The sequence below is a fragment of the Camponotus floridanus genome, unplaced genomic scaffold (assembly GCF_003227725.1).
Source record: "Camponotus floridanus strain SB8 unplaced genomic scaffold, Cflo_v7.5 scaffold166, whole genome shotgun sequence".
In the NCBI taxonomy this organism is placed as follows: Eukaryota; Metazoa; Arthropoda; class Insecta; order Hymenoptera; family Formicidae; genus Camponotus; species Camponotus floridanus.
In genome coordinates this window covers 10,001-82,089 of record NW_020229288.1, presented here as the reverse complement: position 1 = coordinate 82,089, position 72,089 = coordinate 10,001, and the positions used below count along the sequence as shown (strand labels likewise).

The 72,089-nt window shown below is 41.8% G+C and overlaps 5 protein-coding genes and 1 pseudogene across 5 annotated transcripts; 4 read left to right on the top strand and 2 right to left on the bottom strand.

The window, feature by feature from the left end:
* The first annotated feature begins 7,059 nt into the window (after window positions 1-7,059).
* LOC112637430 lies at window positions 7,060-9,975 on the top strand. The gene has a single exon (XM_025407200.1). It carries the CDS (start codon window positions 7,060-7,062, stop codon window positions 9,973-9,975), a length of 2,916 nt encoding a protein of 971 aa, XP_025262985.1.
* Window positions 9,976-10,191: 216 nt separating this feature from the next.
* On the top strand, window positions 10,192-11,166 carry LOC112637429. Its single transcript, XM_025407199.1, has one exon. The coding sequence runs from the start codon at window positions 10,192-10,194 to the stop codon at window positions 11,164-11,166; it is 975 nt and encodes a 324-aa protein (XP_025262984.1).
* Window positions 11,167-11,190: 24 nt separating this feature from the next.
* On the top strand, window positions 11,191-12,168 carry LOC105254436. The gene has a single exon (XM_025407198.1). It carries the CDS (start codon window positions 11,191-11,193, stop codon window positions 12,166-12,168), a length of 978 nt encoding a protein of 325 aa, XP_025262983.1.
* A 29,648-nt stretch (window positions 12,169-41,816) lies between these two features.
* LOC112637428 lies at window positions 41,817-42,579 on the top strand. The gene is made up of 2 exons (XM_025407197.1): window positions 41,817-41,868; window positions 41,951-42,579. The coding sequence occupies exons 1-2, from the start codon at window positions 41,817-41,819 to the stop codon at window positions 42,577-42,579; spliced, it is 681 nt and encodes a 226-aa protein (XP_025262982.1).
* An 857-nt stretch (window positions 42,580-43,436) lies between these two features.
* Window positions 43,437-44,913, bottom strand: LOC112637427 (annotated as a pseudogene).
* Window positions 44,914-62,908: 17,995 nt separating this feature from the next.
* On the bottom strand, window positions 62,909-64,579 carry LOC112637426 (matrix metalloproteinase-24-like). Its single transcript, XM_025407196.1, has one exon. The coding sequence runs from the start codon at window positions 64,577-64,579 to the stop codon at window positions 62,909-62,911; it is 1,671 nt and encodes a 556-aa protein (XP_025262981.1).
* Between the last annotated feature and the right edge of the window lie 7,510 nt (window positions 64,580-72,089).

The window sequence follows — 72,089 nt, the reverse complement described above, 5'->3', positions numbered from 1 at the left end:
GTACACCGTGCGGACTTTCTATCAGACTAATCAACACGTTTGTCTTACCGCAGTTTGAAGGACCGCAAACGATATCACGTATAGTAGTCCGCAGCATGTTTCCATGCTTGCATACGTTTCTCTCCTATATTAGTCTATCGTCGAAATTTGATACTTTGATTACGCGCATTTGTCGCACGAACCGCATGTATTCTCTTTCGAATCAATTTTGCGAATGATCACGAGGGGGAGACCTATTTATAGAAGTGTCTCGGCTCGAAATCGCTCTGTATCAAAAATGTTTCTCCTTCTGTCGATTGACAGGCAGAGAGACATTCTCTGGCTTACCGCTGAACAACTGCAGTATGTCCCAAAGATTCTTTTACTGCAAAATTTTAGTGATTACATAGAACGATTGTGGGACAAACTTTCAGAATATATAAAGATTGATTCGGAGGTTCAACAATATCGCTCGTGCATGCGACATTACAATCAGCCGTGGCAACGAACACACATCGACAGTCCACCACCGTTGATAAAAGATTGCGACGTATGTCAGTGAGAATCGTAAGAGATAGCGGTCTCTTAAATCGTGCGATAAACGCGCTCTCTATCGAATTACATTCCCGGTTAAATTTGCGGCCTGGGAATTCGATTAGAGAAACGATTGGCTAGAGGCGATCGAGGTATCAATCCATTGGACGCAGCGTGTCGCGAACACGACATTGCTTACGCGCGAAGCAACGACCTCGACCAACGACACGTCACGGATCGCATACTAGCTGCAAGAGCGCGAGAACGCATTACCGCGAGGAATTCGACTCTCGGTGAAAGAGCAGCCGCTATGACTGTTTGGGCGGCAATGAAGACAAAACTCGGCATGAGAATGAAAAAGTCATTGACAAAGAGGAGGAAAAAACGAATACTTTCAGTAGCGAAACGCAGTGGTATTTCATCACTTTTACCGTTGTTGGGAGTTGTCGGTTCTTTGGCCGGCGGTGCGGCGGGAATCGTAAAGGCAGTAAACGATTGCAAGGCGGCGCAACGTCAGCTGGAAGAGATGCAGCGTCGCAATCGCGCTATGGAAGGCCGCGGATTTTATCTCGCTCCGTACAACCGTGGACAGGGATTCTCAACAAAGTCTAAGAGAAAAAAAACGTCGAAAAACATTAAAAATGCCTACGGATGCCACAACTAACATTCAGTTGGAACAATTTGCGAAACATATGCGCATACCTTTCTTTAGAGATGTTTTCAGGCGCAATAATTTACCGATAAGTGGTGTCCGACGAAACGAGAGCGGTATCGTCAATTTGGATGACATTGATGGTCCCGGTACTCATTGGGTAGCGTATGCAAAGAGGGGAGATCGTGTCGTATATTTCGACAGCTTTGGAAATCTGCGACCGCCCAATGAACTTGTGCGATATTTCGGACGAGTGAAAATTGAATACAATTATACATCTTATCAAAGTTACAATCAGAGTATCTGTGGATAGTTGTGTTTAAAATTTTTTTAAACAGTCGACGATCAATTCAAAGCCTGACAATCCATCGTCGCGACTCAGTATTCGTTCGACATGTCACTGACACTTACGTTGACTGGCAGAAGCAGCGTTTTCGCTGTAAGCTATTTTCTCGCTATGGATTTGACCATTTGGTGATTACGAGCTCGGATTAACAGATTTTGAAACTTATCATACGATTCCGAGCGTAAATTTTTCAAATAATAAATTTTACTTTGGCAACGACGACAAGGAAATTATGAAGGATCGTACGAATTGAACGCTATACACGACTATCTCAAACGCGCAATTTTACGAGATGAACACCTTTCCAGATATGTTGAAAACGATTATGATGAGGAATATCCAACAGCGCTCCGCGCCAATCACAATACGCTAAAGAGCGAAATCAAATGCGCTTTCAGAATAAACTTTATCAAACCCGACAATGTAGGATCCTCGCTTGGGTTCTCGTCGAATCGTATATTGCAATCTCGCAAGTAGTACGAATTGGACGAACCGGTTAATATTATAAACGTAAATATTATTCATATAGAATGTAACGTGACTACCGGTGCGTACAGCAACGGCATGCGCGTACACACGAACGATACATGAATTTTCACCGAGCGTACCGCCAGGATATAAGATATCGGAAACGCCGGCACAGATCATTTATCTTCCGATCGTCGTACGGAGCATTACGGATTTAATGATACGTATTGTGGATCAAAGCGGCCGATTGCTCGATTTTCGAGGAGAGGAAATTATCGTAAGATTGCATATACGGCGGGGACAAACATAGTATGCTCATGCTGAATGAAACGGAGCACGTGAGAGACAATACTTTTACGAGGGACAATACTATTGCAGTAAGGCGAGTCGTATTGGGTGACAATAATAAGATAGTCGTTAAAAAGAAGTTGAACGTGTTGAATCGTGAATTTTTAAATTCATTGGGATTTATCGTACGAAAAGAATGATTAATATTTTGAATATCGGAGGTGAGCCAGTTTTTGACGATCGCATCATCAAGAGTGAGATTCATACGTACAATCCGTACGCTATTACGACGCTTGGATACAGCGAGGAGATACGAATACCTATACAACATCAGGATTTGTACACGTTACCGTGCGAAAGCTTTCTTTACATCGAGGGAAGGTTTAATGTGCGAATGATGAAATGAAGGTTGTATTGGGAAACAATTGTGTCGCATTCATGTTTGATGAGCTTCGATACGAACTCGACGGAGTAGAGATTGATCACAACAGAAATGTTGGAATAACTTCAACTCAAAAATTATGTCTCTCTAACGCACCAGAAAAGTATCAATTTGAAGAACGCTGCGTGGGATTTGACGTACAACGGTGCCAAAAATTATTTCAACTATTACGTGCCGCTCAACATATTACTGGGATTTTGCGAAAATTATAAACGCGTTGTGATTAACGCTCGTTACGAATTGATTCTGATACGTTCGCGCAACGATAATAATTGTCTATTCGGACATCCATCGTCGGAAGCTGAGATTGAATTTCTCAAGATACAATGCCTCATGTAATATTGAACGAGATTAATAAATTGTCAATGCTGCGAATGTTGGAAAACGGACGATACTTGAACATGAGTTTCCGATCTTAGGATCTGTACGAATTTCCTCTGCTACATAGCACGACTAAGCATTCGTGGACCGTGAAAGCCACCTCCCAATTAGAGAAACCACGATACGTGATCTTTGCACTGCAAACTGGTAAAAAGAATTCAATGTCACAAAATGTTACATTATTCGATGACTGCAAATTGACCAACGTTAAACTCTATTTAAACTTAGAATTTTATCCATACGATGATTTAAATTTAGATTTTGAAAAAAATAGATTCGCCGTCCTATTCGACATGTACTCTAATTTTCGCAAATCTCATTACGGATACAATAATAGCACCACGCTATTAACCATTCCAAAGTTTCTACATTGCGGCTCTCTCGCGGTCATTGATTGCTCGCGAGAAAACGAATCTGTCAAAACTGCTACCGTGGATATGAGAAGAGAGTTTGAATGCAGAGAAAATATACCGGCAAATACTACCGCCTATTGTCTCATCTTGCACGATCGGATTGTCGAATATAATCCATTGACTAATGTAGTCCGCAAAATTACATAAGTCAGCAAATATTCCCTCCAATGCGCATAAAGAAAAATATAAAAGATTGAGATGTTTGATCGATATTAGTCTGCGATCGGATCTTGTCATCATGATTACGCCAACGTTTGTTTATCTGCAAGGATTTATCTTTGGGAGAAATTTTGTTGTGAAGGAAGCTGCGGTTCTGAGAAAGGGATCCGTACTTTCTCACTACATTTTTACATGTCCGGTACCATGGCACACGCTCACAAAATTTGAGAGATGCCTAGTTTTATGGCTGATTAAAAACCATCATGGATTATCGTGGGATGATGGATATGTTTCATATTGGAAGTCGAAACGTTTAATTACGACGGCGGTGATGGGTGCAACGGAGGATGATGCGTCACCTCTCGTGTATGTTAAAGGCCATGAAAAACGGCAATGGCTAGCCGATATACTGGAATGATGCAAGAAACGATGTTATTATCGAAACTTTGGATGCAGACTATGAGGATGTAGCTTCTTTAAATAAGTTAGATGTTAAGAATACTATGTGTTGTGAAAATCATGTAAAAAATTGCGCTCTACAAAATGTATTTAAGATTTATAATTGGTGGTTGAAACATCATGATAATGAATAAAATTCAAAAATAATATAACGGGTCAATGAGCCGGAATCGCGTATCATGTGGCGACAAACTAAATTAGTTTCAATTAGGCGATTCCGGCTCATTGACCCGTAATATTATTTTTCAATTTTATTTATTATACATTGAGCCCTAAACTACAATTTTATTATCATAATAATGATTCTTCGAATCCATATTTATAATAAATTGATAAATTGATAAATTGATTGCGATATACTTTTATCGTCTTTTTTATTCTCTTCGTTTTTTCCCTTATCCCTATCTATGTACGTATCGTGTTTCCGTACGTGACACAGCTGCCACATATATTGTATTTCAATACATTGTGATACATTTAAATATTTGTTCGATAATTGAATATAGTTTTGCGTTTGATTACCGTTGATAGTTTTGCGTTTAATTCCGTTCGATAGCCATTCGACGGACGTTCGTTTCCATTCGATGACTGTTCAATTGCCGTTGAGTGCCGTTCAACGGTCGTTCGTTTCCGTTCAATTACCGTTCGATAGTCGTTCGACAGATGTTCGAAAGCCATTCGACAATCGTTCGACGATCGTTCAGTTATCGTTGATTGTCGTTCGATGATCATTCGTTTCCGTTCGACGGACGTTCGATGACCGTTCAATTACCATTTGATCAGGGTTGACGCATTATATTATATTGTACTAATTTGCATGGGAACATGCATACTTTTGTCTTACGACGCGTTTTTGGTAAAGCGATAATGATATGTCCCTATTCTAAAGTTTCGTACCGAGACGTTTGTCTGCTCACAAAGTCGCGATATGATAATATTATATTAACACATTGCATGCGGGAAACGTACTTTTACGTTTTTTGCTGCCTGTCACTGGAGCGCGGGTCACGTAAAAATACGTATTTAGTAGATTTAGTGCTGGAGACGCCCGCTACACGCGTAAGTCCGCGGCAAAATATACCCGCATGCAATGTGTTAAACCGCGCCGAGTTGCGTGAGACCGCGCGTACTTTTGTCTTACGACGCGTTTTTGACATGGTGATAATGCCGCATCTCTACTATAAAATCCCGTGCCGAGACCTCGTTGCCGCATCACAAAGTGGACAGTGCGTGAGTCGAGAGTATTATTGACAACAATCGAGAAAAAATGGATAGTATTATTGAGAATTACAGCCTATGGAAACAGTTTTATCGACAAATTATATTGGACACAACTAAAAGTATTGTTTGTGTGGAAAGTAGATGTCTTTATGAAAAAATTGTGGAAAAAAATGTGTGTACATAATAATTTTTTTTGCCTTGTAGTACTGAGATGAAATGAGGATAAAAGGATTTATAAATATTAGACATAGACAATTGATGCGAATGGAAAGGCGAGAGGCACGGCAGGATCTTGCAGAAATGTGAGGTGACACCTCGGAGAGCCGATCAGACGATAAGGTGAATAGTTGGAAATATACTGACATCTTTTATTTGCGACAACTGTTCGGAGAAGGGCCATATAAAATCTTTGAAGAAGAAGAAGAATGGTGGGACTTATGTAAGTATCATTTTATATTAAATAAAATTTATTAAATAAATTATTAAAAACTACTCAAATGTGTCTTTTCTGTTACAGAAGCGGTCTCCCCCTGGCCCGGCGCACCGTCCCCCCTTCCATATATTAAAATTTTTTATATCATTATATTTTTATATTTAATATTTTTTAATTTTAAAATTTTTAATTTTCAATTTTATATTTTAAATTTCATATTTTCATTATTGCTATTGTTGTGTCCGGAACGGCACGGAGTGTGGAATCGGGAGATATGAATATCTCAGGCCGTCGAAGGAGAGAAGTTGAGAAACGGCTGCTTTCAATTATCGAAGAAGTTGTATTGTTCGAAATCCGTAATTATTGTCGCGGTCTGAAAATTCGAAGAAATAACATTCGCATTTTGCCATTATAAAATCCGAAAATTCGAATTCAACGGGAATCGAGAAACTTCTCGAAAATTCTATTTTTCGGCAAAAAAACCCGACCGTTCGAGTTATCTCTCGTTTTTTCGGTGTTAAAGAAACGCTCGGTACAAACAATTGACAATAACATTGTCAACCGCCGACAACAGCTAAGCCACCAAAGGGCATGCGCGCCCATGCGTCACGATCAGCTGATCGCCAATCAGCTGGTCAAAAGGGGCCGTGCGCATGACAAGTGCGAACTTTTTAACTTTTGACCTCATCGGTGGCCAATAATGCGCGGCGCCCTGAGGTCACCGCCAAAAATCGAAACTAATTGGTCCACGTCGCAGCGGGCCCAAAATCTCGCTCGCAATATAATGGGCACCGCGCGTGGACCCGGCGAAGTCTCGCACTTTACGCTCAGTACTCTAATCGACCGCTTTGTTACACCGCTTTACTCGAAAACAACCGCTTTCTTTTGGACACTCGCTATCTTCTCGGCAAATTCGCAGATTAAACCGCACACGACGACCGCTATCTCTTTCGGACTTTGATTTTCCGCACGTATTCTCGCGAATTCGCGCACGATAACTGTTTCGCTTCTTTGCACCGCTCGTATCTTCACTCTGTGTTGTCACTTGTAACTTTTAATTTTGACTTTAATAAAGTCCGTCTTTTGTTTCTCGGAGTCAACCGTTCTTTTCACTGACGGCCCTTCACTTCCCAAATTTCACCGCCGGAATCGCTCGCGAACATTTCTGGTCCTTCGAGCCGGATTGTCATCATCATCCGCGTCCGCTGTTTCGTGAGTGATCCTCTCAGTGGCGTGCAGTTTGTGGCGTGCAGTGATCTCTGAAATACAAGAAGAACATTGAGCATGAGTACAGACGTTAAGGTATTGCTGGAGGCGCAGCACGACATCCACGGTCGGATCTCCCGCGCCGTGGACAATCTTCGGAAGATGGGCGTGAGCAACATCACCCGCGACGCCATCCAAGCCCGCATCAGCATCCTGGACAACCTCTGGCAGAAAATGGAGGCCCAGCATGAGCTCGTTCGAGCAGCGCTGAAAGACCGGTATCAGGAGAGTGAGTACGCTGTATCCAATTTTATCGAAGTCGCGGAGAATACTTACGTGACGCAACGTAGCACGTTGACTGGCTACGCTGAAAAGCTCAAGGGCGAGACGCCCGTTGCGGCCAAAGGCGAGCCGAATCAGGAACAGGCTCCTAAAACCTCGGTGCCGCGCATCAAGCTTCCGACGTTTTCGGGATCATACGAGGAGTGGCCGTCCTTTCGCGACCTCTTCCTATCGGTTATCGGGGGGAATGCGTCAGTCTCCGACATCGAGCGCTTCCACTACCTCCGGTCTTGCGTCAAAGGGGCCGCTGAAAAATTAATCAAGTCGTTAACAGTGACCGGTGACAATTACCATCGCGCTTGGTCGGTTCTGTGCAAACACTTCGAGAACAAAAGAGAGCTCATCCGTTCTAACTTCGCTGCGTTCACCTCGGTCCCCAAAATGAAATGCGATTCCGCGGAGGAACTTGGTCGCATCCATAACGCCGTGACGACCGCAGTAAACGCGCAGGAGAGTATAGGGAGGCCCATCAACTCCCATGGGATGGATCTCCTTAATTTCCTCGCTATCGAGCTTTTTGACTCACGCACACGGATGGAATGGGAGTCCTCGACCTGCGACTCCGCCGATCCGCCGGATCACGACACTCTCGTCGACTTCATCGCCAAGCGCATCCTTACGCTAAATGCCGCCAAACCGAGATCGCCGCTGAAGAACTCCGAAAGTCCGTCGCGAACCGCCAAGGCTCACCACGCGAAGACCGGATCCGACCACTTGAAGTGCGCATTGTGTCAGGGAAAGCACGTGCTTATGCACTGCAACGAATTCAAAGCCAAGCCCGCGATCGACCGAAGGTCCTTTGTGGAACAGAGCAGACTGTGCTACAATTGTCTGGGGAATCACTTAATTTCCAAATGTCAGTCTGTAAGGACCTGTCTGACGTGCAAGCACAAGCACCACACTACGCTGCACGACGCGTATGCTTCGTCCTCGTCCAACGAAGCAACCGCTCTATCCGCGATGCACTCCGCATCTGACCGCAAGGCGATCCTCCTCGCGACCGCCCGCGTACACATCACTGACCGCGCCGGGGACCTCCATCCCGTTCGAGCGATGCTCGATCAAGGCTCCGAGGTGTCAATCATCTCCGAGGCGCTGGTCCAGCGCCTGAGGCTTCCCCGCTCCAGCTCCTCAGTGTCAATCATCGGCATCGGCGGAGCTCGATCCGGGTCAACCCGCGGCAGGGTGTCGCTCGATCTTTCCTCGCCGATCACAGGAGCCAAGCTTAAGGCCGTCGCCTTCGTGCTGCCCCGCCTGTCGGCATATCAGGGTTCGGCGGTAAAAAACCTCGCCTCCTGGCCGCATGCTCGTGGTCTTGAACTCGCCGACCCCAGGTATCAGGAGCGCGATCCGGTCGAGTTGTTGTTGGGCGCCGAAGTTTACTCAATCATCCTGGAAGTCGGCCTTCGCAAGGGTGGTCCCCAAGAGCCCGTCGCCCAAAAAACTGCACTGGGATGGATTCTGTCAGGAGGGTCCAGCTCGGTGCCCTTCCAAGGTCTCCACAGCTCCCTGCAGTGCACTGTGGATCAAGAATTAAATCAGCTCGTGCACAACTTTTGGGAACAGGAGAGAGAATGGTCTCCCCCAGTTGCACCCACGCCAGAGGAAGAGGAGTGCGAAACCTTCTTCACTCTTACTCACCAGCGGACAGCCTCAGGAAGATACGTTGTACGTCTCCCATTCTCTTCCTTGCCAACGTCGCTGAATGAAACGCGAAAACCAGCCGGGAGCCTCTTGAACGCTATGGATCGTCGGTGCAAGAAAGACCCTGAATTCGGAGTCCGGTATCGAGAATTCATGCAGGAGTATGAGGACCTGAAACACATGAGTCCTGTGAATACGGTCGGCACCGCTGAATGTTACCTACCTCACCATGGAGTCCTCCGCCAGTCCAGCTCCAGTACTAAGCTCCGCGTTGTCTTCAACGGGTCACAACGCACCAACTCCGGAGACTCCCTCAACAACCATCTGTTTATCGGCGCCAACTTACTGCCAGCATTAGCTGACATCCTTCTCCGCTGGCGCCGGCACCGCTTCGTATTCGTTACCGATATCGAAAAGATGTTCCGGCAAATACTCGTCCATCCAGAAGATCGCCGCTTTCAGCGGATACTCTGGCACTCAGGGCCTTTCGACAAGGTCCAAGAATTCGAGCTGAACACCGTGACCTACGGGCTCGCCTGCGCTCCGTTCCTCGCCGTCCGCGCACTTCGTCAATTAGCAGCAGACGAAGAAGCGCGTGGCCCGAAGGGGGCAGCCGCTCTGCGCCGTGACTGCTACATGGACGACGTAATTACGGGATCGGACACCTTGCGCGATGCGGTCGCCCTGCAGACGGAACTCCGAGAGCTTTGCACGGCGGGCGGGTTTCCGCTGCGGAAATGGGCCGCCAATAGCGAGGCAATCCTGGAGGGAGTTCCTCAGGATCATCGACTCCAGCAGACGCACCACTCCTGGGAGAACGAGGTGCACTCCACCTTAGGCCTGCGCTGGCATCCCGCCGGTGACGAATTCTCTTTCGCGATCCAGCCTCGAGTCTCTGGAGGGTACACGAAGAGGCGAGTCCTAGCGGAAACGGCGCGGTTATTCGACCCCTTGGGGTGGCTCGCCCCTGTTATTATCCGCGCCAAGATACTGATCCAATCAGCGTAGTTGAAAGGGCTGGATTGGGACACTCCGCTCCCAACTGAGGACGCGCAGTCCTGGCAGCGCCTACTCTCCGAACTCCATTTGCTTGAGCGCCTCCGAATAAGGCGCTGGCTGGGCACTGTCCACCAGGGCACGCAGATCGAAATCCACGGGTTCGCCGACGCGTCCGAGCGTGGTTTCGCGGCGGTCGTCTATCTTCGCGTGAAGAGTGCCGACGAGATGTCCATTCACCTACTGGCGGCTAAAAGCAAGGTCGCGCCAATAAAGCTCGTGACGCTTCCACGGCTGGAACTCTGCGCTGCATCGTTGCTGACGAGTCTCGTACGGCACCTCCGGTCTTCACTCGACTTACCATCGGCACCAGTATACCTCTGGTCCGACTCCCGAGTCGTCCTTCACTGGATCAAAGGCCACGCATCTCGGTGGAAAACCTACGTGGCCAACCGAGTGTCGCTGATTCAGCAGCGGCTCCCCGAAGCTCAATGGAGGCACGTTCCAGGCCAAGAGAATCCTGCCGATTGTGCATCCAGAGGGATCGCACCGAGGGACCTGCTGAACCACCCCCTCTGGTGGACCGGCCCGGCCTGGCTGCTCAAGAGTCAGTCGCTATGGCCGGACAGCAACGACCAGACATCGGTAGGAAACGTTCCTGAAACGAGAATGATTGTATTAGTCGCCACCAGCAAGGACAGAACGGAGCCGGAAACCCTTCTCCAGTTTTCAACGCTGCATAGGCTCTTACGTGTCTCTGCCTGGTGCCTTCGTTGGCGCCGAACTTCTCGCCATTCTTCAAACACTGCTCTGCTCCCGGACGAACTCGACTCCGCTTTCCTCCGTTGGCTTAGTGTCGTCCAGGGAATCCACTACTCTGCTGAGCTCGCCGCCGTGCGGGAATCTCGCCCAATGCCTCACGGCAGTCACCTGGCCAGGCTGCACCCCTTCATCGACGACAAGGGAGTCCTGCGCGTCGGTGGTCGCCTGAAACACGCCATACTGACCTTCGATGAACGGCACCCCATGATAGCTCCGCCCACCTCATGGCTCACCCAGCTCCTGGTGGAATCCTGCCACCGCCGGACGCTGCATGGAGGCACGCAGCTCACTCTGGTGCTCCTCCGCCTCCGCTTCTGGGTTCCGCAAGGTCGAGCCGTGGTCAAACGGATCCTGCATCGATGCGTGACTTGCACCCGCTGACGAGCCAACACTCCGCAGCTTCTCATGGGCGACCTCCCTCGAGAGCGAGTCACTCCTGCTCGTCCCTTCCTGAGAACGGGAGTCGATTATGCCGGCCCGATATTCATCCGCACATCCAAAGGGCGTGGACATCGAGCGCATAAGGCGTTCGTAGTTGTATTCGTTTGCCTTTGTTCCAGAGCGATCCACCTTGAAGTAGCGTCTGACTACTCCTCAGACGCTTTTCTCGCCGCCTTCCGCAGGTTCGTTTCCCGCCGAGGACTGTGCGAGGAAATCTACTCAGACTGCGGGACAAACTTTGTCGGAGCAGACAGACAACTCCGAGAACTTTTCCGAGCATCTTCTTCCGACGGCCGTCGCATCTCTCAGGCCGTCATCAAGGAAGGTATATCCTGGCGCTTCAACCCGCCTAGCGCACCACACTTTGGAGGACTCTGGGAGGCGGCGGTGAAGTCGACGAAACATCACCTGCGACGGGTGATAGGAGAGGCTACGCTCACCTTCGAGGAGATGAGTACTCTTCTGGCTCAAATCGAAGCGTGTCTGAACTCTCGTCCATTGCAGGCCTTATCTGACGATCCGGACGACCTGTCTGCACTGACTCCAGGGCATCTCCTCATAGGCGCCCCTCTACTGGCGGTTCCAGAGCCTTCATCGGCCGAACGGTCACCGAGTACGTTGTCGCGGTGGCAGTTACTCCAGCGAATGCGCGACCACTTCTGGCAGCGATGGTCCCAGGAGTACATCCACGCCTTGGCATCCCGTCCAAAATGGCTCAAGGCCGAGCTCGCTCCGGAGATCGGAGCTTTGTGCCTCATCCGCTCGGAGTCTACTCCACCTACCCGATGGCCTCTCGCGCGTATCATCAGGTTACACCCAGGAAGCGACGGCACTGTCCGCGTGGTGACCGTCCGAACATCCACTTCGGAACTCGTCCGGCCGATCGTAAAGCTCGTCTTTCTGCCGGGAGTCAAGGAGGCTCACACGCCCGCGGACGAGTAGCATACTCAAGCGTCATTCTCCCCGCGCAGCGTTTTCGCGCTTCTCTGTACATATTGTATTATAATGCACTTCCCGTCGCTTGTATATATTATATACGTCAGCTGTCTGTCACCCGTTCCGCGATTTCACCGTGTGCTTTCGCTATCACTCATTCACTATCACTAGTTCACTATCACTCGTTCACTATCACCCACTCACCATCACTCACTCACTATTGTTACGGAAGCCTTCGTGGATCATTGCGCTTCACTTTGCACGATTTTCCATTCTTTCACCACCGTAGCAATTTCGCTCCATACCGTATCACTCGTTCTCGCGAAAGATTTATCGAATCTGTTCGACACGTGTCTTCTCATTACGTCACACATTCCATTCATACATCGCGATCGACAGCTCATCAACGGAACAGTACGCGACACCTGTCCGCGTCTGCACACACTCACAAATTTCGTCATGTAATGACGAGGCGGGCGGGATGTTCGAAATCCGTAATTATTGTCGCGGTCTGAAAATTCGAAGAAATAACATCCGCATTTTGCCATTATAAAATCCGAAAATTCGAATTCAACGGGAATCGAGAAACTTCTCGAAAATTCTATTTTTCGGCAAAAAAACCCGACCGTTCGAGTTATCTCTCGTTTTTTCGGTGTTAAAGAAACGCTCGGTACAAACAACTGACAATAACATTGTCAACCGCCGACAACAGCTAAGCCACCAAAGGGCATGCGCGCCCATGCGTCACGATCAGCTGATCGCCAATCAGCTGGTCAAAAGGGGCCGTGCGCATGACAAGTGCGAACTTTTTAACTTTTGACCTCATCGGTGGCCAATAATGCGCGGCGCCCTGAGGTCACCGCCAAAAATCGAAACTAATTGGTCCACGTCGCAGCGGGCCCAAAATCTCGCTCGCAATATAATGGGCACCGCGCGTGGACCCGGCGAAGTCTCGCACTTTACGCTCAGTACTCTAATCGACCGCTTTGTTACACCGCTTTACTCGAAAACAACCGCTTTCTTTTGGACACTCGCTATCTTCTCGGCAAATTCGCAGATTAAACCGCACACGACGACCGCTATCTCTTTCGGACTTTGATTTTCCGCACGTATTCTCGCGAATTCGCGCACGATAACTGTTTCGCTTCTTTGCACCGCTCGTATCTTCACTCTGTGTTGTCACTTGTAACTTTTAATTTTGACTTTAATAAAGTCCGTCTTTTGTTTCTCGGAGTCAACCGTTCTTTTCACTGACGGCCCTTCACTTCCCAAATTTCACCGCCGGAATCGCTCGCGAACATGTATATTTAGTACAATTATACCTTTATTAATAGTTTGTCTTATTTAAAAAAAAAGTTTGTCTTATTTAACGTCCTTATTTAGTTGGATTCCTTTTCTGCCCTTGCCTCCATTCCGCGTAGGCTCAGTAATTATTCTAAGTTCTGGCGTACTTAGTTCGGTCCGCAGTTACACTTACGTTGCACTTAGTTTTCGACTGTCCGTCGTGCTCTTGCGGTGATTCGTATTTAAACCCTTGTTTTGGGAAGGTTTTTGAGAGTGGACCGCTTAGTAACATGGTCATACGGGGTCATGGTGCGGTCAAGTTAAAGTGCAAGCGAAGATGATTCGATGTCGAAATCCTTCGTTGCACTTCCGTATTTTTTGGCAAATTCGCGCGTGGTACGCTGAGGCAGCGATTTTATAAGGTGAATGTTCGCTATCGCATTTACAATAATATTTGATGCTGACGCTTAATACTTTAATTATGTATAGGTTATAGTCTGTGAGACTATAACACTATTATTATTCTTATTATTATATTATATTCACACACACACACACACAACAAATGTATTAACACACTTTAATAAATTGTATATTTTATATTTGTAAAAAAATCTAATTATTTGCATGCCTCTCCTTGCGTTCCCATCCCTTGCGTCTCTCTTGCGCTAATTGTAAGTATCGTTCTCTCTCACACGTGTTGTCTTAGAATAAGTATAATAATCTCTCTCTCACGCTGACACAGAAAAAAATGTATAACAGATTTTAAAATAAATGTATATTTGTAATTGAAAAAAAAACTAATTATTTACGCGCCTCTCCTTGCGTCTCTCTTGCGCTAGTTGTAAGCCTCTCACACACGTTGTTATTCTCGATATTATCGTTCTCTCTTGCACGCGTCGGTTTTGCGCTATCGTTCTCTCTCTCGCACGTGTTGTTCACAATATTATCGTTCTCTCTCTCTTTTCATATGCTCGTCGTTCACTCAATTACCTTTGCATCATCCTTCTCACGTCATCTTACATTGCATCCTTGTTCCACGATGCCATCCTTGTCACACGTTGATGACATCCTTGTCGCACACGTAGCACTATCCTTTTCCCACACGTAGCGCTATCCTTCTCACAGCACCGTCTTCTTTTCGCGGATCCCCCTTCACTTCGCGGACTGCCTCGTCCATCGGTCGCGTCGCGGATCCCCCTTCACTGCGCGGACCCCCTCGTCCATCGGTCGCATCGCGGATTCCCCTTCACTGCGCGTGACGTCACCCACCGCGCGCCGCAATTCCTCCTACCCCGCGCGTAACGTCACTCCCCCCGCACCGCGGTTCCCCTCACACCTCACCTCCCCTGAGAGGATCTGAGTTAGAACTCTCCTTGTATACCTACTAATAAATATTACACATGCAATATATTTCATAAAGTAAAAGTCAAAGTAATTTATCATATATTACTTTAATTATTTTGGTATTAAATAATGGGAGATTTCCCCCGCTCTTCTCAAGCTGAATAATGTCGAATAGCATCATTAGTCATTATTTCCTTCATACAATATTTTATTGCATCATGTAAAATAAAACCACCTATAAAATGTAAATACTGGACCTGTAATAAAACAATATAAATTTTGATTGAAATTTGAACTAATAATTTTATATATTCAGCCAATTACTATTCATAAAATTCGATTACTAATAAAAGTTTTTAAAAAACTTACAGCATTTTCATACTCTCCTTCCGAAATATTATTAAAATCTTGTACTTCTTGCACTCATTTTAGTGGAAATGAAGATGGCTTTGGAAGCATAATATTTAAACGTTTATATATTAATTTATCCAACTCATTGTTTATAATTCTGCAAAAATGCAATGTCATAATATTATACGAGTTTATCGCTACAAATAATATCACCTTTCTTCTTATTTACAACTACAAATAATATTTACAGATACATAACTGCGCTTGGATATTCATTGCTAATACTGAAAATCAATAATATTTATCCATTAAGGGGGGGGACTCATGTAAAATAAAATTTTTAAACAATTTTTTTATTGCTTAAAAAATTCATTTATTATCTGAAGAATGTTATTCCCGGCGTTTTAAACCCCAAATGAAGCCCTAAAAGTTCCTGAGGAGTCATCAAAGTGATGTGCTCCAAACGGTGCCGAGAGCAGGTACACGAGCGCTCGCGCGTGAACGGAGGAAAGAGGAAAGAGGAAAAAGGAAAAAAGAAAGAGCAGCAGAACTTGATGAATTTTTAGAAGAAGAAGGCTTACTATACGGCCCTGGTATCGCAGACTACGCTTTGGTAATTAAAAGTCTCTCGGAATACTACTTCTCTATACCGAAAACTTTAAACGCGCAAAAACGCGTTTTTCTCAAAACATAAATTTTCGCGCGCCGTGCAATGTAACTCAAAAAGTAATCGGCCGATTGACTTCAAATTTTGTACAGATATTCATTAACATATTGGCCATCGGATAAACCTAAAATTAAATTAAAATTGTAATAATAAATATTGTTTTTTTGCAATTTGTTTATAGAACAAAAGGTAATTTTTCTTCAAAATGGTCCTGAATTTTTAATTTTTTTTTTTTTTTTTTATAAAAATAGGTTCATCTGATACGGAACGTATTTTAATGAAAAAACTTTTGTTCTTTGATTTCAGTCAATCACAAGGACCTGGACGTTGCACGGCGCAAAAAGTAAGAGTCTACTTCGAATAGCTGCAGCGCCGCCATTTTGATTTTTTCAATAATAAAAAAAAATTTTTTTCAAATATATTTTATCATCAATATTATAATGCGCTTTATTGCAATTGAATAAACTTTCTCATTTTTTTAGTAAAAAATTCTTGAAAATACAGTTATTTACACGAGTCTCCCCCCTTAAGCAAAATATCATTAATACAATGTTATTACAATGATATTTAAAAACTTGTAACGTAGTCAAATATATAGTTTTTAATGTTATATATAATTGTAGTTTTAATGTTGTATAGAATATCGATATATTTTTAATGTTGTATAGTTGTAAGTTTTTAATGTTGTATAGAATTGCGATTTTGAAAGTTCATTAAAATGTTAAAATTTTCTTAAAGTAGGAATACCATAATGTTGTAAATAACTGTTATACTAAAAAATATTTCTTGCAGTGTTAATAGAATATTTTTACAACATTCAGAAAAATCATATTAAAAAATGTTTAGGATTCGCCCTGAATCGCGCATAAAATTATCACCCCCGGTCATACTAGCGCCATCCGTTTGCGCGCTATCGAACCCGCGTTCACGTACGCCGTTACTGTTTTTCAAAAATCATCCAGGATCTGCGTGATCACGCGAAATAATACACGGTCCTGGCCAATAAACAGGCTTATATATCACGCGATCTGACGTAATGATCAGGGATACGTCGAGGTCCGATCATACGATCCGTGATCAAATCTTTATCTATCGGGAGAAAGGCTTTCTCCCCGAGAGTCTTCCGTTTTCCATCATCGTGATCGGAGCGTCATACGGAGAGTAAAAATAGTGCAAATTCGAGAGTTCGCGATAATCTTAACGAGCAAAGTTAAGATTCGTTTCATTAGTCTCACGCGTGTGAAATCCTTAAACCGCGAGCCTCAATCATTGTAACAGTTTCGCGAAGTAACATTGCGCGCGCCAGTAATCGTGTCCGCAGTGCACGTGAACAGTTCAAACGCGAGTGCCGGGATCTTTCGGAGCGCCTCCACTCTCAGCCAGAGGCGGAGCCTTCGTCGTACCGCAACTCCGTTCAAGCGAACTGGGCGTCTCTCTCGCTCTCCCGCGAACGGCCGATATAGCGCCGTCTCGCTCGCTCTCACGCGAACGGCCGATATAGCGCCGTCTCGCTCGCTCTCACGCGAACGGCCGATATAGCGCCGTCTCGCTCGCTCTCACGCGAACGGCCGATATAGCGCCGTCTCGCTCGCTTTCACGCGAACGGCCGATAGAGCGCCGTCTCGCTCACTCTCCCGCGAGCCGTGAACAGTGCGGTTTCGCGTATTCATAGATAGCCACAAGTCAGCTATCTATCTCAAAATTGGGCGAACCGACGTGTATAGTGCGGTCTCGCTTGAACTTTAGTACGAGCGGCATAACGCCGTCTCTCTCGCATTCGTGGCGGACTGACGTGTATAGTGCGGTCTCGCTTGAACTTTAGTACGAGCGGCATAACGCCGTCTCTCTCGCATTCGTGGCGAGTCGTGTATAGTGCGGTCTCGCTCGAACTCTAGTACGAACGGCATAACGCCGTCTCTCTCGCATTCGTGGCGAACCGACGTGTATAGTGCGGTCTCGCTCGAACTCTAGTACGAACGGCATAACGCCGTCTCTCTCGCATTCGTGGCGAACCGACGTGTATAGTGCGGTCTCGCTCGAACTCTAGTACGAGCGGCATAACGCCGTCTCTCTCGCATTCGTGGCGAGCCGTGAACAGTGCGGTTTCGCGTATTCATAGATAGCCACAAGTCAGCTATCTATCTCAAAATTGGGCGAACCGACGTGTATAGTGCGGTCTCGCTCGAACTCTAGTACGAACGGCATAACGCCGTCTCTCTCACATTCGTGGCGAGTCGCGTATAGTGCGGTCTCGCTTGAACTCTAGTACGAGCGGCATAACGCCGTCTCTCTCCTATTCGCGGCGAGTCGTGTATAGTGCGGTCTCGCTCGAACTCTAGTACGAGCGGCATAACGCCGTCTCTCTCGCATTCGTGGCGAGCCGTGAACAGTGCGGTTTCGCGTATTCATAGATAGCCACAAGTCAGCTATCTATCTCAAAATTGGGCGAACCGACGGGTATAGTGCGGTCTCGCTCGAACTCTAGTACGAACGGCATAACGCCGTCTCTCTCGCATTCGTGGCGAGTCGTGTATAGTGCGGTCTCGCTCGAACTCTAGTACGAGCGGCATAACGCCGTCTCTCTCGCATTTGTGTCAAGTCGTGAACAGTGCGGTTCGCGTATTCGCAGATAGCAATATTCATTCTATCTATATCGGACCAGCGGACTGACGTGTATAGTGCGGTCTCGCTCAAACGCTTATCCGAGCGGCATAACGCCGTCTCGCTCGCTCTCACGCGAACGGCCGATATAGCGCCGTTTCGCTCGCTCTCACGCGAACGGCTGATAGAGCGCCGTCTCGCTCGCTCTCACGCGAACGGCTGATAGAGCGCCGTCTCGCTCGCTCTCAAGCGAACGGCCGATATAGCGCCGTCTCGCTCGATCTCGCTAACAGCTGATCGATAGCTGTCTCGCTCGCTCTCACGCGATCCGCGTAGTGGTGCGCTCTCACCCTACATCGCGTCTTGAGACCAGCAAATGTGTATCATTTTGTGACTTTAACAATAAACGGACAGTAATTCGCTCACCGGTCTTACTGTAACACATTAAGTCGCAACTGCAGATCATTTCATTCCTATCAAGTATTCCTTACGCGATCACGCACTGAGAGAGCTTGCGATACCCCCGCGGGTATGTGCCGGCAAAGTTCAATCGCGCTTACCCGGTCTTACAAAATTCGCGAATCGAAAGCGCGATCCCGAACAAAAAATAATATTCTTAAAATATGTATAATACACACACATACACACACACACACACACACACACACACACACACACACATATATGTATATGTGTCCCATGTAACCTGACAAATCGAAATAACTCAAAAAATACGCATTTTACGACATAATATCCAAAATAAAAGTTGTTCCTGTCGAAGAGGGCCGTCGAATGATATCAAAATCGACCCCGCCCCCGCTCCCCTGAGGGTGGGGTGGGAGGGCAACTTTTAAATCTCAAACGGGAACCCCCATTTTTTATTGCAGATTCGGATTCTCCATGAAAAAATAAGTAAGTTTTATTCGAAACATTTTTTTCGATTCATGGCAGATGGCGCTGTAAATGATGAAAAGAAATAGTGGGGGTAACGAAAGATTGAGACTGGGCATTGGATATAACAATTTTTTACTTGAAGACTTGAGCATCGAATTGCGACAAAACATGTGGTTTCAACATGATGGTTGTCCAGGACATAATTCGTTAGTAGCACGCGAAGTATTAAATCGAGTTTACTGTAATCGCTGGATCGGTAGAGGAGGTACGGTGAATTGGCCAGCCAGATCGCCTGACCTTACTTCGCCAGATTTCTTCTTATAGGGTTAGGGACATCTAAAAGATGTCGTTTATAAAGAAACGCCTACCACCCGCAAAAACATGATGCAACGAATAAGGGATGCTTGCGCCGCAATTACACCAGACATGCTTTTAAGATGCGTGCAGGCATTTACAACACGAGTCAACAAGTGCATCGAAGTTGGCGGTCATCAATTTGAACAGTTAATTTAATCGAATGGTGAGAAGCGAGGGGACTCACTGAAAACAAGCACCACAAAGGTGAGAGGCGAGGGGAGTTTGATTTGTTGAATATTTTTCTCAAAAATTGTTATATCCAATGCCCAGTCTCAATCTTTCGTTACCCCCACTATCTTTTTTTTCATCATTTACAGCGCCATCTGCCACGAATCGAAAAAAATGTTTCGAATAAAACTTACTTATTTTTTCATGGAGAATCCGAATCTGCAATAAAAAATGGGGGTTCCCGTTTGAGATTTAAAAGTTGCCCTCCCACCCCACCCTCAGGGGAGCGTGGGCGGGGTCGATTTTGGTATCATTCGACGGCCCTCTTCGACAGGAACAACTTTTATTTTGGATATTATGTCGTAAAATGCGTATTTTTTGAGTTATTTCGATTTGTCAGGTTACATGGGACACCCTGTATATATATAATTATCGAAAAATGTTCAAAAATTATACATAAACTTAATATTTCATAAAATATTAATTTAATTACTTAATTTAATTTACTTACTTACTGGATGTTGAACAAACTATATGTTTTCAGTATTGACAGTCAATGTCAGAATGCAATCATTATAATAATACATACAGGGTCTACCAAAAGTGTGGAAACCCCTAAATATCTCGGAAAATATACGTTTTACAGAAAAGTGTTTCCAACAAAAGTTGTAGGGTTTAGGAAGATCTATATACTGATTCTATCAGTTTGACCTTGGATGGCGTCGTCAAGGTCAGGTCAAGGTCACATTGACTTTTTTAAATGACACCCCCTACATTTGATTGCATATTCTTATAGCTTAATTCAAGAGCTTTCCAAAACACTATAATAATGTTCATTTTTATTAAGTACTTTGCGAGTTATGAGGGTTGAATGATAGAGTAGCGCCGGTATTAACATTATCCAAGGTGTACTACATGGAGGTTACTCCCTCGGATTTGCATCTGTTGTGTGTGTGATCCAGCTAACTAAGGCAAGATCGATTCCTCAACATATCCTCATATTTCGCTGAAGTCAAATTGCCAAAAAATTGCTCCATAAAACGTGTATGAAACGTCTCGTTAGTTCCTTCATTTACCGCTATGTGACGCACTACATGCAGTCTAACTCGCATTTAAAATTCAACTAAGAATGTATAAAGCTATCAAAGAACGAGCACCTTCTAACTTCAGCTTTGAGCAAGCAGAAATTAATTGTTATCGTCCAAATACAACGTACGATTAATTAAAATTAAACGTTTTAAAAATGGCTGGCGACTTGTCGGAACGTGAAAGAATCACTATCCTCATGATGCGTGGATGGGGTGATAACGAAAGATCGTTCTCTGATGTCGTTCGATTATTTAATGACACGTATCCGAACCGTCGAATTAATAAGTCCACTGTGTTAAAAACAATAGAACGTTTTAGACAAACTGGTAGCGTAAGAAATCGCTCTAAGTCAGGAAGACCATTGTCTGCAACCAACGAAGAAAAACAACTTGATGTTCTGCAGACATTTATTGAAGATCCCAATTCTAGTGTTCAGAGAGTCGCTCAAACTCACGATATTGCTCCCATGTCGGTTTGGAGAATTTTAAAGAAGAACAAGTTCCATCCATATAAATTGCAATACGTTCAAGAATTGCAAAACGGAGATGAGGAGCGTCGTATACATTTCTGTGAAAGAATGATGGCACTAATAGATGTCCGGCCCATCTTCCCTTATCAAATTGTTTTCACAGACGAGGCAACTTTTACCTTAACGGGAGAAGTTAATAATCAAAATTTTCGTTTCTGGTCAGATGAGAATCCGAATTGGGTGCGGGAAACTCACACACAACATCCACAAAAAATAAATGTATGGTGCGGAATAATAGATGGCTATTTAATAGGGCCGTTTTTTTTTGAAGAATATTTGAACGCTCAAAGGTATGAGAGATTACTTGTTGATCAAATAATTCCAGCCATACAGAATACTTTTCCAAATAATTTCCAAGAAATATGGTTTCAGCATGATGGAGCTCCTGCTCATTTTGGTGCAGGACCACGTCGTATTTTAAATGAGACTTTTCCGCTACGGTGGATAGGAAGAAGGAACGGAAATGAGGGAGGAGAGGATTGGCCACCTCGGTCACCAGATCTAACTCCTCTTGATTATTATCTATGGGGATATCTGAAGAGTAAGGTTTACAGAACAAAACCTAAAACCATTCACGAATTGATACAGCGAATAAGGGATGAAATGGCTTTGATACCTTTTGAAACGAATCGTAAAGTCATTTCTACATTCTACCAAAGATTAGCATATTGTCAGGAAGTAAATGGCAGCCACTTTCAGCATTTACTTTAACACATTGAAACACATTTGCAATCGTTTGGTGCAACCTAACCTGATCTCTGTATACACGCACCGCACGCACGCACACGCACACATTTCGAACAATTATTATGATAAATGAGCATCCACAAATTTATTTACTGTTTACTATGTCGATTGCTTTCCAGGTCTTTAAATGCTCGATTGTAATTTGGTTGGGTCTTTGCTTTTGCTGACTGGATCCACGACCGATCTTGCCTTAGTTAGCTGGATCACACACACAACAGATGCAAATCCGAGCGAGTAACCTCCATGTAGTACACCTTGGATAATGTTAATACCGGCGCTACTCTATCATTCAACCCTCATAACTCGCAAAGTACTTAATAAAAATGAACATTATTATAGTGTTTTGGAAAGCTCTTGAATTAAGCTATAAGAATATGCAATCAAATGTAGGGGGTGTCATTTAAAAAAGTCAATGTGACCTTGACCTGACCTTGACGACGCTATCCAAGGTCAAACTGATAGAATCAGTATATAGATCTTCTTAAACCCTACAACTTTTGTTGGAAACACTTTTCTGTAAAACGTATATTTTCCGAGATATTTAGGGGTTTCCACACTTTTGGTAGACCCTGTATATATATATATATATATATATATATATATATATATAACATGTATTGTTTTCTTTTTAGATTAATTTCTTTTTTTTTGTTAGAGTATTCTTTAAATTAAAGTCCTGTAAATAAAACATTTAATAAATGACATGATTGAATTTGCAGATTGAAAAAAGATTTAAGAAAAGAAGAAAGAAGAAAGGATAAGGACAGAGAAAGTGAGATGAGTATAGAAGAAGCAACTGACGAAGAAAATGAAAGAAAAGAGAAGGAAAAGAAGAAGGAAAGAGGAGGAACTGCATTAAAGGAGAGAAATAAAAAGTATGTATTTTTAAATATATATAAAAAGTTTTAAAATTATTTCTATTTTCTACATTTAATTTAATTGTTACGTTTTCTGTGTTCATTAGTTATTATTCAACAAGAGCGAAGAGAGGAGGATGGAGAGGAGGATGGAGAGGAAACTGGAGAAGAGACGATACAGGAGACTGGAGAGGAGGATGGAGAGGTGGAAGATGGAGAGGAGGAAGAGGAGGATGGAGAGGAGGATGGAGAGGACGAGGCTCTGGGCCAGTTTTCATTTTTAACAACTACTAAGAACTACTAAGAACTACTAACTATAAAAAAATATAATAATATAAAAAAATAAAAAAAATATATATAATAAATAATAGATATAATAAATATATAAATATATAAATAAATAATAGATATAATAAATATATAAATATATAATAAATATATAAATATATAAATATATAGATATAATAAATATATATAATAAATAATAGATATAATAATAAATAATATATATGTATAAAAAAATAAGAATATTAATAAAGTAACCTAACATGAAGATTTGAATATTAATTTTTTTTATTGTAATAAATAATATTAATAATTAGAATTAAAACATAGAGGTATTTTAAAGAAAACATTCAAAAATATTTAGACACACTGTAGGCTATAAAACCACTAGGCGCAGATCTATAACGCAAATTAATCAATATGGACATATAAATTTAGATCAGAAACAATTTTAAGAGAAATGCCAAAAAAATTTTTTTATTTTAAAAACAAAAGAGGGCAAACGTTTCGATCTGCTCCAGATCATTATCAATGCCAAGAATCGCAAAAGAAAAACATGTAAATAAGTGAAAAAGCAAAAAAAGGCTACAAGGTCGTCGATGTACATTAGGTCAGCAGATTTCGAAATAACGGATAAAGACGTCGCATATTTTTAAATTAATACATACAAAGCAGTCAAAAACTCAAAATCGCGAAAAACTCAGTGAAAACGCTCGGATTTACAAAATAACCGCAATCATGCTCGCCCGCACGTATGCTACTCACCAGAATAATGAAATAAAAACGCGGTGCGAAGCAAACACACAAAATACGTAGAAGCAGGAGTGCAAGCACGCATCGTCAATATGCAGCAAAAATTCCAAAGAGTCTTCAAAATGTAGCAAAATTCCAAAGAGTCTTCAAAGTTTAAATTAGATTCCAGAAAAAGCGATAGTCAAAATCTGAAAAATAAAGCAAGCGGAGCAACACACGCACAAGCAAGACACAATGCAGTAAACAGACAAATAAAATCAGACAAAATCATAGTAATGTTAAAAACGCCAGAAATCTTTAAGATAGAATGCAAGAAAATTTGCAATTAACTTATAAAGAAAGCAATAGCAGGGAGACGAATTAATTGAGAGCAAAGCCAATACCTTGTAAATAAAAGCACAAGTATCTCAAACGAGATCTCGGATCGAACTGAGCTACGATACGTAAAGGAATCCGGCGTGTGCCCCATCCCCCGAGCACACGAGGGGGGAGAAGGGGGAAAGAAAAGAAAAGCAGGAACGGATCTAAACATGAAAAATTGATATGTAGAAGAGAGATAAGAACTTGCTATAATTTAAAGGATTTAATAATGGGGAGGTAAACATTGTCTAATTTTTCGGTATCTTTCTGTACGTTAAGCCCATTACTTTGCAGTGTAATATGGATCATTTCTGAGATAGATCTTCTAAAATAAGAAGAATCTTGATCCAAGATTTTTGCATTATCCCATGCAAATTCATGTCCCTCTAATCTGTGTTGAGACACCACTGACAAGGGCTCAGATGGTCTATTGATGTTGGAAAAATGTTCATGTAAACGGGTAGAAAGTTGTCTGCTCGTTTGTCCAACATACGAAGCCGAACAATTATTGCAACAAATTTTGTAAACAATGTTAGAATGGTTACTCGTCGATAACAGATCTTTATGTACTTTTATGTAACGATTAAGCTTATTTGACACGACATAAGCTAGTGATTTATTTAAACCGGAAGCAATGTCTTTAAAATGCTCGGAGACGCCTTTAATATAAGGAATAATGAAAAAAGACACAGGACGAGAGGGGGGAATCGTAGGAGGAGAGGGAGCAGGAAGCATAGGCTGGTTGTTGATAAGAGTTTTAATTCTGTTACTAATTATGGAGAAAATAAATTCAACCGGATAACTGTTGTTAATCAGAACGTTGAATATTAGCTCAAAATTCTTTTCATGGAACCTCGGATGTGACAATTTTCGGATGTGACAATCATCATTAACAACAATTATATTGAGTTTGATTGGTACATGAAACCCACGTTCTCCGGGAGATTCCTTAATTATTTTTCTCAACACCCTTTAGCGCATAAAAAGGGTGTGGTCTCACGGACAAGATTTTTAAATTGTCACATCCGAGGTTCCATGAAAAGAATTTTGAGCTAATATTCAACGTTCTGATTAACAACAGTTATCCGGTTGAATTTATTTTCTCCATAATTAGTAACAGAATTAAAACTCTTATCAACAACCAGCCTATGCTTCCTGCTCCGTCTCCTCCTACGATTCCCCCCTCTCGTCCTGTGTCTTTTTTCATTATTCCTTATATTAAAGGCGTCTCCGAGCATTTTAAAGACATTGCTTCCGGTTTAAATAAATCACTAGCTTATGTCGTGTCAAATAAGCTTAATCGTTACATAAAAGTACATAAAGATCTGTTATCGACAAGTAACCATTCTAACATTGTTTACAAAATTTGTTGCAATAATTGTTCGGCTTCGTATGTTGGACAAACGAGCAGACAACTTTCTACCCGTTTACATGAACATTTTTCCAACATCAATAGACCATCTGAGCCCTTGTCAGTGGTGTCTCAACACAGATTAGAGGGACATGAATTTGCATGGGATAATGCAAAAATCTTGGATCAAGATTCTTCTTATTTTAGAAGATCTATCTCAGAAATGATCCATATTACACTGCAAAGTAATGGGCTTAACGTACAGAAAGATACCGAAAAATTAGACAATGTTTACCTACCCATTATTAAATCCTTTAAATTATAGCAAGTTCTTATCTCTCTTCTACATATCAATTTTTCATGTTTAGATCCGTTCCTGCTTTTCTTTTCTTTCCTCCTCCTCCCCCCTCGTGTGCTCGGGGGATGGGGCACACGCCGGATTCCTTTACGTATCGTAGCTCAGTTCGATCCGAGATCTCGTTTGAGATACTTGTGCTTTTATTTACAAGGTATTGGCTTTGCTCTCAATTAATTCGTCTCCCTGCTATTGCTTTCTTTATAAGTTAATTGCAAATTTTCTTGCATTCTATCTTAAAGATTTCTGGCGTTTTTAACATTACTATGATTTTGTCTGATTTTATTTGTCTGTTTACTGCATTGTGTCTTGCTTGTGCGTGTGTTGCTCCGCTTGCTTTATTTTTCAGATTTTGACTATCGCTTTTTCTGGAATCTAATTTAAACTTTGAAGACTCTTTGGAATTTTGCTACATTTTGAAGACTCTTTGGAATTTTTGCTGCATATTGACGATGCGTGCTTGCACTCCTGCTTCTACGTATTTTGTGTGTTTGCTTCGCACCGCGTTTTTATTTCATTATTCTGGTGAGTAGCATACGTGCGGGTGAGCATGATTGCGGTTATTTTGTAAATCCGAGCGTTTTCACTGAGTTTTTCGCGTTTTTGAGTTTTTGACTGCTTTGTATGTATTAATTTAAAAATATGCGACGTCTTTATCCGTTATTTCGAAATCTGCTGACCTAATGTACATCGACGACCTCGTAGCCTTTTTTTGCTTTTTCACTTATTTACATGTTTTTCTTTTGCGATTCTTGGCATTGATAATGATCTGGAGCAGATCGAAACGTTTGCCCTCTTTTGTTTTTAAAATAAAAAAATTTTTTTGGTATTTCTCTTAAAATTGTTTCTGATTTAAATTTATATGTCCATATTGATTAATTTGCGTTATAGATTTGCGCCTAGTGGTTTTATAGCCTACACTGTGTCTAAATATTTTTGAATAAATAATATCTTTCCTCTCTTTCCTATATTCTTCCCTATTCCTATTTCTCTTGCTTGCCATTTTTCAAGGGTCATTATGTCTAAATATTTCTACGTTACCTACATGGTATCGACATATTACCCACACGTTACCTACATGTCAAAATTCTTATGCAGCGCCTCACTGCTATAAATCGGTGAACTATAAGGCGTGAAAAATGGCCTCGTAAGCAAGAAATGACAGCCCAATTTACGTTGCGTCCCATTTCATAATTATTTGCTTTGTGCTAGTGTTGTGGTGTGTAATGTATTAAGAAAACTTGTAAAAATGGACGGATACTAAGCTGTATAAGGAACAAACTTTAGAAAGTAACATTTTCCTCTCCTTTCGACAGCTGTCAAATCGCGTGTTTTTTCGCATTTTCAAGGCTTCATTTTGGACTCAATTTACGGCTATTTATAAAGTGTCAAAGGAAAGGATTAGTATCCGTCCATTTTTACAGGTGTGCTGAAGAGATTGGTAGTCTTATTTCATTCAAATATGTTTTTATTTAGATGTCAGTCGCAATATAAATCTGGGTGTCCTTTCTCGCTTATGACGTCACGATTTCAAGATGGCCGCGGTGACTACTCCGGAGCCTTAACTTCATTTGATGATGAAGTCATGTATTTTTTTGGTCGTTTGATCAGACGAAATGGATGACCCAAGCTGAAATTTTGTTATTATTTTAAATTAATTATATGAACGATTACTTATTTTTAATAGCAAGCATTTAACGTAATATGTGTTTAGTCGGATAAAAATAAGATTAAGAAATTATATATTTATTTTTTTCATAATCATACTTTAACTTTAGATAAATTGCAAACAATGAGATTGCATAGCACAATGGTGAAGAAGTGCAAAAAATAAATACTTGAACAAGATGCAAATTGATTGGATGCAACAATGCTGGAAGTCACAGCATGAAAATAAGTGAATAACCAAAAACAGCAAATTTTGCATTTAAAGAGGAAAAAAACATAATACATGATCATGGAACTCTTTAAATAAATAATAAACTTTGTATTTAATTTTCATGATTTAAAACTATCGATTTTAATTGTAAATGATGCATTTTGTATTTAAAACCTTTTAAATACAAAATCGTTATCTTTATGTTGCAATACAATATATGGAAGAACTATTTATGTTTTATCATATTTCAACAGTATATTTATACATAAGTTACAAATACGATTGAAAATGATGTTACTTAATTAATTTCAATTTAAATTACAATAAAATTAATTTTATACTTTCATAATTTTTTTCTTCTATATCCTTTATCTAATTTATATACAGGGTCTACCAAAAGTGTGGAAACCCCTAAATATCTCGGAAAATATACGTTTTACAGAAAAGTGTTTCCAACAAAAGTTGTAGGGTTTAAGAAGATCTATATACTGATTCTATCAGTTTGACCTTGGATGGCGTCGTCAAGGTCAGGTCAAGGTCACATTGACTTTTTTAAATGACACCCCCTACATTTGATTGCATATTCTTATAGCTTAATTCAAGAGCTTTCCAAAACACTATAATAATGTTCATTTTTATTAAGTACTTTGCGAGTTATGAGGGTTGAAATAATTTCTTAATTTTACATAAACCATAAAATATCTAGAAACCATTCATTTTTCGATTATCTTACCTTCATACTTTTATGTACAAAATAATGAAAGGAATCAATTGGTGTAAAGAAAACATACAGTTGTTTTTAAGAAAAAATATGGAATTGTTAATTGCAAATTACATATTTTTTCTTAGAAACAACTATGTGTTTTCTTTACACCAATTGATTCCTCTCATTAATTTGTACATAAAAGTATGAAGGTAAGATAATCGAAAAATGAATGGTTTACTAGATATTTTATGGTTTATGTAAAATTAAGAAATTATTTCAACCCTCATAACTCGCAAAGTACTTAATAAAAATGAACATTATTATAGTGTTTTGGAAAGCTCTTGAATTAAGCTATAAGAATATGCAATCAAATGTAGGGGGTGTCATTTAAAAAAGTCAATGTGACCTTGACCTGACCTTGACGACGCCATCCAAGGTCAAACTGATAGAATCAGTATATAGATCTTCTTAAACCCTACAACTTTTGTTGGAAACACTTTTCTGTAAAACGTATATTTTCCGAGATATTTAGGGGTTTCCACACTTTCGGTAGACCCTGTATATGTATATTACTTTTGGTCCTCCATTTTATAAATTCATTTGTTCCTCTATATAAGTCTGACATAAGGATGCAAACAGATCTGTTTTTTGTTGTGCTGCATTGGAATACATTAAAATTTTCTTTCTCAATTTTACTAAACTTATCAATTGTGTGTGTGTGTGTGTATGTGTGTATGTGTGTGGCAACGTCGGCAATTGGATATCATTCAATATATATATCTATTTTTCTCTATCTTTCAATATATATCTATCAATATATATCAATATATATCAATATATATCTATTTCTCTCTATCTCATTTTAAGTATGAGTGTATCATGCTACTTCAGCTACAAAAAACAGGCCTATTCATTCATTATTAATACGTGTTCAGCTTTGTCCTTTTTAATTGAACTTCTTGCATCTTTCATCCTTCCTCTCTTTTTCTCACGTTGAAAAAAAAATTAAATTAATGATACAAAAAGGTCAACTAAAAAAACAAAACTTATATTAGGAAGATAGTGCGACAAATTTAAAGTACATTGTTATTAGGTTATCGTGTCAAAAATACAGCATACACGGTCTGAAAATAGTTAATACTTATAAAGTAAAAGCACACATATACATGGCATAAAAGTACAAAATAACAAACTGATGCATTTATAAAACAATGAAGTAATAAAAAAAAACTAACCTCCGCAATTATTAAAAATTGCATGTCTTTGGCATGATGCAATCAGTCTGTAAATGAATTGTATAATTTACACACTATAAAACTTTAACATTCTAGACTGTCGATTTGGTCATTTTTACTCCATTTTTAATCATTTCAATTTTTTTTTGTTTTTCAAGAGATACGATGATATTTCGCGCCAAGCACACAAGACCATTCCAATGATTCATGAGCCAACAAGTTACAATTGTATTTTACAGTACAAAATATTGAAAATATGTGAATATAAAATAATTCTTTAATAATTGAAAGGAAAGATAGAAAATTATGAAATTTGCACCTTTGGCAGTTCTAGACACCATCAGCGGTTGTAGTGTATATTTTATGAAAAATTATATTTTAGAAAAATGAAATTTTAGAAAAAAACAAGTATATTTACAGTCTGTTCAACAAGAACGAGACCGCCATTATTCAGAAAAAATAAATCAGACAATTTTTTACCAAATATTTTATTGAAATACATAATGTTAGCTATTGCGCAGTCACTCAATAATTTGTCCAATCGCCGTCATTATTTCTTATAGCTTCACACCTTTTTTCCATACTTTTGACGAGATTTTCCGCGTACTCCGATGGTAAAGACCGCCATATCTTCCTAATTTGATAGCACAGTTGCTTCTTCGTGAATACTGGCCTTCCTCTTAATTGCATTTTAATGTAGGACCACACATTTTCTATTGGGTTCGCATCTGGAGACATTGCCGGCCACGCCATGGTAGTGATGATTTTGCCGTTTCCACTCACTGCACAATTTACTGCGATGTTTTGGATCATTGTCTTCTTGCAGTACCCAGGTTGTTGTGTCTGACCCAAAAAACTTCTTTGCAGATCTCATTAGGCATTTTTGATAAATTTTGCACATTCTTTCAGCATTTAAAATACCGGTGAACACAAAAAGACAACCAAATCCACTTTGGCAGAAGCATCCCCAAACATGCACTTTTACAGGGTGTTTTACGGTACGCTGAAGTAACCTATTATGCTTACTTGTCCAAGCTTTCGACAGAGAAGACCATGCCCAGAAAGAAGATTCATCTGTGAAAATAACATTGCTCCAATCTCGGTCTAAATTTTCTTTTGCCCAGTTGAGTCGTTTTCCAATGTGTTTTTCAGACAACAAAGGTTTTTTTTAAAGTAAACCGAAAAGATATATCATTTTCACGCAAGCGACTGCGGATTGTATTTAGAGATGTATCTATTCCCTTCTTACGCAGTTTCAATTGAGCAGTACGCAGTGAAAGGCCTGGAGTATCTTTAAAGAGTCGAATGATCGCTCTATCCTCCTGTTCAGTTGTTGTGCGGCCTGATCCCCTCTCCGGCAAGTCGTTCACGTTCCCAACCTCTAAAAATCGTTTTACCCATTTCTTAACAAAACTTTCAGACTTTTTTATATATTTTGCAGCTGATTTATATGTTAGCTTCGGTCCTTTAGAGTGGTGAACAAGAAATACTGCTTCGTGTCGTTTCAAATATTTTTCACTCATTGTAAAAATAAACAAAACACTACTATCAACAATGTTGAACACGACTATTATATTGCGCACTAGGGAATGAGTCAAAGATTACGACAAAAAAAATAGATGGCGCTGTGGCGCATTTTTTCTGAATAATGGCGGTCACGTTCTTGTTGAACAGACTGTATATACCGTTTTGACTGTTGTCGAAGTTTATTCAGTACAACTTGGTTTCCACCAAGCTGCCGACGTGACTTCTGAATAATTTTTTTCTTTTTATTTTTCATATCTTGAAAAAAATCTGAACAATTCTGGAATATATAAAACGTTATTGTAAAATGTTATTGTTAATGTAAAATTTGTCATCAAAATAAGTACATTCAAATATATTTTCCTATAGACATAAACATTTAATAATACTTATAATTGATTTACAATTCACAAACAACGAAACCACCAAAAATGCAACATGAAAAAATATTTTAAAAGATGAGTTATAGAAATTAGAAGAACATAATATACATTGTAATTATAGAAGAACAGAAACAATGTATTTTTCTGCAGTAAATTCATCAGTTTCAATAATGCTAGAATTTTAACCTTCATCATTATTAATTGTCCAGCATGGCATCAAGTAAGATTTGGTTTTCACTTCACTAATAGATACAATATTGACATTGTTACACAGAGCGGAACATTTAAAAACATCGATGAATGAAGAGAGGATACCGACATCATAAAAATATTCGAGTATTTCAAATTTTTTAACCATTAAATAATGTAAATTATTAATTTCAAGAATATTATATACAATGCATATTGACAAGTCGCGAAGAATACAACATCTATCGTTTAAGGAATCAATATTTATAAAGATGTTCCTAGTCTTTAATTTCTTATATTGACAATCATGTATTGAAAATTCCAAAGATAAAGAACCTTCGTTGTGTCTTCCGAAAAGTTTAATATCAGTATCAAATAAAGGTTTCAGTTTCTCTCGTTTTTATTTTTCACATTTCCTATAGAAAAATTGATGAGATTTTCTATAATATTTCCTAAAGAATGATATATTATTTTCGTAAGGAAAAGCTGAGAAGGAGTTCAGAGGACTTAGGCATTCAACGTCTGATGGTAAATGTAATAACGCGTGAACGTTATACGAGAGGAAAGTACGTTTGTAAAATTAAGAACACTTATCAACGAAATTGTTAAGAGCAAGCTTTGCAAAAAACGACAATGTCTGCGAAATCGGTGAGTGACACAATGCACGTATTGTCGCATGAAGAAGTAAAAAATGCATATAAACTTGTTTTTCTATAATACCTTCTAAAACGATTAGTTCAGTATACAAAATAAATTGACGACCTTCAGTTGCCTTGTAATCTTTATATTCAGCCAATGATCTTGGCTTTCTTGCGAATTTTCGCGGGCAATATCGTGCAATATATTGCGACGCCGTTGCCCACCTCGAGAACGCCGATCCCGAGCAGGTAGCGTGCAAGCTTTGGTCGATACGGTTTTTAACGGTATAAGGTTTTCAAGCGGTATCTCAAAATTACGGTAGCGTGCGGTATTTTATAACTTCCCAAGAAGGAGAGTGAAATTGGGCGCCAGGCACGGGTATTTCCGCGCCACGATAACGATACGGTGAAGGTAATATTCGGTAACCCAGGGCTCAGTATGTAACAGAGGGGCAGAGTTCTTTGTGAATTATATATATAGAGAGAGAGCGCTAGATAATGTGTGGAAGAGAAATAATCGACACTGAGTTAATCTTACTTACAATTATTTAAAATATATTAAACAGTTAAAATACAGAGTAAACGATGTCACAGAGACAAGAATAATATGATATATAAAATTCGGTAGATAAAAAAAACAAAATAAGAAAAAACAGATAAATCTCGGAATATAAACAGCTGATAATACGAATTTGAAAGACAAATGACTTAAGACTTGTAACGGATAACGCGAATGTCACAGGTAATCATAACGGAAATAATATAATCTATTCATAATGTGCGACTATAATACAACGGAGAGAGAGGTATGAAAATGATTCTAATATCTCACAAATCGTGATGAGAAAGCTCAAATAATAATTAACAGCGAAGTAATCTTTAATACGCGAGATACAAGAATAAGTCAGATTTCAGAACACGTTCGGAGTCGTGAGACTCGCCACAGGATTTCGATATAAATTGAACTGTGTTTTCTACAATAATCAGCGGTAATTAACGGTAATCACTTACAAGATAAGACTCACATCGGCGTACAGCAGATGTGTATGATTTCGGAACACATTCAGAGGCACGAGCCTCATGCGAATCTCGATATTAATCGAACTAAACTTTATATTAGTAGTTTAGGAGTACAAATAAGTCTCCGCCGTTTGACAAAAGATGGCCTCACCAGTAAGTTATGGTTGAAATTGTCAGATGTAAAACGTCATATCGTAAGGTTGGACATCTGGCAACACCATAACATTGAAATATTAGCGATTTTGTATTAGCATCACATAATTTTTTTCGTGCGAAAATGTCGAGTTTTGAGCCGAATAAGCGTCATTTGCGGGAACTTTTGATTTACTTCTTAAATTTGAAGAAATCTGCAGCTGAGACGCATCAATTGCTTGTAGAAGCATATGGTGAGGCTGCTTTAAGTGAGAGAAGTTGTCGTGAGTGGTTTCATAAGTTTAAGAACGGTGAGTTTGACGTCGAAGACAAAGAATGTAGCGGAAGGCCGAAAGTGTACGAAGACGCAGAATTGGAAGCATTATTGGAGGAAGATTCGTGCCAAACGCAAGAAGAACTTGCACTTACATTAGGAGTGACTCAACAAGCAATTTTACATCGTTTAAAATCGTTGGGAATGATGCAAAAGCAAGGAAATTGGGTTCCATATGAACTGAAGCCGAGAAACGTTGAACGCCGATTTTGCACATATGAAACGCTGCTTGCCAGGCATAAACGAAAGGGTTTTTTGCATCGTATAGTCACTGGTGATGAAAAATGGATCCACTACGATAACCCAAAGAAGAGGAAATCATGGGGACCACGTGGCCATGCTGCCAAAACTACCAAAAACTCATGTTGTGTATTTGGTGGGATCAGCTTGGTGTTGTGTATTATAAGTTGCTCAAACCGAACGAAATCATTACTCAGGCTCTCTACCGAACATAATTGATGAGATTGAGCCGAGCACTCAAGGAAAAACGCGCCCACTACTACTCCAGACACGATAAAATTATTCTCCTGCATGATAATGCTCGTCCACATATTGCGGCGCCGGTCAAAACCTACTTGGAAACACTCAATTGAGAAGTCCTACCCCACCCGCCGTATTCATCAGACATTGCCCCCTTCGGATTATCACTTGTTCCGATCGATGGCACATGGCCTGTTTGAGCAGCACTTCACATCATATGAAGATACCAAAAATTGGGTCGATTCATGGATAGCCTCAAAAGATGAAGAGTTCTTCCGACGCGGTATCCGTATGCTGCCAGAAAGATGGGAAAAAGTAGTGGCTAGCGATGGGCAATACTTTGAATAAAACATAAGGTACTGTTCTTTCACAATAAATACTCAATTTTTGATAAAAAAACGGCGGAGACTTATTTGTACTCCTAATAATATTTGACGGTAACTTATGATACAGATACTCGAAAGTAACTGATAACGAGCAGAATATAATAATTAAATATACTTTTCGTATCGGTTCAACGGCACACGTCTGTCCAAAAATTTCAATATAAATCGCATCGACGTTTTCTTTACAATAATCCGTAATGGCAAGCGACAATACATTCAATATTTATTAGAGGCTATTTGCAACGGTAATCTCGAGGATATTAATGCTGATTTTATTGTGCTCTATTCAACGATCTTATCGCGACCTTTTATCCTCGGTAACAACAACTGACTCAAAGCAATATAATTTCAAACAAATAGTAACGGTTACAGATCTCTCGGCGGAGAGTTCGCGGTAGATAATTTTCTTGCACGGTTACAGATCTCTCGGCGGAGAGTTCGCGGTAGATAATTCTCTTGCAGAGCAGCTTTTCGACTTTACGGTAACCCAGCCTCGCCAAGAAAATCCCCGCACAACTCCCGCTTTTCCTTACGCGGTACGGAACGGCCAGAATTTCACGCCCCGCCGGGACTTGCAATTCGGCACGGCACGCACGATAAAACGAAATACAAAACGATACGTTACGAAACGGTACGGTACGGTACGGTATGACTGTCGGCACGAACCCCCCTTGGTCCATTCTGAGTCCCTCCTCTGCGGTGTATTCGGTATCTTCCTCTTCACTCGGTATCTTACGAGATCTTCAGGTACATATAAAGATAACGCACGCTCGCACGGGCTGCCGCACTCTACTTAAAAAACCTTAAAACTTGGCTGGAAAAATACAGTTAATCGGAATATTATCGGTCCCCCTCAGGCGCGAGAGACGACCCCGCGCTCGCTTTCTCCCTCGGCGGAGGTGCCGTGACGGAGCTCAAAAGCGTCACGTCATAATATATACAGGGTGATTCAAAATAACCTCTGTGTCCGTGAAATGACACATTGTTGAGTCAATTCTAAGACGATTTTTCCTTTTGCAAAATTTCGTCCGAAGCTTAGTTTTCGAATTATTAAAGAAAGTAGTTAACGCATGACGGGTCGGATACAAGAGGCAGGCAAGGGTGACGCGAAGCCCGTCAGACGCGGGCGCTTACGCGGGGCGCCTACTGCGATCAGCTGGTCGCTATACACATACAGACACACATGTGAACACATAAATTCTCTCTCTGTCTGCTGTCTGTCTGTCTGTCTGTCTCTCTCTCTCTTTCTCTTTCATTCGCTCACTCACCTGTATTTTTTTTTTTTTTTTTTTTTTACGAGAGAGGGGAAAATGCATTTTATGCATACTCACCGGTCGATCCAGTGAGTTATGTGGGACTCGAGTACCAAGTCAAATTACCAACTCGGTATTCCCTACCCACTAAAAACCCTTCTCTTTTCACGAATTTTCTTTGACACACTGTTCCTCTGTCCTTCCCGAGATCCGTTCCACATAATGTCAAAAAATAATTATTATTTAAAAATAGTTAAAAAATAGTTATTATTACCTTGTTCAATGACTTCTGATGTATTGCTGTAATTGCTTGAAGAAGAAATGAATTTTCTGATAGATCGTACGTTCTCAGATTTAACGTAGATATCACGTTGCACAAGAAATCCACACTAAATTATTAACTGAAAGTTTTTCTTCTTTCATGAACTGCATTCTTTTATAAACTTTAACATAATCACATTTATTTACTCACTCGACGAGACGAGAAATTTAATAATGACTCTATCACTAATCACTATTAATCACTGTCGAATAATAACTGTTGGCGATTAAAAATCACTCGATAAAAGAAACACGCACAGACACGTTACTACATGACGCGACGACGCGACAATACGACGATAATTACTCGGCGACTGCAAGCAGTTTTTTGTCATAGTAGATTGCGGTAGTAATAATATTAATATGTTAAATGTTTATGTTTACCGCATTCTTCAATCGAACACATGATTGCGTTCGATAGCGCCAGTAGTACCTTAACCTACCTTAATTATTGTCGCGTCGTCGCGTCGTGTCCGTGCGTGTTTCTTTTATCGAGTGATTTTTAATTGTCAACAGTTATTATTCGACAGTGATTAATAGTGATTAATGATAGAGTCATTATTAAATTTCTCGTCTCGTCGAGTGAGTAAATAAATGTGATTATGTTAAAGTTTATAAAAGAATGCAGTTCATGAAAGAAGAAAAACTTTCAGTTAATAATTTAGTGTGGATTTCTTGTGCAACGTGATATCTACGTTAAATCTGAAAACGTACGATCTATCGGAAAATTCATTTCTTCTTCAAGCAATTACAGCAATATATCAGAAATCATTGAAAAAGATAATAATAACTATTTTTTGACATTATGTGAAAACGGATCTCAGGAAGGACAGAGGGACAGTGTGTCAAAGAAAATTCGTGAAAAGAGAGGGGTTTTTAGTGGGTAGAGAATACCGAGTTGGTAATTCGACTTGGTACTCGAGTCCCACATAACTCACTGGATCGACCGGTGGATATGCATAAAATGCATTTTCCCCTCTCTCGTAAAAAAAAATACAGGTGAGTGAGCGAATGAAAGAGAGAGAGAGAGAGAGACAGACAGACAGACAGACAGCAGACAGAGAGAGAATTTATGTGTTCGCATGTGTGTCTGTATGTGTATAGCGATCAGCTGATCGCAGCAGGCGCTCCGCGTAAGCGCCCGCGTCTGACAGGCCTCGCGTCACTCTTGCCTGCCTCTTGTATCCGACCCGTCATGCGTTAATTACTTTCTTTAATAATTCGAAAACTAAGCTTCGGACGAAATTTTGCAAAAGGAAAAATCGTCTTAGAATTGAATCAACAATGTGTCATTTCACGGAAACACGGGTTATTTTGAATCACCCTGTATATATACATATATATATATATATATACACAGGGTGTCCGAAATGTGTGGGAACACCTAAATATTTCGGAAAATAAGCATAATAGAGAAAAATGTTTCAAACAAAAGTTGTAGGGTTTACAAAGATCTATTTACTAATTTTATCAGTCTGACCTTGAGTGGCGTCCCTAAGGTCAGGTCAAGGTCACGTCGATTTTTGCAAACGGAACACCCTATTTATGATACCAGAATTTGATAGCTGGTATCAAGAGTTTTTCAAAACACTATAATAAAGTAAGTTTTCATTAAGTATTTTTCGAGTTTCGGAGCTTGAAAGTTACAGTCCTGCCGCGCCGGCATCGGCATTAGCATTACCCAAGGTGTACCACATGGAGGTTCTCCGGTCGGATTTAAACTTCGCGTGCGTGTGTGCGTGCGTGCGTGTGCGTGTGCGTGTGCGTGTAGGGGGTGAGTGAGTAGTTAGAGCAAGTGTTCAAATTGCCGTCCATCAACAGTCTGACAATGCGCCAATCTACTGTAAAAACTTGAAATAGCGTTCTCACAAAAATGAGGAGGTATTAGAGTTACCTCGTCATTTATACGGCGACGGAGTTCGTCCAAATTTCTAGGTTTCGTAGTATAGATTCTACTTTTGAGATGACCCCAAAAGAAATAATCCAGAGGTGAAAGATCTGGAGATCGAGGTGGCCATTCTATTGATCCTCTCCTGCCTATCCATTTGTTCGGGAATACTTCATTTAAGTATTCTCGTACACCTCGACCATAATGGGCAGGTGCTCCGTCCTGCTGAAACCAGATTTCATTAAAATTGTCACCAACACGTTGTATTGCTGGTACAATATCGCGTTCAAGCATTGTTCTGTATTTTTCAGCAGTCAAATTACCGTCAATGAAGAAAGGACCAATCACCCTGTCAGCAAGAAGTCCAGTCCATACATTCAATTTTTCCGGATGTTGCGTGTGAGCTTCAATCATCCAATGAGGATTTTCATCTGACCAAAATCTGCAATTGATATTGCCATTCAGCTCAAATGTCGCTTCATCAGAAAAGACTATTTTGGTCGCAAATTCAGGATCCATGTCAATTCTTTGCATGACATCCTCACAAAATTCTACACGACGATCGAAATCGTCTTCAGATAATTCCTGAACTGGATGAATCTTGTAAGGATGAAATTCATTCTTTTTTAAGATTTTATGCACATTCGGGAGATGTCGTGGTGTTGCGCAGATTTTCGAATAGATATATGCGGATTCTTAATATACGATTGTAAGACATCTAACAACTTTTCTGCATTTGTTGCAGAAACCGATCTACCAGACTTTGATCGATTTTTGACATGACCAGCTTCTTCGAATCGTGCGATTGTGCGGTGTACCGTCGATTTTGATATAGGGACTTTACCAACCCGAAAAGTGTCATTAAATATCTGCAACGTTTCATTATAAGATCTGCGACGATCACCCCACCCTCGCATCATCAGTAACGTTATGCGTTCGTGATCCGTAAGTTCCGACATAACAAAATCGTATTGGATACGAGAAGTTAGAAGTTGTAAGTGCTTAAATTGCTGTCCGTCAACAGACTGGCAATGCTAATCTATTGTAAAAACTTGAAATGACGTTCTCACAAGAATGTAACTTACGTCTTACGTATTCTAATATAACCGATAATAGTAGCTTGCAACCACTGTAATTGTAGAATGGGCTTAAATAGCAACTCCCTATAAGTGATCGTCGTAGGCGATCTAGCAATTTCGGTCCAGTCCAATACGATCGTATCCAATATGATTTATTAGATCGCATACGACGATCACTTATAGGGAGTTGCTATTTAAGCCCATTCTACAATTACAGTGGTTGCAAGCTACTATTATCGATTATATTAGAATACGTAAGACGTAAGTTACATTCTTGTGAGAACGTCATTTCAAGTTTTTACAATAGATTAACATTGCCAGTCTGTTGACGGACGGCAATTTAAGCACTTACAACTTCTAACTTCTCGTATCCAATACGATTTTGTTATGTTGGAACTTACGGATCACGAACGCATAACGTTACTGATGATGCGAGGGTGGGGTGATCGTCGCAGATCTTATAATGAAACGTTGCAGATATTTAATGACACTTTTCGGGTTGGTAAAGTCCTTATATCAAAATCGACGGTACACCGCACAATCGCACGATTCGAAGAAACTGGTCATGTCAAAAATCGATCAAAGTCTGGTAGATCGGTTTCTGCAACAAATGCAGAAAAGTCTTTAGATGTCTTACAATCGTATATTGAGAATCCGCATATATCTATTCGAAAATCTGCGCAACACCACGACATCTCCCGAATGTGCATAAAATCTTAAAAAAGAATGAATTTCATCCTTACAAGATTCATCCAGTTCAGGAATTATCTGAAGACGATTTCGATCGTCGTGTAGAATTTTGTGAGGATGTCATGCAAAGAATTGACATGGATCCTGAATTTGCGACCAAAATAGTCTTTTCTGATGAAGCGACATTTGAGCTGAATGGCAATATCAATTGCAGATTTTGGTCAGATGAAAATCCTCATTGGATGATTGAAGCTCACACGCAACATCCGGAAAAATTGAATGTATGGACTGGACTTCTTGCTGACAGGGTGATTGGTCCTTTCTTCATTGACGGTAATTTGACTGCTGAAAAATACAGAACAATGCTTGAACGCGATATTGTACCAGCAATACAACGTGTTGGTGACAATTTTAATGAAATCTGGTTTCAGCAGGACGGAGCACCTGCCCATTATGGTCGAGGTGTACGAGAATACTTAAATGAAGTATTCCCGAACAAATGGATAGGCAGGAGAGGATCAATAGAATGGCCACCTCGATCTCCAGATCTTTCACCTCTGGATTATTTCTTTTGGGGTCATCTCAAAAGTAGAGTCTATACTACGAAACCTAGAAATTTGGACGAACTCCGTCGCCGTATAAATGACGAGGTAACTCTAATACCTCCTCATTTTTGTGAGAACGCTATTTCAAGTTTTTACAGTAGATTGGCGCATTGTCAGACTGTTGATGGACGGCAATTTGAACACTTGCTCTAACTACTCACTCACCCCCTACACGCACACGCACACGCACACGCACGCACGCACACACGCACGCGAAGTTTAAATCCGACCGGAGAACCTCCATGTGGTACACCTTGGGGTGCGTTCGGATTCCCCACCTGAGTGCTCCCAGGCACCCAAAAACCGTTCGGATTCCTTCCGAACCTTCCCAAAAGTAACTAGCAGTAGCGTTCGGATTCCCACTAGAGAGCACTTGGAAGAACTTCTAACTCACCCGGTTCCGAGAGCCGGGTGGTTGGGTGAGAGAGACTAAAGAGCGCTAAATTCTACTATTTACCTAACGTAAAACAAAGTTTTTAATATGGATTTTAACAATATAAAATTATGTACAAATGAAGCCGGAGAAGTTATTGTGCAAGATGGTAGATTGATGGCGTTTGATCTCAAAGGTAATAAATATTGCTAAATATATTTTGTGTGTAATAATTATATACTAATTAAGGTTATGGCAGAAGCCAGCATCACTATTATTTGTATTTTACAAAATATGTTTATCGCATTACCAATATTAAAAATATGTAATTAAATGTCATGTATTTATAATATATTTATTGATATATATTTGTAATTGTATTTATAAATATATTTGTTGAAGCGAGTCAATTACTTTTTGTTAAACAAAGCAGAGCACTAAAAATAAGTTAATTTTTCTCATTAGTTGATTTTTTCTCATTTCAGCCCAGACAATAATTGACCTCCCAGATGAAAAAAATGTGCGTAAGCACTTTAATATAACAATGCGAGAAAAAGCGCATGACAATGAATGTCACGTAGAAGTCAAAATTACAGGTATTATATACAGAAATTATATAATTATTAAATCTTTTTTTATGATTTCTTCTATTTCTACAATATTTTTTATTAATTAAAGGTTCAAGTAAGCAACAAGCTTCATGGAAAGACGAGAATGCTGTCAAAGCACTTATAAGCCAATGGAAGTTGCACGAGGACAAATTCAAGAGTACTACTATTACAAATGATAAAGTTTGGAATATGATCGCAGCAAAATTAATTGAGGAGAATCCTCTTTGGGAGTACATTGGAAAGCAGTGTGAAAATAAGTTTAAAGATGTCAGAAAAATGTATACTAAAACTAGAGACAATAACGTAAACAAGAGTGGACAAGATTTACAGACATGCAAATTTTATGAAGAAATGGACGCAGTATTTGGTGAAAAACCTATAATCAAACCGGTAGCTATCGCTTCTAATTTGAAGAAGCACAAACGTTCACCTTGTGCATTTCTCTCATCTGAAGATGAAGAAGAGAGGGAAAACATTGAAAATTTTACAGAAAATAAGACTAATAAAAAGACTGAGAAACCTAAGAAGAAAAGTAAAGTTAGCAAAGAGCTAGAAAAGTGGGCACTTCTACAGCAAGAAGCAGCTACTGTACGAGAACAAGCTAAGGAAAGGCGACATGAAGAAAGAATGCGACACCAAGCTGAAGCGATTAAGATGTATGAAAGTGTCATGAATAAATTATTGCACAAATTTTGATTATTTTTAAGTTCGCAATTACCTTTACTGTGATTTCAACTCTAGAATAGAAATGTAAGTCTTACATTTTATTATTTTTATTTTTTTGTAAGTAATGTGTTGAAATTAATATTTTTAGTTAATGTTGGATTAATGCCATTTTGTTTATTAATGTTATGTTACTTATGTGTTACTTAAACGTAAGTTATATTGTGATTCTTAATTTATGCAGTCTGTAACCGATATAATTTATGTTGGAACTGATAAAGATCAATACTTTTTTTCATGCCTTTTCTTTTATTTTTATTAGTGTGCTCCCAAAGAGGATTTTCTTTAATTAATTTAGCTGTTATCATATTCTCCTCTTTATCTTTACATTTTCATGTATATATATATATATATATATATATATATATATATATATATATAATAGCAGTTCTCTTGAATTCTTGTGTGCAATTTCCACTTTGTCGATTCCAGCATAAGTTACAGCCTGCTCTTTAACTTTATTCTTTAAATATTTTTGTTATTATTGATGAGTCAGTAATTTAAAAAAAAACATCACAAAGATAAAACTATAATGAAAACATGTATATATATTTTAATATTTTATTTTTATTACAAGTGAAAATCTGTTTTTTTTTATTACAAGTGAAATTCTGTTCGAATTTCTAACATTTAGCTTTAGAGCTGTTCAATATGTTTGTAAGCATTTTTATTTTACTGGATTTTATTAGATGTAAGTTGTAACAAAAAAACAATAAAATGAATGTTTTTCATAACTGTTTTATTTTTTCATAAATGCAATTATAAAAATAGAATCTATATTTGAATAATAAATTAAAGCTTTCAGCTGACAATAGATATTACTTATAAGTCTATACATCAGCTACAAGATTGCACAGATAGTCACGCTTTATCTCTCCTGCTACTTCATTAGCTATACCTACATCATAAATATCTTCATCGATCACTTCAGCTCCTTCTTCTATTAAATCTTCTACATTATCATCAACACCCTTCAAACAAATGTTATGCAATACTGTACATGCAATGATTACATAAGGTATCATCTCATCAACATTCATATCAAGATATTTCAATCTCCTGAATCCTTCAATAACGCAAATGCTCTTTCAATAACGGATCTTTTAGCAGAGATCTCGTGATTAAACTTCTTTTGAGCCTATAAAAAATCCAAATCTCTACTTAAATATCTAAAATAACAATAGTTACTGCTTTCATTTTAATATAAAAAATAGCATATAAAATATTTTAATTGTAAACTTACATTAGTTAATTAACCACGATCTATGTATGGAGGAATACACCAGCTTAATACTGGATAAGCTTTGTCGCCAATGATAAATTCATCTTCAGGGAAGTAATTTTGTTTGTCGATCTGAATTTCTCTCCAAAGGTCTGAATTTCGTAAGATTCTCAAGTCACCAACTGAGCCAGGATAGCCAGCAAAACAATCTGTAAAACGTAAGCAATCATCACAAACAGCTTGAAGTGTGATTGCCTACGTCTTTTTATAAGTTTTGTAGAACTGGGCATCTCTCTAAAATATACATAAAGAAAAACATATAAGGAAAAAAACAAGTTATTTTTATATTTGTTCATATATAATTATCATGATTGTAGCTAATTATATTATACCCTGGATTGTTTTATCAAAATATGAGTGCCATCAATAGCACCAATAATATCACACAATGCAATGTTTTTACTGAAACCTGTTTTTACTTCTTGTAGATATTGACCTCTTGGCCATTTGATAAACTGGCCTGCAATGTCATTTATAGCTTCAATAACTCTCATAAAGCTGTAACTGAGAGAGCTCTTTGCTATATCAAATCTTTCACCGACAGAACTAGACGAAAGAAAAATTATATCATATTTTCAATAAGAGTATATCCACAAATAGCAGTAAATATATCCGCAAATATCAATTTTACTTGTAATAACATACCGATATGAGTCAGGAGTAGCTAATAGCCACAATGTTGCTAATAGTTGCTTTCTAACTGGAATCACTGCTTTTCCATTTGTAACTGATAATACTGGACCAAGTAATGCTTCAAGATTTTCAAAAACGTTTGGAATCATTCTAAAATGTTTTCTAAATTGATCCTTTGTGAGTAGAGGAATTATACGTTCGACATAACCTTCCAATCTCAAAGGTTTATGCGATCTGCCGCGTAGAATCATTTTTCTCCATAATTGTAAATCATCTTCATCAGTATCACTATCGCTACTGTCAGAATCACTATCAAATATTACAATTGATCTAAGTAAATTATCTCCTAGCACTACAGCTGCAACAATTAATCGTTGTCTATTAACTTCCATATTTGTTTATATTTCCATTCGGTTACCGTTCCGATTCCATAGCTTCATGGAACACTCAGCTCTTGCTCCGCCCATCTCCCAGTCACCCAACGCTCACCCATCGGGTGGGGAATCCGAACGCACCCTTGGGTAATGCTAATGCCGACGCCGGCGCGGCAGGACTGTAACTTTCAAGCTCCGAAACTCGAAAAATACTTAATGAAAACTTACTTTATTATAGTGTTTTGAAAAGCTCTTGATACCAGCTATCAAATTCTGGTATCATAAATAGGGTGTTCCGTTTGCAAAAATCAACGTGACCTTGACCTGACCTTAGGGACGCCACTCAAGGTCAGACTGATAAAATTAGTAAATAGATCTTTGTAAACCCTACAACTTTTGTTTGAAACATTTTTCTCTATTATGCTTATTTTCCGAAATATTTAGGTGTTCCCACACATTTCGGACACCCTGTATATATGTTCTAATCTTCTCGAAATAATGTTTTGATTTCGAGCAGATAATTTCATTTTTTTTCCATAATTTCCAGTAATCCATACATTCAATAAATTTTTGACGACACCTAAACAAATTAAGTGCATGTATTCAAAGGGCACTTGCGAAACCAAACCCATTGGTAAACGACTTAGTGGAGTGGGTCCATTATGATGATCTTCATCGTCTAGTTTACTATATTCATCATTTGTTCGTAAGCAATGATTTATGCCCATGAAAACTATTTGATCCTCGCATCGAATACCAACAATTCGACATTTGGAACATGGATTACTGGAAGTATGTCCAAAATGATTCAATATCCAAGAACGTGCAGGTGCATCTGCAATGAAGGCTCGTAATTTCACAGGTATTTTTTTTTGAAGAAATTATATACCACCACTATCGATAACTTTAAGAACATCATCAATAAATTGATTAAGAAAAACATTAATGTTTAATGGTTTTTTTGGTCCTTTATAAATGCCTACAATTTCAGGTTTTGAATTAGTGATGTTAACAATAGAACACTGAATTGGCCAAATTTGCATATTACCCGATTTATTCAATCTAGTTCTTCTACCATTGGTACTCCAATCTATTTTGATTATATTTGGAATCAAAGCCGGTGGTGTTTTATGTAAAATTGTGATAAGAGCTTCAACAAATCCTATGTGTAGATATTCTCCAGGATCAACTTTAGAAACAATGCAACCTTTACGTGCAGTATTTAATAATGTTCGTAAATCTTTTGGAAGATATGAAAGACACGGTTCAGGACAGGGATCGCAATGTCTTTAAAATTAGATTTCCTTGAGTATGCGTAAGATTTCCTTATACAAATGCTGTCGCGAGAGATTCTTGAAAAGTATTCACTTCTACATTTACATTGTAATCATTTTCATTAGATTGAAATGTTGTAGATGAAATATTCCTTTCAAGATAGAGGGAACTACAATTTTCAACATACATTGAATCGACAGAAACATTTTCACTATGTTTGTTAGCATGAGATATTTGATCAAGAGGACAATGTTCAAATGCTGAGGCTACATTAATTATATGAAATGCATTCGCATTTATCACTGGATTATTCAATCGTATATTGTGATTGTTTTGCCGTAACAGATTTAATCTCCGTAAACGTTGACATGATAATAACTTAAAAATCGGTTTCCGACCATATGAGGTTTTCATGTTTGTATTTTTAAAGGGACCTATTTCAGTAATGTCGAAAAATAAACACTTGAAAGATAAGAAATCTGTATACCGAAGAAGAAACCGAAACTGAATATTGAAATATATTATTAACATAAAAGATAGATATAATAGATAGACTATTATATAATAAGTAGACTATATTAATATAATAGACTATTTTCGGTATAAATACTTGTATACCGAAATAGAACATATAATAGATTTATATTGAAAAAAATGATATCAAAAATATTTATACTCCAGTATAAAGATGTCCTTATGGCAAAAATGCGTTGATTTATTATATAAATGTATTGTCACCTGATGTAAAACACGAAGTCGTATCAACATATAAAAAATTGAATATATTATTATTATATCTTAATATGAACTATGTATTTCACAAATACATAACCTAATAATAAAAAAATTTACAAACCTGATGTTTCGATATTTTTACAATATTCCCCTAGAAAATAATTATAATATCGATTTTATTCTCTTATCTTCTTGTCACTTATTTTCTTTATAATTTTTCTGAATTTCAAGATAGTATCCGAGCACTCGCAATAAAAAGTCCGGGAAGCAAAAGATTCTCGAGCTGAATTAAGGCATCTTTTCATATTGATGCAGTCTTTTCATGTTCATTCGTAGCATGAAAATCTGTGATCACATTATTCTCAGTCTCTGGCTGTAGTCGAGAAGACGCTCTGGATGCTTTGAAATGTTTAATTGACCATTCAGATTAAAGAAATCTTTCTTCCTTTTATCTAATTGGTCAATCAAACGCTTCAGAGCATGCAGAGCGTCTTGTCGACTGCATCTTCTATTAGCTTACAAATCAGCGGTTAACTTTTCTTTGAATTAACAAATTAATAAAATTGTAGTTTAGGGCTCAATGTATAATAAATAAAATTCAAAAATAATATTACGGGTCAATGAGCCGGAATCGCGTATCATGTGGCGACAAACTAAAAGATAGCACTTATACGTTACTTTGGCAAGGATGGACAATATAGTAGAAATAACGTATGAATTAAGTGCAAATTTATTAACATAATAAGTACGGAGAATAGGCCGTTTCTCACTTTTTCCATTGGTGCGAGAGAGAGGTCTCGTAGAGCGAGAGAGATAGAAAGATATCTGAGGGGCAGGGTGACGGCGGCGGGGGGGAGTAGGTAGGGCAAGGGGAACCGCTCGCCGTCGGGTGGGTAAACGGAGGATCGTGATGTCACGCGGAGGGGGTGGGCGAGGGGGCGGCGCGGCGAGGGGGAGCGGGCGTGAGAGGGGTTCGGCGCGAGAGCGAGGGAGAGGGAGAGAGAGCGCGCGCGTCCCTGGATACGGTGCGTCGCGAGCGTCTCTGGACGCGGCGCGCTAGGCGCGCGCGATAAGCGGCGATCGCCCCGTCGGGCACGTCGCGCGCGAGACGAAGATAGAATCGCCGTTGACGGCAGAGCAGACGCGTTCGACGTAGGCCTAGAAGAGATGTAATTAAAAATATGCGATTTGTGCGACGCGCGATTTACGCGACGCACGATTTATATAATATTTAAATAATATTAATGTAATATTTATATAATATATATGCGCCTCCGCAGGCTCACGTCGTTTCGACGCGCCGAGGAGGGAGCGACAAGCGGCCTCGGGCGTTTCCGTCGCGTCTTACGCGTCGCTCGAATGTAAATTCGAATATTTTTTTCTTTCCGTTTGTAAAAAGCGCGATGTATCGGGAGAGCACGCGGAGCGCGGCGGTGTTTCTCGTCTCGTCTCGTCTCGTCGTAGACGTTGGACGCGAGTTCGCCGCGCGCGAGCGCGCCGCTCGAATTTTAACCTAAATGTGCGCGCGTTTCGTAAACGAGCGTACGATGTATCGGGAGAACACGTCGCGGGTAGAGGCGTCTCTCTCTCGTCGACGGAAGTCGTCGATGGAGGTCGTCGATCCTTCGTTCTCGAGGATCGATGGAGAGCGCATCGATCGGACGAGGGCCTCGTCGCGCGCGCGCGATATCGCGTCTTCGCGCGATATCGCGGTCGTCGCGCGCGCGCGCGTTCTCGGACTCATCGCTTATCTCTCCTTTTAAGCGATAACGAGAGAGGAGCGGGATTCCGTTAGGATTTACTCGCGCGCGCGCGAGGGATATTCGCGGCAACGTTTCCGTCGCCGTTCCTTCCTCTCGAGCGCGTCGCGCTAAGACGAGAGAGATATTCGCGGCGACGCTTCCGTCGTCGTTTCTTTCTCTCGGACGCGCAGCGACGAGAGACGCGCGCGATAACGCGCGCCGAATCCGGTCGAACGCGGTATTTCGACGGATTCATCGTTTCCGAAGGCGAAAACCGCGCGACCGCGGAGAAATTTTTCCCGCTCGCGCGACGTCGTCGTCGTCGCTCGAACGAGCGAGTATAAAGACGCGACGGTCGTTTCGAGGCGCGCACACGCCTCGCGGATGGTCGCGATCGGTCTATCCGATCGTTTCTCGGGAAGATAAGTTCGCGAACGACGAGTCGCGCGTATGAGCGGCGCGAGTTCCACCAGAGTCGTCTCTACCGTCGACGGTAGGGCGGCGGATAAGGAAGAAGAGTTGGCGCGCCCGATAGGCGACGACGACGTCGAGTTCAAGGAGAGCGCGCGATGGAACGTCGCGACGTATCATCTGAGAAGAGCCGTTCAAACGCACAGTCGGCGCGAGGAATTGTGGGTCGAGACGGCTCTGGCCGAGAGTCGCAGAGCCTTCGTTTATAACGTTAAACTAGGCAGGTGATTTGACGCGAAGTATCCGAAGTCGAAGTACCCGAAGGGTTATCCGTATCCGGAGGGTTGGAAATTCCACTCGTTCGATTATCCCCAACCGGAAGTTCGATATTTCTCGCCGCTCACGCGCTGCGAGATTTTCCCGCCCGAGGATAACGCGGGTAGAACTCTGCGATACACGTACAATCGCGAGGACAGCGGTCGCGAGTACCCGTTCCGCTGAAATATGTTCTGCGGCGTCCATTTGATACGCTTGAGGCGCGAGTTGTCATGAGCGAGGAGCGCATCGATCCGCCAATCGATCGCTACGTCCGAGTGTTGAAGGAGAGGATCGCGTGGAGAATCGCGACTTATTCGACGAGGCGGGCGATCGGTCTTCGAGACGTGCGCGAGGAGCTGTGGATCGAGACGGTCCTGGTGTGTAGCGGAAGAGCGGCGAGATTCGACGCCGGAGATACGCGGGTGACCAGGACGCGTCGCGGGTTTTCGCTGCCGGTGGATTCGCGAGGCGAGATGCTGTGGATAAGGCCCCGCGGGGAGGAGAGAGAAAGGACGATGAATCGCCGTAGGGAGAGAAGAGGACGCGACCATGCAGGAGGAAGAGCGCCGAACGCTCGAGAGCGCGCGACGTCGCCACGACGGACGACTATCGCGCGTGGACGCGACGGTGCGAGCAGTGTCTCGCGACTCTGCGCGAGAGATGCCTAGACGCGAGTCGCAGAATCTCCACGGGGGCGAGGACCTCCAGGATGCCAAATAAATCAACGAAACCCAGATGTACGATCTGTGACAATGACCCTCGCTAAAGACAGTCGCGTGCCTACTGTTCAGGTCCAGCTCATCAAAACATCCGCTCATATAACTCTCATGCTAGATACAGAATCCGGACCGAATATAATTAAAGAAAAATTCACACCTAAAAATGTTAAAATAAATTTTGATAATATTTTGAAATTAAATGATATAAATAACTATCTTGTTTACACACTCGGAGAAATTATGTTAACACTTTTTGGAAAATCTGTATCTTTTCACATTGTATCCGACAACTTTCCGATTCCGCAATCCGGAATACTTGGAAATGATTTCTTCAAGCAAACTTCTTCAAAAATAGATCAATGCAAACGAGACAACGAGATGAAATTCTTACTAATACTAGGCCTGGCTGAGATATGTGCACTAGCCCTAAGCCCTATGCTCTGTCAAAAACAAAGGGGTTTAAGAACTTTTAAGCGAGACTACATGTTAAATTGTAATATTAGCAAGACACCCAAGCGCATGACTATAACTTTGAGGGTATCTAATTATCAACAACAAAAAGCAGGAGGTCATTGGAGTGGGTTGTATCAGCAGACCTGTATTACTCACTATTTCTTTTGGGGTTCTTACACTTCAAAAGTCTGGCACGAACCAATTGAACTTACTCGCCAACAAAGTAACGACTTGGTGAGAGGAATGTGCCCCAGTGAGGCGCACCCCACCCCTCTTTTGCACCATATAGCTGATAACCAGTATACATGACCCTCAGAAACCTCCACAAAAACGCTTTATTGCATAGTGAGAGCAACCACAGTGAGGCAAATAGTAGGACAACCCATAACCTCAGATGAGGAGGCTCTAGTTCCTTCCACCATACAGCCGGGCAGAGTGGAAACCATAACAGGCGCAGTGGTTACTTGGAACGAGGCTGACATGCATGAGTTGGATGCCTGGATGACAAAGTACGAAGACCCTGCTTATATCAACGATGATCAAATAATTGTTGATCATCTACAAGAGGGATATCTTCTGGTAGGTCAACCTGATGAGAGTGATGGCATTGGGTGTGTGTGGATCACAGTGGAGGGTTTCCAATTAAAATCCCTATAATGGACATGAAGGTAAGAAGTATAAGTAAACATAGCAAAAGTGACATTACAGAAGCCATACAATCAGAGATCAATACTAAACAATGCAATATGTTACCTATAAGATAGAAGGCACCTTGCAATTGACTCATACCATTTGTAATCGTCAGAAAATTCCAGCTCCGTCAATTACAAGGAGGGAAATTACCAAACCTCTTTAGAAAAAAATAATTCTGGAATTTCGGAGGGAAGTTTCCAAACCTCGTCAGAAAATTCCAGCTCCGTCAACTGCAAGGAAGGAAATTACCAAACCTCTTTAGAAAAAAATAATTCTGGAATTTCGGAGGGAAGTTTCCAAATCTCGTCAGACAATTCCAGCTCCGTCAATTGCAAGGAGGGAAATTACCAAACCTCTTTAGAAAAAAATAATTTTGGAATTTCGGAGGGATGTTTCCAAACCTCGTCAGAAAATTCCAGCTCCGTCAATTACAAGGAGGGAAATTACCAAACTTCACTACGAAAATCGATACCTTATCCAAAAAGGAAAAGAAGTTCTTCGTCCGTTCTGGACCTTACATCTCTAAAGGATGGATTATTTACAGTAAAAAACGGCAATAATGAATTAGAAACCTCCCATATTATAATAAAAGATCTCGTTCAAGAGGCTCAAGAACATAATTCGAACATTAGAAAAATCAAAAATTCTCGAAAAATTAACCGCAAGAATAAGCCATCTTCGAAACTTTCTACGTCCTTATGTAATAAATCTCAAGAAATAATAGATAAATTTACGCGAAAACATAAGTCTAAACACGAGGTTGACATTATAACCCCTGAGTTGCATAATTGCCTGGTACTTTCTGAGGACACTAAAGAAGATCGATTCTCCAAAATTATTAACTCATTGCGATTAGAGCATTTAAATGGAAAAGAACAGGAAAACATAATAAAATTAATAATAACAAATAGTCAAGATCGTTTCCACATTCCTGGAGAAAATTTAACCGCAACTCACGTTTTGCAACATCGAATAACGACCACCGATGATCACCCGATAAATACTCGGCAATATAGATTTCCGCAAATACATAAAGAAGAAATAAACAAGCAGGTAGAGGACCTCCTACAGGGAGGCATAGTGAAACATTCGCAGTCGCTTTACAATACGCCCATACGGATTGTGCCTAAGAAAGACGATTCTAAAGGAAATAAACGATGGAGAATGGTTCTCGATTTTCTAACCTTAAATGAAAAAACTATTGGAGACGCTTACCCACTACCTAATATTGTTGATATACTAGATCAATTAGGGGGAGCGCAGTATTTTTCCATCAAATAAAATTGGATTCTGCCGACAGTCACAAAACCGCTTTTACGACTCCTTTCGGACATTACGAATTCGATAGAATGCCTTTCGGCTTAAAAAACGCTCCGGCTACTTTTCAACGCTTAATGGATTTAGTATTAACAGGACTACAAGGCGAAGAATTATTTGTATATATGGATGACATAGTTATTTATGCCAAATCATTAGAAGAACATGAAAGAAAATACAATGCTTTAATACAATGCTTTAATAGATACAATGCTTTAATAGAACGTCTTCGAAAAGCTAATTTAAAACTACAGCCTGACAAGTGCGAATTTTTGAAGTCGGAAGTAACATATTTAGGACATGTAATTAGCAAAGATGGAGTAAAACCAGATCCAAAAAAATTAGAAGCTGTGAAATTATTTCCGAGACCGAAAACGCCGAAAAACATTAAACAATTTTTAAGACTTACCGGATATTACAGATGTTTTATACCTAATTTCTCTAAATTTGCCAAACCGTTAACATCCTTATTAAAAAACAACACAAATTTCGAATGGACATCCGAACAAGAAGAATCGTTTAAAATCTTGAAACAAGAATTATGCAAAGAACCTGTATTGCAATATCCTGATTTCTCGAAACAATTCATTTTGACTACAGATGCTTCAGCAATAGCCATAGGCGGAATCCTATCACAAGGAGAAATAAACAGAGACCGACCGATCGCATACGCGTCACGTACTCTAACAGATAATGAAGTGAAATATGACACTTATGAAAAAGAAGCCCTAGCCATAGTTTATTGCGTAAAACATTTCAGACCATACTTATACGGAAGAAAATTTACTTTAGTTACTGATCATAAACCTTTAAGGTGGTTCAAGAATGCACAAGACGCAAACATGCGAATACTACGCTGGAGACTGAAACTATCAGAGTACGATTATGATGTTGTATACAAAGCCGGAAAAACTAACGTAAATGCAGATGCACTATCACGGAACCCTGTAAATATCATGGAAATAAAATGTAATATCATAAAATATAAACCACTGAATCCTAATAATTCGCAAGATGCAGAAAAAATTTCTAGGATCTTAGAAGAATCCGACGAGGAGGGAGAAAGCGAAGACGACGATTTTCATTTATACCTTTCAGACACTGAAACAGACGAACCGTTTTATGACCATACTAATGCCACACCATCTGCCGAAGAAAACGAACCACCACCACCCAAACAAGATCGAATACAAACCCGAAGCCAAACTGTAAATCAAAGGGAACAAAATAAAAATTTTCCAGATATCGAAAGACGAACAAACCCACCAGATAAAAACGAAAATAAAGAAGAAGAAGAAGAAGAAGAAGACGAAGAAATTATCAACCTAAATTTACGGAAAGCAAGAACGAAATCTATTGAAAACAAAAGTAATGTCATAGAAAGTCGCGAATTATTATTTTTACGAAAAGATAACGTAATGTATTTTGTTGACACCAACGGAAAACCTTTAGATTCACGCTCACAAAAACTCTTCGAGCGGAACAGTCTTCCAAATCTTGGGTCCCTTATTCTAGGCAAACCTAAAGCCATAAAATATAAAAACTACTACCACATAGCTCTGCCTATTATAGAAGGACAACAGGAGGGTCCTACAATGACTTTAAACCAAATATCAATCACCGTAAATAATCTACGCGACATCATTCAAGATTTAAAATTATAAACAATTAGTATTGCAAAAACGGAAACAATTAATAACGTACCATGGAATAATATTAAATCACGACTTCTGTCAACATTCGTTAATATACCCGTTAAATTGATTATATGTAATGGATTAGTCAAATATCCACCTAAAGATTTACGAACTGTCATTATTGGAGAGATGCACTGCCTACCCACAGGAGGACACCGTGGCGTTACAAAGACTTACAACAGAATAAAACATAACTATTATTGGGAGAACTTGAAAGCCGACGTTCAAAGATACATCCAGCAATGTTTACAATGTCAACTCAAAAAACTCGTTCGAGTCAAAACTAAACAGCCTATGATAATTACAGACACACCAGGATCTTCTTTCGACAAGGTCGCTATGGATATCGTAGGACCATTATCGAAAACCGAGAGAGGCAACGAATATATTTTAACGCTACAAGATCAATTAACAAAATATTGTATGGGAATACCGCTACCAAATCAGACTTCCGAGGCCATCGCAGAAGCTTTCGTAGATCGATTCATTTGCGTGCTCGGAGCACCAAAGGCGATATTAACAGATCAAAGACGAAATTTTATTAGCGAATTATTGAAAAAAATTGCTAAACTATTTAAAATTCGCAAGTTTCGAACAACAGCTTTCCATCCTCAATCAAACGGATCTTTAGAGAGATCTCATCATACATTAAGAGAATATTTAAAACAATATGCGAACGAACAAAAACAGTGAGACCGATGGATTGGTCTTGCAATGTTTAATTACAATACTAGCGTACATGAAGCAACTAAGCATACTCTATACGAATTAGTTTTTGGTAAAATAGCAAGAATTCCATCCAACGAACCTCTTACTTCAGAAGATAAACTAGCAAGCTACGATGAATACTTAATAAATCTCGTCACACAACTTCACACTATTCAGGGAAATGCTTGCGATAATGTTATTCAAGCAAAAACTAAATCAAAAAATCATTACGACAAGAAAATAAATCCGCAGACATTTAAGCCTGGAGACCAAGTATTTTTATTAAAAGGTCCTAAACCTGGTAAATTCGGGGACCAATATACCGGACCTCACGAGGTTTTAGAAATTCTTAACAAAAATAATGTAAAAATTAAGATAAAGAAAAATAATCGAACAGTACATCCTAATCGCTTACGAATTTCACACATCAAGCCACCGAAAAGCCAATAAAGAAAAAAAAATCAAACTCTATTATCATAAGCAATTTTAACCACTCTACAGAATAAAGAAAAATGGAGATCAAAAGCATCAAAATAAATTTCTTAACACGAGGACGCTTGGACGTAACAATAGTCAAGGTGGAGTCACCGCTCCTCTTCTGCGTTGAACTGAGAAACGGCGAGAAAGATTTAAAAGAATTAGAGGAAGAATTAGAATTCAGGACGTGTAGATAGACATCGCACATACGCCGCCAGATTGATCGGCCCCAGTCCCCTAGATTGATATTGACCATCCAGTTCGTCCTATTAATTCTTTTTATAATGCCCCGCCGCTAGGTTTTACAATCCTTTATTGCGATGGCCATGTTTTCTTTGAAATCTTCGGACCAGATGTGTAGATAGGTGGCTTTCCTGACCATTAGAGTGGCCCTAATCCGAAGATTTCAAAGAAAACATGGCCGTCGCAATAAAGGATTGTAAAACCTGGCGGCGGGGCATTATAAAAAGAATTAATAGGACGAACTGGATGGTCAAAATCAATCTAGGGGCCGATCAATCTGGCGGCGTATGTGCGATGTCTACCTTCTGGAGGACAGATTCAAGGAGTTATCTTGGCAAACTATAACCTGTGGTTTAGCCTACACCGGTCCTGTCCAGAACATCCAAACCTGGCCAAAAGAAACCAAGGATCTCTGCCGACTACTTCTCGAAGGACGAAAAGGATGGATCCATATAATCCGCCCCCTCAATGAAGGGACGGCACTGGTTAAATTAAACGCAGAAGGCATACCTCCGACCACTTCATATTCTCTTCGCGACGCACTTATTTTATTAGATCACGCTCAACTTAGTACTAGTGTAGCTGTAAATGTAATTCCAACCGTATAAAAAACGATGGAACACATTCCATACATTATTAAGTATTCCATATTATTAGGTATTATCTTACGTATATACTTTATATTAAGTATTATGTTACGTATACTCTATATTAATTATTATCTTACGTATACCCTATATAATCATTCTTAAAAAAAAAAAAAAAAATTTAAATAACGAAAAAATTAAATTACATAAAATCATATATTTACTCAAGTAGAATATTCATATTAAAAAGAGAAGAGAATGATTATATACATATACAAATACATAAAAACATGTTATACAAAAATTATAAACATTTTATAGGAATCTTAGTTATAGAGTTATCATTGATTTATCATAATTTTACATAAGACTGATATTCTTTTTAGCACTCTAAGGAGCGCGAAAGTGGAACCGCTTTTTCTCTCATTAATGAATATCGCTTGATCATCAAAAAAGCTGGTTATTACCCCCTTCCCCTTCTTTCTTTTTTTCCCTCTCTTCGCGAGGCCTCTCAAAATGCAATTCCTTGATGGACAAAGAGCGAATCACAATGACTATCGCAACCTAGTTGAACTTTAGTGCGTCACCATAACAAGGGACGACGTTTTCAAGACATCAAGGAATGCTTTGTGGCAATACTATCGAACTACAGACAACAGTACATGTTAGTACCACTGCATAATTTGATCCATTAAATCTCAGCCGAACATCAAACAACTTGCACGATCTGTAGTATAATCTTATGAGTCAGCCCTGCATGGGCATGCCTATACTGCCTGGAAGAATATCTACATGTCGACATGACGTACTTAGTCAAAGAATGGGGACGCCCTATGACCACCAGATGGTTAGAAGAAAAAAAACAAACCCCTACATCAAACCCGGCTCGAGCGCCTGGCATTGTCTCGCTACTGATGATGAGGTAAGTTAAAGTTATAAGAAAAGGTTAGTTAAGAAAGAAGTAGTAAGAAAAGTTATAAGAAAGGTTAGTTAAAGTTATAAGAAAAGAAAAGGAAAATTCTTTTCCTTTTTTGCTAATGACAAAAGTATTAATAGTAATAACGAAATGAAGTTCCACGTTCGCATTATAAGAAATCGATAGTTCAACAATCTTAATAATAGGAAAAATAGCGTATTAATAACATAAATACACATATATACAATAGTGATAGGCACGCCTCCAAAAGGCCACCCAAATACTAAGTTATAAAAATAAATGGCAAGAAAAGAATCGAGACAATTCCATTCTGCAAATGTTGTGTCCTACATCCCCAACATTTGTCTAACGGCGGGGGTGTTACGTCCAGAGGAGCTCACGATTCTTTTCTTTTCCTTATCTGGTGCACATATGCACGACTTCCGAAAATCGTTAATGATAGTTAAATTGAAGTAGGATTCTCAGTAAATATTCGAGAATAACAATCAGATATTCACGGACTGATAAAAGTAGCATCTGGCTAAATAAGGCGGCAATCAGTTAGACGAATTTGATATTTTCTGATCACTAAAAAAACTCACAAAATTCAAACAAGCTACAGAAAATAAAGAAAACTATTTACAAAACGTGAGTGAGCGGATGTCGCGACAAGCACCCGTTTTATATCAAGGGGGTAGTAAAAGTCATCCCCTTATCTCCAACAGATGCATCTTACAAAGCATAAATTATCACCACTTCCGATACTGAGAATCCTAAGTCCCCCGTTTTGGAAGATGCTCTCCTATTCGCGGACAAATGTAATTAAATTCTGATTTGTTGCATTTGTTTTAAAATGTGTAAAATAAGTAGGGACAGGAAGGAGACTACGGAAATCTAACGAGGGTTTCTATTCGTCAACTTCCCTTATTCCTCGCTGGGAGAGGGTAATCCAAAACGATATATAAGCGCGAACTTTGGACAAATCGACGCTCAAAAACACACAGTCAGTCAGTCGGACATACATTCATTTTTTCTTCGCTTGCTAGTTCACGTATTTGCTCAGTTACTTATATACTTTGCGACGCTTTTTCAATTCTAATTTTTTATTCTCGCGGGGGAGCGGAAGCGCCGTCAAAAACACAAGGGTTTTGGTGTACTCGCGATCGGCGGGACAGGGATGGAGGGTGTCCGCGCGCGAGCCGCGGCGGAGCGAAGGCCGTCTCGATACTTCAGAACTGGGCGCCAGGTACGGTCTCTCACGTACCAGTTTTCACAAATTCTTCGAAAAGCGCGAAAGAATACGACAGCCTGCTTTGCCACGGGCTGGCTAGCTCGCCTAACGGTAGAGGGGCGGGGTTTGAAAGAAAAAGTTAATTGATTGGGCGAGCTTACTAAATTGACAGACAAAGACGGACACAGAAATCACAGATGGTCGCCAGCCAAATAAAGAACGCGAGATTTAATAAAAAAAATAACAGATTTATTAAGAAAGTAATTAATAAGAGAAGTGATTAACAAAAAGAAGTAAAAATCGATATAGAATGGAAACAGAAATAATGTGCTAGTCATGAACTGCCAATAAATCTCGAAACGCTAGACAAACGCGCGATATTCTAAGTCGGTCTAACAAAGAGCGTCTATTGCGGAAGCTTCCTGAAGTTGAAGCTCCTGAGAACAATAATTTCTATACGGAACTTTGATAATTCGAATTCTCGATAACGGTCGTACCATACGCGAGAGAGAGAGTGCGATAATACCTGCCTATCATTCGCAGCTTCGACAGCCTCGCGGAGATCTCACTAATTAGCTGCGTATCTCGCAATTTCCTCCGAGCGTACTCGAAGTCGACAACCCAGCAATAAGACGGCCGATTAGTTACGCAACAAGCGAAAAGATATTAGTTCCGCGAGGAGAGATCTCGCATACGATTGGCGGACGATACCGGCGAAGTTTGATAGCCGGCGGCAGTCGGAGATTTTTCCGCCTTTTGCTGCGACGCTCGCAACTTAAATTTTTCTGGCAATCGGGGCGATGCGACAATGTCGTGTCACACCCCCGATACCTTCGACAGCGTGAGAATGAGTTATTTTCTCGGTCTTCTCAAGGCAATAAGGAAGGCCGGGCAACAGTCTCGCACCGCGCCTCCTTCGATAGCCGCAAAATTTGCCAGGAGTTTCCTGACCTCAGATATCGCTACTTAGAATCATGCGATACCCGCATACCGCGACAATTTCGAGGAATTACGTTTCTTCTTTTCGAGACGAACAACTCACACGCACACAATGGACGCGACAATAATACGCAGTTTCACGCAATATTCACGAACGACGATGATACTACACGAAGACTCATTAATCACGACCAATTACGTTCCACAGACTCGCTCTGAGACATATTTCAGAGGTGCGAGACGCGGCTTCGACAACCAAACGACAGCCCGTGCGAACTACGCATCGCTCGCGATTTACGACGCACGCGGTCGATACCCAATGGTCGAATGCTACGCGTATTACGCATCCTGATACCCGGAGAGAGACGAGAATTACCCTACGATACGCACTTCCGTCGCCAGTGTCCGCGCTTCCTCGGTCGCTTATCTCCGTTCGCCCGAAATCCACAAAACTCGACCGATTCGGCAGAAGGCTCGAGCGGTCGCGATAAATGCCGTAATGGCGACGGCGATAGAACGGCCGGCGAGCGGACACAATTAATTACGCGGTACGCAATATTCGTGGGCAACCTCACCGACGAAGGCTTCTCCCTGCTGCGGGGATGATCCTCGGTCTCGTCCTTCCTGGTCCGTCTCGAGCTCACACGACGATACTACGCAGATTACTTTTCTCACTGCTTCAGTCGAGCGGCCGCGAACAAGTGATCCCTGGATCTCGCGATCCAGGGTCGATAGCGGGGTCGCTGGCCGCGCAGGGGGATGCGCGGACCCCCGGCCAATTAGCGGCCGACACGCGCGAGGTCCTGGCGCCTCGCGCGCCACGCGAGGCATTATCGCGCCCCGCGCGAAATAGCGCCAAGCTTGAACGCTGCCGCGGGCCCTTATATGGCCCGGGTGAGGTCCTTCCCGAACGTATCCTCTCCAGGAGGATGGCTGTCGCAGCGGCTGTCGTTCCCGGCTGTCGAGGGGAGGCCATGCTGCTCTCCCCTGTCCGGATTCACGATGCAGGGCTTTCCGGGACAGGATCCTCCGCTCTTGTGAATGTCCCTTGGCTGTCGTTTTTAGCTGTTGTGGGGAGGCGATGCTGCTCTCCCCTGGTCTTCGGTGTTCGGTGGTGAGGCGCCTCAACCCAGACTCGACGCAATTAAAAAAAATACAAAAAAACAATTAATCTTATACACAACTATACTCATTCGCTCGTCTCTCCGGGGAGTACGGTAGCTCTCTCTCTCTCTCTCTCTTGACCCTTGGCGCGGCCACTCGGCTCGCGCCCCATCAAAATTGCCGGGGCGGATAGACGCGACGGGACGGCCACGTCACAACTTACATAGTTGTTCGGTTACATACTTGCTTATCGAGTCAGTGCAAAAATCTTAACCAAGGGGGCCCAGCAGCAACCACCCTCTTCAACAACTATATCCAGAATCAATTTAGCGCTAATATCTCGCCATCCTCAACGCCAAGAGGGCCCAGCAATAATTGATATCGATTTGTCCACGTTTTTCAAATAGTAAGTCTTATCTTTTACTTATTAAGTTCCTTTCCCCCCATCTTCCTTTATTGATAATAATCGCTTCCCTAGTGGAACCCTCCGTCTCACACACACACAATCACGCTTAATACACACACACATACACACACAATCACGCTTAATGCACTCACACACTTACAAACAATCACACTTAATATTGTACTAGAGCCGTAACTAAAATGTTTATGTAAGTTTTTATCTCTTTTATAATGTACAATAAATTTAATTAATTTTATTTCTTTCGAATCTAACTTAATCAATTCCCCCGCATCACCCACGCTCCTGAATCGCACTTGGGCCCGTCCCGGGTAAAAAGGATTAAGTTCTTTTACCAAAAAGGGGACCGTCGAGCGGCCATTCGGACCAAAAATAGAGTAAAATCGACCCTTGTGGTCGTTGACCTATCTTTGGCTCTCCCGCAAGCTCGCTCGACCCGAGACATTTGCCCTTAAGGCACCTGTTCTCGGGATACAAGTGTTACGCCCTTCCTTCGACCCATCCTTCCTCGGGCCTGGACGTAACACGATGTATATATTAGATTTATTTCGAGGAGGAAGGAATTCGTCGCAAATCGAGGAGAGACGAGGGTGACGTAAATCGAGGAGAGAGAGAATAAATTACATGTAAAATTTTTTTATTATGTCATGAAGTTACATGCGTAGATACATACGTCGAGAATAATATCGGTACTCGCGATCGTTTCGCCTCATTCGAGCGCAGTTATACGGGTAAGTATACGGTTCGAGATCGCGATACATTTATTCGTCGCGCGTAGCGTTTTACAAATTGTGATAGAGTCCGAATAGCAGAGCGTGTAACTCGCAGTCCATCAGATCGTTCGCGTTGAAGTGCTCGTGTCGACGAATCGCTTCCGGAATATCGCCGGGGTGGTCAGTCTCCGTCGCGATATCTAGAAAACGCGATAACTTAGCGTCTACGGTCTCGAGTATGCCGGTCAACGACGCGATGATGCGATTGACGCATAGCGCATAGAGAACGAACAGCCTTCACGGTGGAGTGCGACAGAGCGATGCGATTCTTCGGCGTCTCGAATCGCAGCGTCTTCAGATTGTTTATCTTGTCGAATCGAAGCGTCACGGTTCCGACAATTATGGATGTCGGAGGGCGCGCCACAGCCTCGTCCAAATCGTTCTCGAAATACGGCAGTATATCGTTGCGCAGAGCGAGCAGATCCTTCTACATGTCGGGCGTCAGAGATATCTCCTTTCCATGGCAGTCTCCTAGGACGATGTCGATTTGAGATTCGCGCTTCACAGCTACGGCGATGTCGATGTACTTGTACGCCGTCTTGGTCATCGTCTTCCTAATATTCGAATCGGATGTCTCGCGAAATTGATCTCGCGTTTGAACAGCCAGTTTTTATTCCATCTGTCGAGATTGGAAAAAAAAATACGACGTTATTATACGAAATAACCGATCGAGGCGGAGATCGAGAGCGCTCGGGCGAGGTAACTCGCGAAGCGTCGCGCATACTTACTCGTCCTCGGTGTACAGTCGAGCTTTCTTGATCACGGGCGGAGTGTCGGAACGATCGCGAGTGATATCCTCGTCCTTGGCGGAAGCCGCGTAATTGTCTCGACGGTTAGGCGGGGCGACGAAGGGGCCCGTCATCGGCGGCGCGGATGAGTCCCCGAACACTCTGCGGTCCTGTCCGAGTCCGGCGAACATGATCGATCTCGCGAACAGGGCTTCGATGTTCGTAGGAAAACACTGCGGTGGCGACGGCGTCGTTAACGTTGGTTGTCGCGAGGAGAGAGAGAGATTCGTCGGAGACGCTCGCTTAGAATCGTACGCGCGTTAATCGCGAGTATCGTTGGAAATGTCGCGCAACGATCGAGACGCGCCTTATATACGACGCGATCTCGATCATCGTCTCGATATCCTTATTCTCGACGCGCGCGTTATGCGCGTTAATTAATGCAGCGGAAGCGATTTAGAACAGCGGTTTAGAACAGCATATTAAATGTAATCTTAACGTTAGGTTTTAGGATTTCCTGATCTTAGTCGTCATCGTCGTCGTTGTTGCGCGGTCTTTCGAAGGACGCGTATTCCAAACGATACAGCTTGGAGACGAGTTCGCTCAATCGATGCAGAATGCCATCGGCTGGGCATTCTATTCCCAGTATACTAAGATCGAAGGGACCGGCCGAGATTATCGCGTCGATGAACTCGCTGTACGCGTAATACTTGCGTTTCTTCAGAAAATAGAGATTTCCGTCGACGTGGCGGAAGGCAGCCGTTATCGCAGATGGTATCCCGGAAAACGTATCCCGCAGAGCGCCGTGCCTCGCGACGGTCATCGCGCAGTCGTTTATCTCAGCTATTTTATCGTCGTTGTATATGACGTAGCTGCGCTCGGCGTGCGTGTTTATCGCGGCGTTTATCCTAGCGTCGCGGGGAAATCCGACGTATTCGACGGATCTAGGCCATCCCGCTTTAAGATGAAAATTCAAATCGGCGAGGTAGACGTAGTCGCCGGCGAATATCGCGATATCGCCCGAGGGTCTCTGATACATGGCTGATACGCGTGTGAGATTGCGGGGGAGGAACTTGAAGTAGTCGGCGAACGAGAAGGGCGCTCCGTAGCGTCTCTCCCTCATATCGATGGGCCACACGTTGCGTTTACGCGCGACGTACAAGCGACGATTCATGATTAGCGCTCCGTCTACGTGCTTCAAGGCGCATAGATCCGCGGTATCGGAGGGAGCGAGCGGCGGCTTAACCGTTCTCGCGGTCGTCGGCGGCGCCGCGGCCGTTGTCGTCGTCGTCGTCATCGAGGCCGTCGTCGTCGTAGTCGTCGCCGCGGTCGTCGGAGTAGCGTCGACGATCGTAGGATTCTCTCGGATCGTCGTCTCTCTCGATCCGTAGAGATTTCGCACGTTTATGATGTCCTCTATGCTCAGCCTGAGCGGATATCGCCTTTCCTCCGAAGGCGTGTACGCGTACATGACCGAATCTTCCCTCATACTGTGAGTCAGACCCAGAGTGTGGCCGATCTCGTGCGTCAGCGTCTGAAAGAGATACAGCCTGTCCGACGAGGGCCTGGTCAGCGTGATGTGCCACGGCTCCGTCTCGTCGACGTGCACCTCGGTCACTTGATTGAGCTCTCCCGTCGGAAAGAACGCGTGAGCGACGACCGATCCCGGTCCCGCGAACGGCGATGGGCACGAGCCCCCGTTGTCGCTGTTCTCGTACACGTGAGCGCCGAATTGATAGGATATCAGTATATCGGGGCGCAGCGGGTCGCGCGAGAACGTCAGAGAGGATTGCTCGGACCACAGAGCGAACGCGCTCTGAGTCGTGCGCAGAGTATCTCTGTTCGCTAGTTTGAAGTTCCACGTGAGATGCGTTCTCGACCACTTTCTCGTCAACGGACTGTAAGCGTGAATGTCCGCGACGCCGCATCGCGGCCTGCGCATGACGCGAATCGTTTCCACGGTCAGAACGCCGTTTCCCGGCAAGCCGTAGTATTCCTGAAACAATGATAGCGCTTCGCTTAGGACGGTCGCGTTGTCCAATAGCGACGACTGCTGATGATTCTCCTCGTTTTCCAGAAAGCCGTAGATTTGAAGATAACGGGACGCCTCCGCGACGTCATCGTAGGTCAGTGCCGCCGCGACGGCCGCGAGCAGGGATATCGTCAGCGCGAGCGATAACGCGACGCGCGTCATGGCTCTCGCGAGGTGCTAGCGCGAACTATCGCGCGCGCGAGTCCTTCGGCGATATATCGTTCTCTAGAACGCGAGAAAGCGTCATACGAGGGAGAGGGAGGAGGGGAGGGGAGATACGCTCGGATGCGCGAGAAGGACAATCGAGAGAACGAACTTTTTTTTTTTTAAGAAACAAATGATTCGTTATTCGTACAAAAAAAGGAGGGGAGGGAAGATACTCTCGGACGCGCTAGAGAGGTGATCGAAAGAACGAACGTTTTTTTTTTTTTTTAAATGATTCTTTATTCATACAAAAAATGATTCTTTACTCATACAAAAATGATTCTTTATTCATACAAAAAATGATTCTTTATTCATACAAAAAAATTTGCGCGATCTACGTATACTTATATAACGTTTAATGTATAATATTCTAATATAACGCTTAATATAACGCTTAATATAACGCTTAATATAATGTTCTAATATATTATAATATTCTAATATATTATAATATTCTAATATATTATAATATTCTAATATATTATAATATTCTAATATATTCTAATATAATGTTTGAGAGGACGCGGGGTCTTCGAGTCCTCCTCCCTGTTTGCTCTCGATAATTGTGGGACTATCGACGATGGATGTGATATATTATAGCGATTGAAATATAGCGATTACAATATACGACTATTAAATATTTGCGATTAAAATATATAACTATTAAATATATACGATTAAAATATACGACTATTAAATATATATACGATTAAAATACATACGATTAAAATATTTGACTATTAAACATATATACGATTGAATATGATTTAACGCGCAACGGTATGTAAAAAATGACCTGTAAGAACGACCTGTAAGAACGACCTAAGAACGATCTAAGAACGACCTGTGAGAACGACCTAAGAACGACCTGTGAGAACGACCTGTGAGAACGACCTGTGAGAACGACCTGTAAGAACGACTGTAAGAACGACCCATGTGAAACGACCATTTAAAAAAAAAAAAAATTACGTATCTAAAATAAACGGTCTTACAAAAACATGTGCGTTTAAACTGGAAAATTTATTGTAAGAACGACTGTAAGACCGACTGTAAGAACGACCCATATGAAACGACCATTTAAAAAAAAGGAACGGCAAAACAAGACTTATATACTCAAACTGACGCGTTCTTCAACTGACATTACTAAAATGTTATTAAGATTTCATCACTCTGCTACCTGGGAAGCTACTTATGAATAGCCCATAAATAACCTATAAATGAACCATAAATGAACCATAAATGAACTATAAATAACCTATAAATGAACCATAAATCAACCATAAATGACCCATAAATGACCCTATAAAATGGATTGTATGAATATAGAGATGAATATAGAGGATCGTGTATCTGAAAGAGTGCGCCGACACGTCCGTCGTATGATAGCGAACGATACGAACCGAATGGAATCAAGAAATTTTTGTCGCTTTCAGATCGGCAGTGGTTAGCAAAAAAATCTAAGAAGCGTTCGAACGACGCGCGCAAGGGAAGGGGGGGCGATGCGGGCGGAGATCGGGAGGAAGGGAAGATACTGTCCTTCGACGCCGTCCTTCGGCGCCGTCCTTCGACGCTGTCCTTCGATGTCGAGATTGACGAAACGTCTGAAATATGTAAAGCCATGTATTAATAATTCGTATCGAGATACGCGAAAGGAAAGAATGGCGCGTTATACGAAAAGAGATCCATACCTCGGTTAAAATCCGTTGTCGTCCGTGCGGACGGAGCTCGTTTCCTCGATCGAGTTCACGTCATCGTACCATATCTCCACAGGAAAATCGTCGTCGCAGAAATGTTCGGTTTTAAACGTATGATCCGAGACGAGCGTCTTCATACCGAATAATCTTCTTAGCCGAAATATGTCGGCGTAGATATTAGGGGAGCGCTTCTCCCATTTTCTATAGGACGGCCGGTCGCACCATAACGAGTTTAAGAATCGACGTTGCTTCAGTCTTGTCTGTCGTATCCAATGTCGGCGACGTATGTTCACAAATCCTCGGATCTCTACCTCCTTCTCGAACTGTGAAAAATGTCGCGCGATCAATGTACGTCGTATTTTTCCTCGAAGGAGAGCGAAAGAATAAAGAACGATGATGAACGGGTACTTACGTTCCACGTTACCACTATATTAAGGATCGCATCCATGAGATTTCTGATGTACTTTATCTTCCAGACGCACGTCCACGGCGTGAACGTGCATTCGTGGAGCATTCTCCGCAATCTCAAAATTTCATCGTTGTTGAAAGAATAACTCCGAAAGAATAACTCCGAGAATGAATGAATGAATGAATGAATGAATAAATACTGGACACACTAGGAACACTGGACGCACTGAGAACACTTGCAATATCAGACGCACTCAATAACGCGATCGCGAGACTCATTCTGAGAAAAAACGGTCTCTCGGCGTTAATTTATACCTGCGATATTACTATCGCCGGGTCGTTATGATTCCGTTGAATGCTAATGCGATAATCTAAGGCGGTATGAAAAAATCGCGCGATATCACTATCGCCGAGTCGTTATGATTCGAATGCTAATGCTAATGCTATAATCTAAGACGGTATGAAAAAATCGTGCGATGCGGAAATATAACGAGGTAATTTAATGAGGCGCGATAAATTCTCGATTGCTCCGGAGGAAGTGCCGGAAAATGTGTTTACCGCGTACGCGCGATACGAGTTAACGTTTATTCGTTAATTAATATTATTTTAATATTATTTTAATATTATTTTTTTCTTAATATTAATATTATTTTTCTTAGTATTAATAGTATCTTTCTAAGTATTAATAATACTTTTTTAGGTAGGCGATAAGTCGACGCGCGCGAGATAAAAAAGTTTGTTGTCGATAAGAGTACGCACAAAACTAATCTACGATGCGGAAAACGCGCGAGGCGCGCGAATCATCGCACGACGCGTTTGTTCACATTCGCGCAATTTATCGCGTCTCTCCAATCACCAGTTGTGCAGTTTGCACACGTTTTCCAAGGCGCAATTCTTCGAGTGATAGCCGCAGCGATAGACGCGAGTCGCGGCTAGCGTTCGAAGGGGTCCGATATCCTCGTAATCGGCATCGATGGTCTCGATCGTCAGGTCGAGCTGCTCCACGACTTCTCCCGCGATGTCGGTCAGCCACTTCTTCTTCTCGCGATGTAGATCGTCACCGCGGCGTTCGACTCGAGATCCCTCGACGCGCGATATATCGCGTCGCGAACGATCTGCTTCGCGTGCCTATACTCCACGTGTTCGTCGGTCCAGTGAAATTCGTGGTGATTAAGAGTCAGCCAACAGGCCTGCGACTTCTCGCTCTTCGTCAGCAGATTCCACGACATCGGCGCGCGAAAGACGTGATGCGTCAGATCTCTGCCGTTCGCGAGTATCGCCATCTCCTTCGTCACGAATCGCTCGTTGACGACGAAGCCCTGCAGATCGACGAAGATCGGTGGGACGATATCGCCCGTGACCGTCGTTGCGGTCATCGTCGCGAGAGACTGACGTTTATTCGCGTCTCTCCCCGATATCTTCGCGATTTCGAGTTTCCTCTCTCCCACCATTCGACGCGCCGTCTTACAGGATCTTACGCACGACGTTCGTCAGCGGATTGTACTCCACCACGCGATCGTGAATGATTAGGCAGTACACCGTGGTGTTAGAAGAAACGTTGTTCTTGCAGTCGAATTCTAGAAGAACTTCCACAGTGGCGCTCTTAATCGCTTCGTTTTGGCGGGAATAATTTATCACCACGAGCGGGCCGCAGTATAGAAATTTGTTCATAGTCAGAAGCGTCTCGTCGCTCGCGGATCCGTAATACGTTCGTCGAAATCTCGCGTCATACAGTACGGCGATCTTGTTCTTATCGAAGTCCAAATTCATATCGTCGTACGGATAGAAGTCGGAATTGAGATACTACTTTACGTTGGTCAGATTGCACGCGTCGAATCTGGAAGCATCCTGCGACAGGACGTTCTTCCTTCCGGTCTGCAACGCGAAGATGACGTAACGCGGTTTCTCGAGCTGCGTGGCCGCTTTTACGGCCCACGAGTGTTTGGTCGTGCTCTGCAGGAGCGGAAACTCGTAGAGATCCCACGAGCGAAAGAGCGCGCTCAGATATCTGCCGCTGTCCAACGTGCGCAACAGCGATAATTTATTGACGTCTTTCAGCACCACGTGCGGCACGCGCCACTGTATCTTCGCGAGCTAGACTCTCGGCTCGAATTCCTCGCGCGATATCAGACAATTGTTGTCGTTTCGCGTTCTTATCAGAATCAGCTCGTGACGCGCGTTGATGACGAGGCGCCTGTAATCCTCGCAGAAACCTAGCAGCGTGTCGAGAGGAACGCAGAAGTTGAAGTCGCCCGTCGACGTGACGCCGCTCGGTCCAGTCGCGAGATTCCATCCGGCGTTCTTCAAGATCTTGCCTCGTTCGGCCATCAGCGAGGCATAGTTCTTGATCGTACTAGTTATTCCGACGTTGAGATTACGATCGATCTCCACGCCATCGAGCTCGTAACGTATCTCCTCGAACATAAAGGCGACGCAATTGTTCACAAGCCACGCCGGCGTCGAGGACACGGACGGCTCCTTAGAGGCCGAGGCAGGCTTACCCGATTCGCGGCTCGACGCGGGCGGCGGATTATTCTTCGCATGCAGTCTACCTTCGACGTAGAGAAAACTCTCGCACGGCAGCGTGTATAGATTCTGCTGTTGTATGGGTATTCATATCTCGTCGCTGTATCTGAAAGTGGTTTTGGCGTACGGATTGTACGTGTGACTCTCGTTCTTCACGATGCGATCGTCGAAGACGGGTTCCCCGCCGATGCTCAGAATGTCCCTCATGTCGTCGAACTATCGCGCGGCTCTCGGTACGACGAAACCCATGGATCGCAGAAAAGCGACGTTGGCGGCGGACAATCCCCCGACGCTCCTCTCTCTCGAGCGCGCGACTCGAGTTCCCGCGACGCGATCGCGGTTGCCGCCGCTGCCGCCGCGATGCGACATCGCGACGCTAGATTCGCGCACGACAAGCATCGCCCCGTTCCCTCCCCCGTCCTCCCGTCTCGCCGCGCGCTCTCTATCGTCTGCGTCGCACGTGCAATCGAATCGAGATCTCCTCGCCGCGGAAATCGATCAATCGACCGTCCTGATCGACGACGCGCAGCGATACGTCGGTCACGAGTCGCGCGATGACCGGCAGATAAATGATCTGCCTCGGGATCTCCGACACTTTATATCCCGGCGGGACGTTCGGCGCGAATTCGTGTATCGCGTGGGCCGATCTCCCGTTCACGTACGTGCCCGTCGTCAGGTTGCACTCCGCGCGAATCATGTTAACCGCGATAATGCTCACGGGCTCGTCGGACGCGTACCATTTGTTCGGCCGCAATACGCGAGATTGGGAGAAACCTAATAACGATCCGATATTGTTCGGTTTGGTGAAATTAATTCGGTACGCGCATTTGATTTCGCTTCTCATGATATTGTCATTACCGCGTAGCGCAAGAACACGATCGCCGCTCTCGTCCTCCGCGTCCTCGACGTCGTACAGATATTCGTCGTCGTCGCCGTCGCTGGCGCCATCGCCGCCGTCTCTCCCTCCGGTACTCGCGCTCGGCGGTCGTCGCCGTCTTCGAAGAATCGCGGCTCTCAGGTATGCACTTATATCGCGCAGCTCGTAGGATCCGATCGGGATCGCTCGTCGTTGTCGTCGAAGTAAAATTTATTGTTCGAGGAATTCACGTTCGGAATCGTGTTGTAGGTCTTGAAATTGGTCAGGCCGAGCTCGTAATCGTCGTCGCTCAGATCGAGAGGCGGAAACTCGCCGTGAGAACGTTGCTTCTTCCGGTCAACGTGAGAATCAGCGACATGATGACGCGCGCTATCGCCGTTAGAGAAGGGCTTCCTTCCTCCTCCCCAACGACTCGTCGAAGGAAGCGCAGGCACAATTGTCCGCAGACGCTCTGATCGTACGTCTGCTGAGAGTCGCGATTGTACGCGATGCGCGTGTCGCGTCCGAGATAACGCGCAAGTTCTCGAGGAGGCCGAAGATTGCCGAAAGCGTCGAAGTAGATAGCGTCTTTTCCCCTTTTATCGTACGCCACCCAATGCGTGCCCGGCCCCGAGGCGTCGTCCAGGTTCACGATACCACTCTCGTCGCGACGAACTCGCGCCGGCAACGCGTCGCGCATGAACACACCTCTGAAGTGACGCACGCGAGTGCGCTTGGCCGCGCTAGTAGATGTATAAGGCCGGTTCTAACCCAGGTCCTCTCAGGGAGGTGAGGTGCGAGGGGATCTCAGCGGAGCGGGGGTATGACGTCACGCGGGGGTTGCGAGGGGGGGGCTCACGTTGAATGACAAGCATAAACAAAAGAGCGGTATTCTTTTGAAAAGGATTTTGGGCCTAATCCTTTTTTGGGCCTAATCCTTTTTTGGGTCTAATCCTTTTTTTGTTCTTTTATTTTATTTTATTTTATTTTATTTTATTTTATTTTATTTTGAAAATAATTTTGGGCCTAATCCTTTTTTTGTTCTTTTATTTTATTGTATTTTATTTTACTTTTTAAGGAAAAATTTTAATAGCGCTAATGATCGGCTGCTCTGTCTGGGGATTACTCGATTAGACACAATACAATTGGACACAATTGGCTTTGATTGACTAATCGGAAGTGTCTTCCTCGTTTACATATCAGCGCCGATGTTCGGCTGCTTTGTACTCTCGAGGTACACCCCTAATATAGATAATTCCAGGTTTTTTTCCCGTTCGACGTATAAACAATACAATAGAGATTAAGCTGACAAGCTTTCAGAGATTATCGGGGACACAAAAAAAATTTTTTTTTTTGCAAATGGAATATTATAATAAACTTTTATACTCTTTTTGGATGGAGTTCCGAAAAGGTCAAACCCCCGATTTTGCTGTCATCACGTATACTTACGTATTTTGATGCGCTGATTACGAAAATGATAGTTAAAGTTACCGACTACTTCATTTTCATGGTAAAAACCATAAAAAAAGAAATCGTTAAAAAATGACGTTTTTTGATTTTATTTTATCAATATACTGAAAATTAAAAAAAAAAAAAAGTTTCAAAGAAAAGTTGTAGATTTTTTTAAAATATACATTTTATGTGCTATTCATTTTTACTGTTATTCACCACGGTCCCGATTGACCACGGTCCCGATTGACCACGGTCCCGCCTAAACACTCTAAAAAGAAATGATACGGCTCGCTTCGCTCGCCGCACCGGCCTGCGGCCTGCTAAAAAATAACTACCTTAGGCGATAGACATTGGGCTACGCTACCGACAGTGCCGCCCGACCCCCCTCCGCGGAGAAGGCGGCTTAACGGGCGCGCTAACGCGCGCCCTACCGCCTTCCCCGCTCCGAGGGGCGGGCTCCGCGATTAGGAAACATGTATTTGAACACTATAGTATATTAACTAACAAGTGCGGAAGATCAAAAATCGGCCGA

Excerpts from the sequence above, each read along its gene's own strand:
- LOC112637430 (XM_025407200.1), top strand. The coding sequence starts at position 7,060 with ATGAGTACAGACGTTAAGGTATTGCTGGAGGCGCAGCACGACATCCAC.
- LOC112637429 (XM_025407199.1), top strand. The coding sequence starts at position 10,192 with ATGTCCATTCACCTACTGGCGGCTAAAAGCAAGGTCGCGCCAATAAAG.
- LOC105254436 (XM_025407198.1), top strand. The coding sequence starts at position 11,191 with ATGGGCGACCTCCCTCGAGAGCGAGTCACTCCTGCTCGTCCCTTCCTG.
- LOC112637428 (XM_025407197.1), top strand. The coding sequence starts at position 41,817 with ATGCGAGAAAAAGCGCATGACAATGAATGTCACGTAGAAGTCAAAATT. Across the intron at positions 41,869-41,950 it reads CGTAGAAGTCAAAATTACAG|GTTCAAGTAAGCAACAAGCT; the intron begins GTATTATATACA and ends TATTAATTAAAG.
- LOC112637426 (XM_025407196.1), bottom strand. The coding sequence starts at position 64,579 with ATGACGCGCGTCGCGTTATCGCTCGCGCTGACGATATCCCTGCTCGCG.